General features: G+C 37.1%; 2 protein-coding genes across 2 annotated transcripts; one reads left to right on the top strand and one right to left on the bottom strand.

The window, feature by feature from the left end:
* Positions 1-14,723: 14,723 nt before the first annotated feature.
* Positions 14,724-44,445, bottom strand: nr6a1b (nuclear receptor subfamily 6, group A, member 1b). The gene is made up of 10 exons (XM_056258265.1): positions 44,264-44,445; positions 36,391-36,426; positions 24,243-24,470; positions 22,545-22,600; positions 20,517-20,677; positions 18,725-18,931; positions 17,299-17,553; positions 16,375-16,496; positions 16,115-16,267; positions 14,724-14,839 (listed from the first exon to the last, which is right to left on the bottom strand). Exons 1-10 carry the CDS (start codon positions 44,325-44,327, stop codon positions 14,724-14,726), a joined length of 1,398 nt encoding a protein of 465 aa, XP_056114240.1. The 5' UTR covers positions 44,328-44,445.
* Positions 44,446-47,704: 3,259 nt separating this feature from the next.
* Positions 47,705-67,689, top strand: LOC130090744 (olfactomedin-like protein 2A). The gene is made up of 8 exons (XM_056258257.1): positions 47,705-47,851; positions 54,876-55,136; positions 58,271-58,378; positions 59,477-59,665; positions 60,324-60,582; positions 64,406-64,672; positions 64,873-65,058; positions 66,653-67,689. The coding sequence occupies exons 1-8, from the start codon at positions 47,783-47,785 to the stop codon at positions 67,264-67,266; spliced, it is 1,953 nt and encodes a 650-aa protein (XP_056114232.1). The 5' UTR covers positions 47,705-47,782; the 3' UTR covers positions 67,267-67,689.
* Positions 67,690-72,089: the final 4,400 nt, after the last annotated feature.

Raw genomic sequence — 72,089 nt, 5'->3', positions numbered from 1 at the left:
TATATTAGGCTATTCAATTTAATGAAGTAATCGGCATTGGTTTTCCAATCGCACACAAACGCTCACACGCGCAAACAAAACATCTTTCATTCTGTGACTCCTGCACACGAGTGTCTCCATATGGCGCATTTCCCATCAGTCATTGTGCTTCTTAATCAATAACGAACACGAAACACCGCGTGCAGAGGTGCTGAAGATCGCTCTCCATCACAGACACGTGGAACATGTGTGCGCACAATAAAGACAATAGCTGACGGGCCCACTTTAATTTCTCATTAGCATATTAATTAATACACTTCAGGAAATATTTGAGTAGCACAGATCAGAGTGTGAGTGCCAGAACAACATCCGAACTAAAACATAGGTCATATGTCACCGTTTGATCAAAATAATCACATCTGTGACTGCAGGACCAATTGTTTCAATTAGACCTGAAATTCTTTGTTTCCCTGAAACTTCCTTTTGTCAGCCAAAATATACCCCCTCCCCACAAAAAAAAAAAAAAAAGATAATCACCGTAAAAACTGAATTCTTTCAATTGTGAATGTTGAAGTGAATGGTGTCTCCTTTCATTTATAAATAAATATATAGCAAAAAATAATAATTATACAGATATTTGATCATATTATTAGAATAAACTATTTATTTGTTTAAAAGATTTATATTTTATACATTATTTTATTTGCCTATTTATATTTTACATGTGGATTTTATATATTAAAGCATACAATCATCATAATTCTATAATTTATTATCATGTATCACTGTTATTGTACTGGCCCACATCCAAACATTTGCTATAGCTCCAAATAAAATAGAAGCAAAAAATAAAAATAAAATATGTTTTTACATCATTATTGTGTTTGGCACATTATTATAATTCAATATATCAATATTAGCCACACCCACACATTTGATAACCAAAAATGCTTTGGCATACTTCACTATAGTGTTTAGTGCTTATTAACCATAATTATTACATTTGGATCATAATATAACATAACTATACATATTATATTGGCCATTTATCATCACATTGAAAAGGATCTATTTAAAACCACCTAAAGCAGTGACAAAGTCTAAGAAATATTAATAAAAAGCCGAACAGAATTGGTTATTATTGAACTGTCATGCACGACACATGGTTCCCATTCACTGACGGGATAGATGTTCATCTCCGATAGATATTTTGATCTACAGTCTGTCGATCAAAATATTCTTAAAAATGAAACAACAATAAGAAAGAAAAAAAAAAAGATAAAGACTTTGTTCGCCCCAACAAGGTCGAAACCCTGAACGTCCAATGGAGTTGTCACTTCTCACATAAGACCTGAACATCGCACCTGATTTTATTCAGGAAGAGAGGAGAGAAAGGGGAATAAAGAGAGATTCAAAAGAGTCTTTGTAGTCTTTGACCTTCGTGGCCTTTCCACCGACATGACTCAACTATAGTTGAATTAAAATGATATTCCAGGATAAAAGATGAATAGCTGAAGAAAGGAAAAAGAATGAGAATTAAAGGGGGAAAAGCCCGAAAAAGGACTCGCTTTCATTTAGTGCATTCTGTTAAAAGTGAGATTTAGCTTATATAGAAAGTATTCCTCTCCTTGTATTGGTCTATAGTATCTCTATATACTCTACACTTGCAGAAGTGTAATTGTGTTTACCAGGGTGTGTGTGGGTGAATGTGATTTCATCGAGTGCAACATGTTCCTGGATCAACATCTTTGTTGCTCCTGAACAATCAACCAATCAGATTTGAGGGACAAGTTTACAGTTTATGTCATGTTCAGGCTTAGAACCATGGGTTAGGTGCTTTTACATCAGTTTTATTCACTGTAATTCAGGTTTTTCTTGTGCTTAGTGATGACTTATGGGTAGGGTTAGGTTTAGGGGCATGGATCTGGATAGGGCTTTTTATGGTTATGAAACGATTAGAACATTTTCGGAGAGGAATGTTGTTCCAGGATCAACAAAATATGTTGATCCAGGAACATGTCTGTCTTGGCAAAATCACGGTGATCGGTGTGTGTGTGTGTGTGTGTGTGTGTGTGTGTGTGAACATGGTGGTCTGTATTCGTATCTGTCCTTCACCTGCACACACTTTCTCTACACCACACTTCTGAAGATTGCTTTCCAAATACACACACTTACACATGTCAAGTGTGTTAAGTATGTAGGTCTATAACAGCAGGATCTTGTCACTCCATCATTTGCGTCACGTAAATTGAAAGCAGCTTTTTTTTACGCTCACAGAATGGAAAACTAGTCTTTGTTTACACAAAGTTAAAAGTGAAAACATGCAGGACTCGATCTGACCTTTAGAAAGTGACTTGGTTTTGTTGATGTAACCTCCAGGTTGATTCACACACACTGTATTTTGACCAAAACCAGCTCATTTAGAGATTTCCACACAAAGGATTCATGGAGGGTTAGACATTATGATTTTAATAAATGTAAGCATATACACTGAATATGTTTCTATAATTGGATACTGTTTATAGCCTAATGTCTACTACAATACACTGAGGTGCAAATAGATAATCAGACAGACAGACAGACAGATAGACTATGGCAAGCCATTTTAACATTTAATCCTTAAAACCTACTAGTATCTATTTTTATGCTACTAGTACTTATTTACTAGTATCTATTCCATTAAGTAGTAGTGCTTATTCTTTAGTATAGTGCCCATCCTTTAGATACTAGTATATTTTTAAAAGATACTGCTAGTTATTCGTTAGTTCTTATTTTTTAGAGACTTGTACTCATTCATTAGATGTACCTATTAAATAGACACACTAGTATCTAACAAATAGGCACTAGTACCTAAAAAATAAGCACTAGTAGCTAATGAATAAGTACTCGTAGCATGAAAATAGATACTAGTAGGTTTTAAGGATTAAATGTTAAAACAGCTTGCCACAGACAGACGGACGGACGGACGGATGGATGGATAGATGGATGAATGGATGGTGTGGTAATGTGTGTGTTAGTGAGTGTGGCATTAGTGCCCCGGCCCTGAGATCTGTTCTGCAATGACGTAAAATATTTCACCCCAAGTCCCTCAAAACCTTGAGCCTGTTACACAGCTGATTTCAAACACTCTAATTTGTATAACACACACACACACACACACACACAACCATATAACTGACTCTGCCACGAGCCCTAAAACAGCCACGTGTGCCTGTGTGTGCATCAGGAGTGTTTAGTGTGTGAAGGTCTCTGTGTGTTTTAGTTTCTTATCTGAGCCATCAGGAGTATTTCGAACGTTCCGCACAGATAAGATTACTCATGTCAGAGTGAACCTGTATGACTGTGTATGTGTGTTTAACACAGATGACCAAAAATGAGAGTGAAAAAAGAGAGATTTGTTCATCTTTAAAAGAATAGCCAATGAGATCTTGAGTCCTGTCCTGGTTTCCTCTACAGTAAACTAAGACCAAAAAAAGCTAATTTTACTGCCATTAATTGATGCTGTAGCCTACTTAAAAGCCTTATATAGTAAAAATCACTGCAATTCATGGCCAGGGCAATATGATGTTCAATAATGATGTTCATTAAATATTTTTTAATGTTTTTATTTTCGATTTTGAAAGAAGCTTAAGCATTTCATTCCTAAATAAATGAGTAGGCTATATCAACATCAGGCAATTGACAACATCAAAACAGAAGCACTGTCTTCTGACAGATAACTGTAGATTTGATAAGCCATGCATCTAAAACTGAAAGTTTTAAAGGGGTCATATAAAGCTAATATGATTCTTTAGGGTCTAAATTAAAAGTTTGTAATATACTTTAATTAAAAATTCTCATTAGTATTGTAAGAAAACACTTATTTTACCTGGTCAAAAACAGCTCTGTTTTCAGCACGCCGTTTCAGTGCATATGACTTTAAATGATAACGAGCTTTGCTCACCCCGCCTCTCTGTTCTGTGCGTACACCATTTGTAACACAATAACACAATAACCATAACGCGTTGTTCATTATAAACGTGGGATTATGAATTATATTGAGAACGTTGTACATAGAAAACATGCCGTAATGTACCCTGAGTGTAAACCTTAGACGCATTCATCGTGAAGCGTGCAGCTAGCGATTTGCAAAGATTAATATATTAATATAAAGTTTAATAAAACGTTACACTCACTTCTGTTCTTCTGGAGATTCAGCAGGAACACGAATATCTGGTACCGATCCTTTTTTCATGAGCAGCTTCTTAGCAAAACCAGCTTTATACTGATCCTCGTTTATAAAGCAGTCTGGTGTGTGAAATGATTCGCGCAAACAAAGCATTGACGTTGCTCGTGGGGAATATTCCCTTCGAAAACAAACTCAGCCACTGCGTCTTCAGCGGTTCGGATTTAGGAACATTAAAATGACTGCTGTGTTCGTTATTACAGCCAAGAACAGAACACCACAATTGCTTAGACGCCATTCTGCTCATAGACAGTGCTCCAGCATATCAACAATGACCGCGCCGGTCCGCACGGACTATGATTGACAGCTCGCTCACGAGCGAGGGCGGGTCTGTGTTGAAACACTCCTGTCAATCAACAATCGTGGGAGGGGCGTCCGACCGTGTGACGTCACACGGTCGAACGGCTTGATTTGAGGCAGGGGAAAACATATAAGGAGATTAAAACAAAAACACTGGATGGATTTTTATCATTTTATGATGGTTGTGTACAGACACTGCCAACACACATTTCAGTACAATCAGGGATGTAGTGGAGGCTAAACGCACGTAAACGCCGTTTACGCACCTCCCAATATTCGGAAATAGCGTTTACCCACCTCCAAAGTGCGTTTATCCACCTCTAAATTGCGTTTATCCACCTCTAAATAGCTATAAATTAAGCTTATGTCGTTTTAGTTTCATATTGTTAATTATTAGTTTCTTAGGTTGTTAAACCTAAGACGAACTCTTTCATATTGCGCTGCATTACTGTCAGTGTTGTTGACTATTACTGACGGTGGTTGCGCTGTTGACGCTCGCGCAGCCTCTCCAGGAGAAATCTACACAAATGAGCGCACACACACACTCAGTTAACAACATACTGCCTATAAAAAATCTTAATGTGGAGTTTTTATATTTTTAACATATGTTAAGCAACCTCAATTATTTTTCCTGAACACCATCACGATTGAAAATGTGACATTGATTTCCTACAACAGTTCAATAAACAGTTAAAATTAAGTCACTTACATTTTAGATGCAATATTGGCTGTTTTTGTTCTGTTTCAGCAGCGAAAATAGTTCCAAACAAAAATCACAGCAGAACCACGGCGCATCTCACAGGAACACTCAACCTGTTTTCATTACTGAATGATTCAGCATTTTGAACGAATCGATTGAGTCAAATATTCAATGACCCATTCATAAACATCTGTCTCAATCTTGAATGAATCAGCCGTTTGAACAAATCGTTTGAATCATGAATGAATCAATGACTCACTCATTAAGACGGTCGCCTGCCGCCACCTACTGGCGGTTTAGTGTTATGTTTAAAAGTAGATCATTCTTTCCAATGTTTCTTATTTGTAAATTAAAATCAATTTCATAACATTATTTTATGCAATTGTAATTTTTCAGTGTAAATGATTTAATTTGATCAGCCCTATCGTGTCTTATTATTCGAAATAATTGAATTTATTGATCAAATTTAGGAATTTAAAATGAAAGATGAAGCATACATTTAATAATATTGGGGAGGGGATGCCCTTTAAAGGTGCAAATATTACAATATGCCGATTTAAATATCAAAGCTAAGTGAACACTGATGAGAATATTGTTTCAGAATAAATTAAAAAAAAAAAAAAAAAAAATCCTGACGAGAAACTTTTTTACTCGGACAAGTGAATGACAGATTTACTTGTCCTAAGGTCAGGACAAGCGTATGAAAAGGCTTAATGTCGAGCCCTGCCTAATAGCAATGTCATCAGGACATCAGGATACACATACGCGGTGGCCCACCTTACCGGGTGACCACGTCGTGGTCCACCAGAATTTATAGTTTACCCACCTCTTTTTTTACCACTACACCTCTGAGTACAATCAACTTGTAAAAGTGCATGTACCATTATATGACCCCTTTAACACAACGTTAGGCATTAAACAATACTACTAATCTATCTGAGACTGCTTTCATTTTACAGATGTGCTTCTCAAACTAAGCCAACGTGTGAATTGGAAACAACTGAGAAATTAACTTTTAATATTTGTCTTTGGCTTGTACCTGTCAATGTCGCCGTAGCCGCTGTGAACGGCTCTCACAAACCGCGGGAAAATTAAGTGTTCTGTTTTAAAATGAACAGTTCCAGTTTCTGAAAATGCAACGTAGCACGCATGCGCAAGTCGCCATGCACGACGGGTGCACTTAAAGGGATAGTTCAACCAGTGAATTTTAATATTTTGCATTTGCACGTACACATTTGCCCAATGAAGGAAACACACGATGTAGGCCTATACGTTTGTTCCTTGAAAATGTGCATAAGGCGAATTTTTTTGTTTTATTAAAAGTGAAGGCACGCCCCTTATTTGGAGGGTCCTGTTGCATTGATATAATGAGACATACAGGTACGTTGAGCTATGAGAGATTTAAAAAAACTAAAATAAACAATAACATTTTTGAGGACAATATTTGAAACTGCAAAGTTGTGGAGCGGTGAAAGAGATGTTTGTTTGCATATTTTTATGAGAATTAGTCACCAACCAAAATGTCAGATGAGAGGATATGGAAGCAAGTTTTCTTTTTAAGAATGGAGTGGGAGAATTAGACTAAGGAAGAGAAAAGGTTGTGCTAAAAACAGTCACGATTTCTGTAGGCTACTCCCCGCAGGAAGGGGCGGAGCCTGACACAGGAAACAGGATCTTCACTTAGAACTTACACATAAAACTCTATTATGCTGATTCAGGATATCTGACTCTCTAAGTTTGCTAAATTTGTTGTATTGTTCGGTTTATCCAAACTACTCCATCATAACAGATTGTGATGGAGAAAAGGAGAGAGGAAAGAAAACTGAATGAAGAGTGAACAAGGTCATGGGCATCTAAATTAGTTCAAGTGGACACTCAAAATTCTGCTCACAAGTCAAAAAGAGACAAAGACATGCTTCTATATCCAGCATTTAAAGGCAACTCTGCAAGTTTTGACATCACAATTTACACATTAATAAACAAAATTCTCTCTCTCAATGGCCAAAGGCTTCCTGTATTTTTCCTGTTGTTTCATGAATGTTGTTTAATTCTCAATTCATGAAGAAAATATAGGCTCAGATAAATCAGACCCATATCCAGTTCTAAGGCAATTAGACTGAGGAATCAGAGGGCCTTGTCAGTTTATGCATTTTGATCGATCGGATTGCTATCCAGTTGGGTATTAGCCACATAAATATCTATCTACTATTCCCCTGCACGTTTAACTTCACTTCTGTGATGTGTCCGCCCACTTTTCAGCAGCCTTGGTTCCGGAAGTATTTTTCCCATTCATTTTTTCCATATGTATTACAAAAAAAAAAGTATGTCTTTAAGAGTTATAACTAAGTCTTGAACCAAATCAACCAGCTACGAAGTGAATCACAACATTACGAACATTGATTCAAGACTGAAGGTACAAGACTGTGTATATAACGAGGCAATCTCATGAAACATTGTGAACAACATAATCAAAAATAAAAAACATGGATAAATATAAAACTATTGATTGAAATATGTTAATTAACTATGGTTACACTTTATTTTTAAGGTGACGTACTCAAGCACTGAGTAATATTAATTAACTACATGTAGAGTTACGGTTAAGGTTTGGTTTAGGGTTAGTTACTTGTTAGTTACTTGTAATTATGCATAAATTACTGTTATTACTATAGTAAATACATTTAGCAACGTGTATGTGACGATCTGCGGCTGGAGTGCCCGCTTGAGCCTCTGGAGGGCACTCCTTCCTAGTTTATTGTTTCCATTATGTTTTACCCTGGACTGATTATGGTTTATTTGTTGCACCTGTTTTAGGGTGTATTCACACCAGGAAAGTCCGATAGTTCACTTGCTTTGGTCCGGACCAAATAATTTTTTTTTTTTTTTTTTTGGTACGGTTCGCTTTCACACTGCTCTTTTTGCAAGTGAACCAAAATTTGTCAACAAAACCACACGTGTGCTAAGGTCGTCCATTCATTGGACAAGGATTCTCAAGTAGGGAAATCAGGAAGTGCAAAAAAGGTTCAGCATGGAGATATTTCGTACTGCAATATTTGTTATTTTACTAATTTTGTGTTATTCTGTACAAACGCAATATGAAGAAACTGCGCAGAAGACGGATAAGGTATAAAGTTTTGATTCATAGAGAGGGGCTATGTTCACACATTCAAATAATGAGATTCTTATTGTATATAGGCTACTGCTAACAAGTGCTGTCAATGTTAACGCTTGCGATTTAAGTTTGTCCAGTTTAATGCAGCATCATCCTTGTATTGTAACTATCGTTACATTATATGAACTGCAAAAGCTTTTTTTTGCATCTATGCGCGATTAGACTAAAGAGAACGCTCTGTATGTGAATGTCCTGATGCACACACTCATTCATTCATTCCATTCCAATGACGCAAACACGGCTCGCAGAAAGACGCGCAACAGTATCGTGTGGCCAGACAGCGCGCCGGAATGGAATTCTCTTTCGCACTTGAACAACAACACAAACCATTATGCCAAAATCTCCGACTACGGAAGCCTTTTAACTCAAAGGCGCAGTGCTTTCTTGCAATTGGGTCGGTTCATGTTCACACCGTAAACGAACCGTACCAGAGTTCGTTTGGAATCGTACCGAGACCACCTCTTCAGCTGGGTCTCGGTTCGGTTGTTTGGTCCGCACCCGAGTTCGATTGCTGTATTCACACCTGCCCAAAAGGTCCGCACCAAGGGGGGAAACGAACTAGAGTTCGATTCAATCGAACCAAACAAGGCAGGTGTGAATACACCCTTAGATTGAGCGTCCCTGATTTAAGCCTGAGTTTTCCCTTTGTTCATGGCTCAGTATTGTAAGTGTTTGTATGTGTCTCACTGCATCCTAGCGTTTTCCTAGTTTCCTAGCGTTTCCTTGTTTCGGTTCCCTGATTATCTGCCTGTTCCCGGTTTCCCGTTTGCCTTAACCCTGCACGGATTTGATGTTTGTTTGGACTGCTTACCTGGTTTTGACCCCTGCCTGTTTCCTTGTACCTGTCTCCGGATTCTCCTCTTAATAAAGCCTGCGTTTGGATCAACTCTGTCCTTGTTCCACGTGCAGTTCATGACAGAATACTGACCCACAACTGATCCAGCGGCTGAGAGGAACACGGACCTCGATATGGATCCCACAGCGCAGATCGTAAGCCTCCGTCAAGGAGAACGCCCACTCAAGGTTTTTGTGACAGATTTTTTGAAGCTCGCTCGTCAGTCCTACTTGAATGATTTTTGTTTGATGATGTTCTTTCGGGGAGGACTGTCTGAACCGCTCGGGTCTGCTATACCGTTTCCGTGTTCAAGCTGGACTCTAACCCAATATATTGACCTGGCCCTTTCCATGGGCGGTTCGCTTTTTACTGTGGACTTTTTGGAACTTTTGCTTTACAAGGGACCCGACGATTCGCCACTTTACAAGGTACCCACTGAATCCGCGCATCAATTGTCTCCTGGTGAACCAGCGCATCACACGTGCTCCGTCGAGTTTGCGCTACATGAAAGCCCAGTTGAACCAGCGCTTCGTAAAGGGTCCGCCGTGTCCACGCAACATGTGAATCCCGACGTTCTTACACTTCACGTAAGCTCCGTTATATTCCTGCCTCAAGAGTTTTCTACTGAGTCTGAGCGCTTGCCAGCCGAATCAAGTGAGTCAAGTGAGTCAAGTGCCGCCGAGTCAAGTGAGTCAAGTCCCGAGTCAAGTGAGTCAAGTCCCGAGTCAAGTGAGTCAAGTCGTGAGTCAAGTCCCGAGTCAAGTGAGTCAAGTCCCGAGTCAAGTGAGTCAAGTCCCGAGTCGAGTGAGTCAAGTCCCGGGTCAAGTGAGTCAAGTCCCGAGTCAAGTGAGTCAAGTCCCGAGTCAAGTGAGTCAAGTGAGTCAACTGAATCAAGTCCCGAGTCAAGTGAATCTAGTGCCGTGTCAAGTGAATCAAATGAGTCGAGCCAAATGAGTGAATCCAGTCAAGTCAGTGTATCAAGCCCAGTGACTCGCCGTCGCAGGAGGAGAAGGAGGACTCGTTTGGTTCGCCAGGCTCCGGTGGGTGTTCCCAGACTCCTCGCCCTGCCGGCCCCGCCTCTGCGCCTCGCCCTGCCGGCCCCGCCTCTGCGCCTTGCCCTTCCGGTCCCGCCTCTGCGCCTCGCCTTACCTGCGTCTCTCAAGCTTCGGGAGCCTTTTCCAGTAGCGGTTTCCAGCCCGGAGGCTTTAGCTTTAAATTTCCCCAATAACTTTTTGGGGGGGGGGCAATAGGTACCCTAAGAGGGCCATGGAGGTGGCATCTACGTGGACCCTTGCACTACCACCTACACCTGAGAGGGTCATGGAGGTGGTGCCTACATGGACCTTTGCACAACCACCTTCGCCTGAGCTTACCATGTCACTGGTCCCGTCCAGCCCTGTGCTCCCCACGTCTTGGTCCCCTGTTAAGTGTACTCTGCCCTGGTCCTGTGTTATGTGTACTCTGTCCTGTTCTCCTGTCACTTATGCTCCAGCCTGTCTTCCTGCCAAGCATGCTCCGCCCTGGCTACTTGCGGAGCGTGCCTCCCCGTGGTCTCTTGCCCTGCTCTGGTCTCCAGGCCCCAGGTCTCTCCATGGGCCTGGCCCCCTGCCTCTCCACGGGCCTGGCCCTCCATCCCATCCCCCGTCGACCTCCCTCCGGAGCTCTTAGGAGCGTCTGGAAGCCGCTCCTTAGAGGGGGGGTTATGTGACGATCTGCGGCTGGAGTGCCCGCTTGAGCCTCTGGAGGGCACTCCTTCCTAGTTTATTGTTTCCATTATGTTTTACCCTGGACTGATTATGGTTTATTTGTTGCACCTGTTTTAGATTGAGCGTCCCTGATTTAAGCCTGAGTTTTCCCTTTGTTCATGGCTCAGTATTGTAAGTGTTTGTATGTGTCTCACTGCATCCTAGCGTTTTCCTAGCGTTTCCTTGTATTCTAGTGTTTCGGTTCCCTGATTATCTGCCTGTTCCCGGTTTCCCGTTTGCCTTATCCCTGCACGGATTTGATGTTTGTTTGGACTGCTTACCTGGTTTTGACCCCTGCCTGTTTCCTTGTACCTGTCTCCGGATTCTCCTCTTAATAAAGCCTGCCTTTGGATCAACTCTGTCCTTGTTCCACGTGCAGTTCATGACAGTGTAACTATGTCACCTTATAATAAAGTGTTACCGAAACCTTTTTATTGCAAAAATACGCTTAAGTACTTTTGGCTTTTTGCTTATTTCTGTTATTTATATTTCTGTTGTTTCTATAAAATTCTGGAGATTTTGTTCCAGAATTATGGGTGATGTATAGTTTTTCACCATGAGTTATTCTGTTAAACGTGCTTCTTTTATGCTGGCTAATGGCTTCAACAAAAGCATATAACATTGGTTAAAAACTTTGTAGCTCACAATACTGTAGGTCTATCTCTAAAGGTTTGTAAGTTATCATTAAAAAATCAATTCTTGAGAACATGTTTTACAATTTTTACGTCCGGAATCTGACTGTTGCACTCTGGCAGACAGAAAAATGTTCTGTTGAATAACATTGGTATGTGACAAGTGTTTGAATGTTACTGAATGGTAAATTCAGTTTGGGATTTGGGGAAGGTGATGAGCAACAAATGCTGAGTTTGTACATTTTGATCTTTGCTGATCGAGTTTTACAGACTGTACAGAAATACAGGCTAAGGTTCCTTCCTGTATCCTGTACATGTCCAACATCATAACTATATGGGCATGCTAGTTAGTTACTAGCCATGAAGCAGACTAACCAAAGCAGTTGATCCTTCACTAATATTAAAATGTTACTAACCAATCTTACCATAGTTTCTTCACAGTGAGGTATACATTGTTTTTTCCTGCCTTTTTAAAAATATGCAAGTAAATATTAAGAAATGCAACTGTTATTTCTCAAATGTGATAAAAGTGTGCCTTGATGCTATTTGGTTGGAGGTGGTATTAATGGGAGGGGCATTCTTAGAGAGCATTTGATTGGACAACTATAGTTCAGGATGAGTCAATACTAGTTTTGATGATTAGCTGGATCAATATTAAAATATCATATTAACAAAAACCGGATGACTTGTGTTGCTAAATGGCATGCAATTCATTTTTAAATATATTGTATGGTGGAGAAAATGCTGTATTACTGTTACTATGTTAGCCACTTGTCTCTGAGTCATGATAAACATATTACTCACGGTAAAACAAGAAAACAAGAGTGTAACACTGTTAAAGGTTCAGGGAAGGAGGTGCTGGGAACCGGCGAATTCAATTAAAAAAACTTAAATAAAATAAACACCAAAACGAAAGCAAAGCAGCAGCATAAAAACATCATAAATCAACTAAATAAAGTCCAGGCCTGGTTCTTTGTTGTGTCCATGGTTTCTATGGAAGTAAAACCAGAAATCAAGGGTAATGTGGATATGACGTCATGCAGGCGACTCAATGACATGGGCCGTTACATTGGTTAATATAGATGATTTCTCTGGATTTAAACATTGTTGGAAACATTTGGGTTAATGTAAGTTCATAAGTAAACAAAATATAAAATTCTTCAGCTACACTTTATTTTAAGGTGTCTATTGTAATTACACAAGTATACTGAGTAATAAAATTAACTACATGTACTTACTATAGGGTTAGGCTATAAGCGTTTATTGCATGTAAATATGCATAATTCAATTATTACTACAGTAACTACATGTAACAAGGACACTAAAATAAAGTTTTACCCATTGTTCTAATGTTTTGTGTGTGTGGATATTTTAATCTGAAAATCTTACATATTGTGCCTTTAATTTAAATTTCACTGCAAAGTTTTCCTTGACATGACGCAAAATCGGGGCACGTAAGTTTCTGAACGTGATGAATGACGGGACACGCTTAGCCTCAAAACCGCTCCGAAGCTGTATTAGAGATGGTGTGGATTTAGTGTGCGTTGTGCATACTGCAGACCTAGGGCACTCTTGCACACTTACTTCCTGTCATGTGCACGTGCTCTCGAGTAGCCAAGACCCCAAGTGTGGCTATTTGGACAGGCCCCATGTACTAGTTAAATTTGTCACCATTACGGAGTGCACTAGCACATAGACGGCCTCAAAGTGAACACATATTGTCTAAAAACAGTCATAGAGCTTGTTAGATTAGATCTGCAAGGCCACAGAACCAGGAAAACACAATATGGATGGAATGTAGAGAATAGTGGAAACGACCAAACAGAGACACTGATGATAAATCAACACTCCGAAACATGTTTATCAGGCCTTCTTTATGAAATGGAAAGAAAGTACAATGTTATTTTTAATGCTGTAAACATTCAAATTCATAGAAGAAAAATACAATGCTAAACAGATGAACAATGAATATAAACAGAAAGACAGACAGCTGAGCGACACAGTCCGTTTGCCGTCCGGTCTTTATATGTCATCAACTACAGAGGCACTTCAAGGCCTCAGATGGTAACAAAACAGAGCGAGAAACGCGCGCGCACAAAGAAAATTATTACCCCCCCACCCCCGCCCGCCTGCCTTCGTTATCTATCAGAGCGACCCTCGCATGCTATCCGCGAGTGTGCTGCTATACTCTAGCCTTTCATTGTCTGCTGCTGCGGCAAAAAAAAAAGAACACAGAAATGTAAACTTTCAAAGGAATGGAAGGTTAAAACCGCATAAAATTCTTCCAATGTTTCGTAATACTTGGAATGTTCCTCCGCAGAACACGATGAGGTTTCATCAAACTCAACCCTCATCGGATAAAAAGGCCTTCCTGAGAAGCGGCTCCTCTAGTAACAGTTAAAACGCATGTCAACATGGTCAAAAATAGGACTAAAAATGATCCAAAAAACACTGAAATGAGGAAAACTACAACTACGCCAAAACACAAACACATAAACCCTGTTCAAACATTCACACTTCCTTGAAGACAGACACATGTGAGAGGAAATCACACATGTAACACACACACCTGGGCTAAAGAGTGTGCTTATTGCATTTCGTTACCCCGGCGACTGGCTCAAACATTACCGGAAGTCTCCATCCCAAAGAAACGATGATCAACAGCATGTATTTTGCGGCACACTCAACTTTGGTACTCAACAGAACTAAGCTTGTGAGCTGTGGATGGTCGAAATGTCAATCATTTCAACTAGCTGACGATTGAAATCCCTATAGCTTAAAACGTAGCTAAGAAACACTGTTACTCGACTGAAATGCAGCACCTTGGCATATTTCATCAGTGACATCCTCTAACACAAGGACATTTTATATCATAGCTAGTGGCTGCATAATTCAACAAATGATTGCAGCACGTTCATTTTCATTTGGATAATTAACACAATTGTCATGTGTTTTGTTCAATGTCACTGGAGAATGCAGAAGTCTTTCCTTCAAAGGCTATGCTCCTGAGGTAATCTTTGCAGGCATCTTGAAATCTAATTTGGTTGTTTGCTACATTTGCTACAGTTCGAAATCACACACAAATCGGTTTTACATTCAACTTTGTCATGTAATAAATACATTGGGGGGGGGGGCTTATGTCCTGGAGGCGGAGCTGTTGGCCAGCCAGGGGTTTTGATTGGTTGTGCAGGAGTACAGTACTGCCTTAAACAGCAGTGGGAGCTGCTCCAGAGGAACGCCCATCATCTTACCTGGAACCAATAATTACATCATTAGCAGAGCAACGTTTTGATTAGCTAACGGTCAAACGGTCAAACGGCGTATTCATGCAGCATCCAAATTTTCATTATGAAATACATTGCACGACAAGATATTAAAAGGAAATGAATGTATTGCAGTGCTGGGTTGATTACATACAAATTGTAGTCCGTTACAGATTGCATGATGATTATTTTTTGATTACATTTGACCTAACACATTTAAAATATTGATTTCAATAGGACAATCTTATTGATAACATATTGATGTAAAATGACATATTCCACAGTATGAAGGGCATTAAACATAACGTCAGGGTTTCCCAAAGTGTGGTTTGTGAAGGAACTCATGAAAAGCTAATCATTTGTTGAATAATCCAAATGTCAAAATAAAATAACAGATTGATAACGGATCAACAAGGATTAAATATTTGAGCTGTTTAACTGCATGTCATGTGACCATCAGACTTCAGAGAACAGTGAATATGCAAATGTGTTGTTAAATTATTGACTTAAATATGAAATATATTAGGTCAAAAGAGGTTCAAAGAAAGTTTGGGAATAACTACATTACATGTAAATATGAAATGACATGAATTTGTGCATTTTAATATGTTTGAAATGGTTTGCTTTTATTGCATGGAAAGAAGCAGCGTCATTTGTGTTTCACTGAGAGCCATACAGGTTTGAAACAACATGGGGTTGAGTTGATTAACTATTCCTTTAAGATACACTACTGTTCAAAAGTTTGGCGAGATGTTTTTAATGTTTTTGAATGAAGTCTCTAATGCTCACTAAGGCTGCATTCCTTTGATCAATATTTCTGTTTGAATTTATTTTAAGATGTAATATATTCCTGTGATACAAAGTTGAATTTTCAGCATCATTACTCCAGTCTTCAGTGTCACATGATCCTTCAGAAATCATTCTAATATTCTGATTTGCTGTGCAAGAAACACTTATTATTATTATCAATGTTGAAAACAGTTGTGCTGCTTAACATTTTTGTGGAAACCATGATACTTTTTTTCAAGATTCTTTGATGAATATAAAGTTCAAAAGCTGCGTTTATTTGAAATAGAAATCTTTTTATAACACTATAAATGTCTTGACTGTCACTCCTTGCTGAATAAAAATTTATTAATTAAAGAAAATCGTACTGACACCAAACTTTTTAACGGTAGTGTAATTTAAGAGAAAAAAAAATCTTCTTTTCGTGTTCATTTGCTCTCATCCGCAATTTCTCTCCAAACGTATACATTTACACACCTGAGGTATGGCGTATCTCAGAAAGGCAGGTGATGATGTCAGAGAAGCGTTTGGGCCGGTGAGGGTGGAGATGTTCTGTAAGGTCGCGACACACAGACCAGTAACGTTCACTTAACTGTTCCAGCATGGGTGTGTTGGACAAACCTGCCACATCTACAACACACACACACACACTCAAATTACACACATCTGCTCTGTCGAAAAAAAGATCTCAGTGAGTATCAGGGTTAGTGTATGTGTGTTATCCGTGTGTGTGTTACCTTGATTGAGCAGGGTGACTGTCTTTAAGCAGCTGAACTCCTCATTGCTGATGTTTAGTTGATGAAACTTACGGAAGAGAAAATTAAAGCTTTCCATCACCTCCATTGCATCCTCACCAAACCTGTACTCACACATGCATACATTCATTAATATCATTTTCTGTACATATAATTCACATTAAAAATCAAATTAACTATTTAAAATATAACACTTTACAATAAGGTTTCATTTGTTAAATACAAAAGGTAACATGAACTAACAATGAAAAATACTTCTACCGCATTTATTAATCTTATTAAGTTACTTAACATAAGTTAATGCTAATTTCAACATTTACTAATACATAATTAAAATCAAACAGTTTTTTTTTGCTAAATAAAAAAAATAAAGATGAATAAATGCTTTAAAACACACACACACACACACACACACACACACACACACACACACACACACACACATATATATATATATATATATATATATACATACATACATAGACACAAACTGTATATTGCTCATTGTCAATTCATATTAGGTCATGCATTAATGTTTACAAATGAGACCTTATTGTAAGTATTACCAAAATATTATGTTAAAGTCACTATGAAATCAAAATGGATTTATAAAATATATTTAGTACACATGATTTAACACATCATTTGATTGAAATTCATGTGCACTAATATTTAATCAAAATAACTTCCCCTCCCTCTTGTAACGGCATCTCTTCTTTAGCGTGAGGGTGGGGAAACCAGTCACCAATAGCAAAACACAGCCATCCAATCAATTCCCCATGGACAAAATCAAGTCGCTCCCTGCATTTATTCTTGTTCAAGAAGCCGTTTCACTCGGATATATGGCACAAAAAGGAAAGAATAGAAGATCATGGAAACTTCGATGGCCATACACGTATATCTCACCTCTGTAGTGTCAGGCCGGATGGTGTGTACTGGTGTGTGATGTCGGCCAGTTCTCCCAGTATCTGTCCGCTGTGCACCGTGAGCAAGGAGAGCAGGATGAGCTGATGCCAGGAAGCCCCCAGTAAACGAGTGCAGTCTTTGATGGACAGATCACTGTAGAACGGTAAACGCTTCAGCCAGACGATGTGTCTGAATAACAGCTCATCGGCTATACGACACAGCAGAGCCAACAGCTCCGACTGAGTCACGTTATACCTGAACAAAGGACAGAGACACTTGGAATTAAACAAGCTGCATCTTTCAGCATCTTTAAGACCTTCTTTAAGACCTTTATATGTAAATGAAAATCCTTTTCCATTGTGTTTAAGGGAGGGTAATACAGAATTGATATAGCAATGGAGCAATGATATTTAACCATTTTTTTTATTTATATGCACAAATAGTATACATTTTACATTTTAAATAAAGTTTGGTCAGTAAGATTTTTTGTTTTTGAAAGATGTCTGTTGTGCTCACCAAGGCTGCTTTTATTTCAAAAACAGTAATATTGTGAAATATTATTACAATTTAAACTAACTCTTTTTTTTTATTTGAATGTTTTAAAATGTAATTTATTCCTGTGATCAAAGCTGAATTTTTTAGCATCATTACTCCAGTCTTCAGTGTCACATGATCCTTCAGAAATCATTCTAATATGCTCCTCAAGCATTCTTATTATTAATAATTATCAGTTGTTTTGCTTAATATTTTTGTAGAAACCGTGATTTTTTTTTTCAAGGATTCTTTAATAGAAAGTTCAAAGAACAGCATTTATTTGAAATAGAAATCTTTTATATCACTTTAATGCATCCATTTTGAATAAAAGTATTGATTTCTTTCACAACAACAACACAAATCTTAGGGTTTCCAAATCTAAAATGTCCCTCAGGAGCTTCTGGAAATATATTTTTGAATGATGATACAAGCAACTCATCTGTGTTTTGAACAATTAATTCAACACAATGATTCAGTGAAATCAATCAAACTTTCCAAGAGATAGAAGTGATGCTATTAACTCTTAATAGCAAGTAACATAAAATATACCTCCGAATTTTTTTTTTTTTTTTTTTTTTTTTTAACACATTAGACAACCAAAGTGGCTCCAAAGTTCAAAATGTTTATTTTCGGTTTGTATCACCCATTAAAAAAAATATCTAAAAATATATCAACATTCAGCTCAAGGTCAGCTGCCTTTTGACGACATGCTGCTTGTTACATTTAGATAAAGATGGTGTCAGAGTTTTTATACCAGGTCAAGACCATTAGACATGACTACTGACACAGACATTTGAAAACCTAATGGGCAAGTAAGAGTGATAATCCAACCAATTTTAGTCAAAACAAACTCAAAAGTTGTGTTTGATATGTAATTCTGTGAGAGTCTTACCCCTTCTCTATGACCATGGGTGTAGTGAGAGGTGTGAGGTCTTCAGCATTGAGTAGCTGTGTTGAGAATGTGTGTGATTGCGTCTTCAGGCTGCTGCCAGTAGGGGGCGGCAAAGGATATTTACACAACAGGAAAGAGTGTGTAAGTTGAGGACCGCTGCACTGATCTCTACAGGACACAGAGTACGAGCTCATATCCACAGAACGGCTGCAGAGAGAGAACGACAAACAAGGTTATATGTGCCTTATATGCCCAAGCAATCTTAGTATATAAATGTAATTTGATTAGGCAAAAGTCAACATAAAATAACATTTGCAACACTGCTACTTTAGTATCATTGATATACTATTATGGTTTTTATAAATATATATATAAAAAAAATTCTGTCTCACTTTAATTTTAGTTAGTTTTAGTCATTTTTTAAATGTCTATATAGAATTAATTTTAAGTTTTAGTTTGCTTAGGTTTATTTATTTTAGTACTTCAACTTTAAACAAAAATAGGAAAAAAAAAAATGTCAGTTAACCTTTATTTTATTTTTATGGTTTTAGTTAGCAATAAGCTGATTTGCAACTCATTTCAATCAATGTTTTATGTCACATATTTAACCCTTAATTGCATGCCTTGTGTCTTTAGTGACCCGGGACACCATTCACTACCCTTCTCCACATTAATTTTTTTAAAGTTAGACATCAACCTTCTTAGTACTCAATCAATTCATTATGAACAATATAACAAGAAAAAAATATACAATTATAAAAGAATGCCTGTTTTTCCCCATTAATTTTTAGTAAAAATTGTATAGGGTCACTAACAACCCCAGGTGTGTAACAGTGTAAGTATATTTTTTCAGCACAACAATAATTTAATCTTTCATGACTGAATAAGTGCAATTCACTCTATTCCACAAGGTGGCAATGTCTGAAACACAATGATGAAGTGACGTTTCACTCATAGTTACAGCAGGCAGAAAACAAAAGAATAAGAAGAATCATCAGTTAAACTTGAATTAGCTCAGCGATTTACTGCAGAGCAAGTACTGAACGCAATCCCATATTAGTGTCACGTGATGGTGGATCTGGTGAAGAAGCTGTCAGTGGTCAAAATATTGATTTTGAAGATGTTGAAAATTATAGTTTTGAGAATATGTTTAAGATCGCAAAATGAAATGGGAAATGGCTTCTGACGAGGACAGTGATGATGGTATGAACATTCTGCTCAAACTGAACCCTTCCAAGCCTTTTTCTTCTGTAATTCTTAGTTTAATATCCAGAGAGTTTTATATTTTCACGACAGGTAGAGATCCATCCATGTTAGATATAGATCTGGGTCGCTAAAGACCCAAATATGTAATAATGATTGGCGAAACATTCATGCATTTAAGGGTTAAGAGTGAAAAAAGAGATTCACATACTTAAAAAATTAGCGAGGAACTTGATTTTATCCATCGGGAATTAATTGGATGGTGAAAAGTGTCTCTTTATGAAAAATAAGAGGGATCGATGATGTCAGCAGAAAAGGAAAGATGTTTCAGAGGTGGAGCGAATAGTACATTTTCATGAAACAAACATTTTTCTCTTTGGAATCGCATCCACAAGGAATGAATGAATTAAAAAAAAGGTAAAAACTGCCTCAAATTTGAGCGTTTCTTTATCTTGTTTGGTTCGTTCCACGGCACAAACACCTCATAATTCAATTCGATCAAAGCCATTTGTCCCTGCACATAAACAGGGCAGACTCGGGTCAGCGCGTCCGTGTGTAAATGCATTAGAACATCTCATTCGGGTCACACCTGGTTGACAGCGTGGAGAAAGATAAGGTCTGAGCGCCCTCGGAGATATTGTTGCCAGGTGAACTGTGGTTACTGTAGCCGTGGCTCCACGCATCTGATAGTTCGGCTCCTTCTTTAAACTCCTGGCCAGACATGATTCGTTCGATCTCCTCCAGCGAGATCTACAAAGAGAGAAATGGAGAAAATCAGAGATGCATGCATGCCATCGACTGCACAACAGAACGTCGCTGCGAGATAAAAGATGGAGATCGGTCAATACGAAGACATCTAATGAGAAATCCTCATGTGCTCACTCTTTATATTGTCTCTTTTCTACAGATTTTTTTTTTGTTTTTGTCTGTTTTAATCCGTCAATAATAGACTAAATCAATAGCGAATGGGGTGTAACTCGCCCCTAAACAAACTCTTGCTTATCTTTTGTCCATCCTTGATTGTCATCTTCCGTGGACTGAAAGCGATGGATCTGTCGATTGTTTCACAGAGTGGAAACTAATGATTGAACTGTCCGAGAATGAGGAAGAGTCAGCAGCAATGCTAACAAAAATAAACACTTGATAACAAGGACACCAAGACACAAACTCTGCACATTCCCATTCTCTATAGATGTATATGATGTATACATACTTATAAGGAAAAGAGAGGGAAGGAGAGGGTTTCTGTGTGTAAGAACTAATCCCCATGTGTGGCCTTCAGAATCTCACTAAGCTCTCAGAGGAAACACAAAGCACTTCAGGTTTAATTCTGCAGGAATGCTCTGAGATTGTTTGGAGAAGAATGGACGATCCAATTAATTTATATATATATATATATATATATATATATATATATAAAACCTTTTTTAAGTAAGTCTTATGCTGAATGTATTTGATCAAAAATACAGTAAAAAAAAAATGATATTGTAAAATACTATTCCAATTTAAAATAACTGTCTTCTATGTGAATATATTTTCGAATGTAATTTATTCCTGTGATCAAAGCTGAATTTTCAGCATCATTACTCCAGTCTTCAGTGTCACATGATCCTTCAGAAATCTTTCTAATATTCTGATTTGCTGCTCAAGAAACATTAATTATTATCATCAATGTTGAAAACAGTTGTGCTGATTAATATTTTTGTGGACTTTTCATGATTCTTGAATAGAGAGTTGAATAGAATGAATTGAAAGTTAAAAAGAAAGACAGAGTAAATTTTGCTGAATTAAAAATATATACACTACCGTTCAAAAGTTTGGGGTCGGTACGATTTTAAATACTTTTAAAATAATTCTCTTCTGCTAACCATGGCTGCGCTTATTTGATTAAAAATACAACAAAAATCAGTTATAGTATTAAATATTATTCCAGTGTAAATCAGCTGTTTTCTGTGTGAATATATAGTAAAGTGTAATTTATTCCTGTGATCAAAGCTGAATTTTCAGCATCACCAGTGTCAGTGTCTTCAGTGTCAAATTATCCTTCACAAATCAGTATAATATGAGGATTTGATGCTCAAGAAACATTTATTATTATTATCAATGTTGAAACAGTTGTTGGTCTGTCAGTTGTACAATTTTTTTTTTTGGATTCTTTGATTAATAGGGTTAGGGTTAGAATCTTTTGTAACATTATAAATGTCTTTACTGTCACTTTCGATCAAATTAATTATTCCTTGATAAATAAAAGTATTGATTTCTTTCCTCCAAAAAATAAAAATAAAATTCTCACTGACCCCAAACTTTTGAACGGTAGTGTATATATTAAAATATATATTACAAATTTGTTACAGAAAAATGTGCAATTATTATTTTTTTAAATTTAATCGATTGAATACATGTATTCAATCTATAAGAAAAAAATATTGCACATTTTTCTTTAATAAATCGTGATTAATCGCATCTAACATTAAAGTTGTTTAAATATCCATTTTCATATTGTAATTTTGACAGCCCTATATATCCAAAAGAGAGGTTTTGTCAGATTTAGCTCACTTCTGGGGACAAATAGCTATAGCCATGTAGAAACGCACACAACTGTACACAACTGTCTTACCTGTACAGGTCCGATCATTTTATTCCTCCCTCCTGGCATCCCATCCTCTCTGATTGCTGAAAGTGAGATAAAAAGATCTGTAAGGAATTGCATACTAGCATTTTGCAAATACTATTTCTGCAATATTCAACATACTGTGCATAGGAGATTATTTAATATTATTTACCAAAATGTGCACAATAACAGAGCGCACAGCTCAAAAAATATTATATCCCACAAATCAGAGCACTCAATGTGTCATTATATTTTCCATTTGACAAATGTTTCGCGTTTTACCATCTCTGACTCATTAGTCGATGGGACTTTAAAAATGCAAGACACTTTTGCACAAAATTGAAAAAATTAACCACTTTGATATGTATGTAATGAATGCATTACACAGTATATACTGTGTAGTATGCAGTACGCAAGTCACTAGTATTGCAAATCAAACATTGCCAGGAGGAAGTTGGTGGTTAGTACAGCAACACAGACCAACAGCTCCCTCTGATGCACACCGCAGGCAAGTACACTCAACAGTGTAGAAATGGTAAATGATCTATATGAATATGTGTGAGAGAGTTCAGCCCCAAGTATCAGAGAGGGACAGCATGATCTGGATCAAGAAATTTGTTATCAGCACCATCTGAGCAACTCATGATTATACATGCAGCGGCGCAACCCAGATCTACAATCTGATTTATGTGCGCTTTTTTCCCTTCAGGCATGGCTAATCAAACCCTGATCCATATCACCTAATTTACATAGTGGAAAGATCAGATATTTGCCTCTAATGAAGCAGCATCAAAGAACAGACGAGAGGGACAGAGTTTAGAGGTAAATAAACATTGAACATTTTGTTTTTGTGTTTATACGAAAGAGGTGTTGCATAAATAGGGTGAAATTGTAATTCTGAATGGATACGCGTAAAAAAGGAGAGGGGGAAAGAAAAATAGCAGGGAAAAATAAGAAAATAACAGGGGCAAAGAAAAAGATTAAAGGATGTTTAATAGAAAGGAAGTTTTAAAGATATGAAATATTATAATATTCATAGTATCAAAGAATTCAACTAAAAATTATTCATGGTTATTTTTCCTTGGATTTGGATGATAAAGAACATTTATTTTAGATTCTGTTTTTCCTATTATTTTCATTGTTTTTATTTGCATGAACTATAATGCATTACCTAAAATAAGCGGACAATGAGGAATACATTTGTTACAGTTTTTATTAATGTTTGTCAATGTTAGTTAATAAAAACACAGCTGTTCATTGTTAGCTAATATTAGCTAAGGTCCATTAAACAATGTTAACAGATACAACTTTTTATTTTAATAATGTATTAGTAAATGTTGAAAATAACTAAGATAAATAAATGCTTTATAATTATTATTAATTATTGTTAGTTCATGTTAAATAATGTAGTTAACTATTGTTAACAAATGGAATCGTATTGTAAAGTGTTACTTTTTATTTTTATTTAGATATTTTTTGTATATTTTAATAGTAATAACCTGTATTTAAACAAGTTTCTCACTGCATTTCTTAAGCACATGTTGGATTTAATCTGCTGGTTTAAATCATCGTGCGTGTGTGTGTGTGTGTGTGTGTGTGTGTGTGTGTGTGTGTGTGTGTGTGTGTGTGTGTGTGTGTGTGTGTGTGTGTGTGTGTGTGTGTGTGTGTGTGTGTGTGTGTGTGTGTGTGTGTGTGTGTGCTCACCCTTGCGGTTCATTCCCATCTGAAGGCATTTCTGCAGTCTGCAGTACTGACAGCGGTTGCGTTGCTTGCGGGACATCTGGCAGTTCTTGTCCCGGTTGCAGCGGTAGATGCGCTTGTTGCAAATACTGCGTTTGAAGAAGCCCTTACACCCCTCACAGGAAATGATGCCATAGTGCAGTCCAGACGCCCGGTCACCGCAGATCAGACACCAGCGCTCACCCCCGTCCTCTACAAGGAAAGAAAGAAAGAAAGAAATGTCATTAAATTATATGCAAATTAAAGCGACAGGCCTAATTTTATCATTTTTAATGTCCCCTGTATTCTTGATTTGAACATTTTCAGTGAAGTTCATAGTATTTAGCATCAGCTTTGTATAAAAACAATAAAAGTCTATGATATGTCCTAATTTGGATAGCTAGGTAAATGTCTGTGTGACGTTTTGCTATCTTTATGAGGACAAGATGTGTAGGATATCACAAACAATCTACCAAATAATAGCTTAATTCAAATCTAAAAAAATGTCAAAATCAAATGATAAATACATTAATAATAAGATAAAATTTAAAAACGTTTTTAAAAAATACATTAAAGTAATAAATTACATGAGTTCATGTTATGTTACTACATTATTCAAATGAAATGAAATAAAAAAAATCTAAAAAATGTGTGTGTGTGTGTGTGTGTGTGTGTGTGTGTGTGTGCGTGTGTGTGTATAATGTAGTAACATAACATGAACTCATGTAATTTATTACTTTAATTTATATTATTATTTTAAATATATATATATATATATATATATATATATTTAAAATAATAAAATAAATTAAAATAATAAAATATATTAAAGTAATAAATTACATAATTTCACGTTATTTTAATATATTATTAAAATATAATAAAATTAAAGTAAAAATCTAAGAATAATAAAATAAAATTTATTAAAGTAATAAAACATATTCTTTGTTGTTTTAATATATTACTGAAATAAAATAAATATTTTTTTTATTTTATTTTAAATAGTTTATTAAAAATAATACATTTATTTATAATAAAACATGACAAATGTCAAAAATACCGAATTTTATTTTTATATATTATTAAGGTGAAATTAATGAAAATTAATCAAATAAAATGGGTAAAACTTCATATAAAATTCATTTTTTGTCTGATTTACATATCAGCATTAGCCATTTAAGACATATTGGTTGAGCACCAGTCAATGGGATATGAATATATATGTGCAAATATGATAAAATATTTGACATTAAGAACAGTAAGAACAGGAAGATAAGAATGACAGACAGATGTCTCGGTGACATCTGATAGTAGGTTAATCTGAGTTTATTGAGCAGTTGAAATCATTGTAATCTTAAACTTACACATAAAAAAAAAAAAAAAAAGTTCTAAAAGTTTATATCTAAATCTCAGAGCAATAGAGAGCAGGATTACACAAACACATCGCCCGGCCGGCACATACGCGTATGCCAGAAATCTTCTGCAGTCTCACTGTGTGTTTGAAATGACTTACAGCATCATGCGGCGTGACCCAGATTTTACTACAAACCAAAGAGATGGAGAGCCGGCAGGAAGGGGGATGGGAAACATCGAAAGAAAGACAACTGAATGCAACATTTGATGCATTCTATATTTAAACACTATCATACGATATTACAGCTGGACTGATACTCAAACATAAGAATATGTAAAATTCCATGCAGGGAACACATTGCAATGACTATTTAGATGAATCTGTGAAGAACTGATTCACAGAAAAGAATCAGCTAAACTTGCCAGATCTCTTCATTTCTCAGAAGTGCTGGTGAACTGTAGAGGGAGCAGGTGAGCGTGGGGGTCACGGAGAGGTCTTCTAAAAGCCTGAACGTCGTAAACGCAAAGGAAAGCACTCAACCTAACCCTGAACTCTAGAGCCATTTTACAACCCTCAGGAAGGTTGTGTGTTGTAAGGGCACAGTATTGTTGAGGATTGGGTCAAACACGGGTCAAACTTTATAGCAAACGGGAACTATGGAACACACATTTTTAAAATCGAATGGGGTGACATACACGTACAAACACACCCACTCACTCTAATGCGCCCAATGTCTAAGTAAAAGATAAAAAATACCCCCAGGCATAATCATCATGTAACAAATCCCATCACATTCTGACAGGGACAGAATAAGAAAGAAACAGGCCAATTGATGGGTCAGAAATCTCAGGTCTGTTCAGACCCTGACAGACATTTTTTATGTTATTTTAGCAATTTTGCATGCAGTTGGATCTGATTTTGCAGGTCACTGTGATTTCGCCAAGAACATTTTCCTAGATCAACATATTTGGTTGACCCTGAAACAACATTTCTGTCCGAAAATTTTGTCCCAACCATATCCATACCCCTAAACCTATCCCCCCCCCCCCCCCCCCATAAGTTATCGCTAAAATCAGAGGGAAATGACAGGTGAATAACACTGATGTAGAAGCACCGAACCCTGCTTTTAAGCCTAAACTTGACAAACTGTAAACATGTCCCTCAAATCTGATTGGAATGTTGTTACAGGATCAACAAAGATGTCGATTTGTCAGTATAAATTGCAGTGCGAGTTCTCATCCTTTGGAAGTGCAGCAAAGTGGATTTGCTTTTGCAGCGCAGAAAACGGCATCTTCACGACATGTCAACAACACAAACCAAATTCTTCCAGGCCTCAGCTACAACTGCAGTATTTGAGGATGGATTAACGTATGGTAAATGGTAAATGGAAACAGGCATAATGCAATAAGGCAGTTCAGAATCGGTTCCTTATTTTGGGAGACAATAAATGAGGGATAATGTTTTTTTTCCATCTTAAAAATATATCTAAATTACGCCATATGCTCTCATTGACAAATGCGGAACAATTAGTTCATACGTTCATGACATCAAGGCTAGATTATTGTAATGCTCTCCTGGGTGGTTGCCCTGCACGCTTAATAAACAAACTACAGCTAGTTCAAAACGCCGCAGCTCGAGTTCTTACCAGAACCAGGAAATATGACCATATTAGCCCGGTTCTGTCAACACTGCATTGGCTGCCTATTAAACATCGTATACATTTTAAAATATTGCTGATTACTTACAAAGCACTAAATGGTTTAGCTCCCCAGTACTTGAGCGAGCTCTTAACGCATTATAGTCCTTCACGTCTATTGCGTTCTCGAAATTCCAGCCAGTTGATAATACCTAGAATATCAAAATCGACTGCAGGCGGTAGATCCTTTTCCTATTTAGCACCAAAACTCTGGAACAGTCTTCCTAACATTGTCCGGGAAGCAGACACACTCTGTCAGTTCAAATCTAGACTAAAAACACATCTCTTTGACCTAGCATACACATAACACACTATAGACTTCCTTAATTCAAAATTAGGCTGCATAGTTTAGATCAGCCAGAACCGGGAACACGTCCCGTAAATCCTGATGTACTTGGTACATCATAAGAAGGATGGCGTCTACGCTAATATTAGTCTCTCTGTTTATCCCGAGGGACCGTCTATGGTAGACCTGCGCCTGGACCCATCCCAATTGATCCTGAAGTGCCAGCCTCATCAGCCCTGTGAAGGCCTCATCGACACGACAGCCATCGGGACTGATCCTCAACAACTCGTCTCCATACCGGCGTGATTACTTTGACTTCCAAACAGATGGAAATGGATAAATACTCTAAATGTTCCGATCCAACCTGACTTGTAATGCTGCCCGAATCATACACTGTTCCTTCGTTGGCCAGAGGAGAACTGGCCCTCCGACTGAGTCTGGGTTCTCCCAAGGTTTTGTTCTCCATTCTGTCAACTGATGGAGGTTTGGTTCCTTGCCACTGTTGCCTTGGCTTTTGGCTTGCATAGTTGGGGATATTTAATATTCAACAATATTATTGATCTGCCTTACTTAAGGTGGACGTTGACGCAATTTTCTTCTAGAAACAAACTTTGTTGTGTTATTTTCATGTCATCACTGTGAAGCTGCTTTGATACAATCTGTATTGTAAAAAGCGCTATATAAATAAAGATGACTTGACTACAGTCATACCACTTATTACATGGTATTTCACCACATAAATAAGAGATATTAATTTGAAATGAAACTTCAAAATCTTACCTGTTTGTTATCTTATGATAACAAACATAATGATATACTGTACCATCGCAGTATAAAAAAAGAAGAAAAAAAGTCGAAAAATGGCAGCAGCTGCGTTTGTATGAAACAAGAGAGAGCGAGTTTGCAATACCGGACGCGGATGACATAATTAAATATCTGTGATTTAAGTTTTATTAGCTCACCAAATGCAAAACTTCCACAAGGAAAAAACGTCCCTAGCAAGCGTAAAGCACCAACTTCAGTTACTCGGATTAGCCCATGTTATCAGTACATACCGCTGGATGGGGCGATTGACCAATCAGAATCAAGCATTCCACAGGAACGTGTAATAACTATTTATCATGAACTTTGATCTTTGAAACATTGCAGATCTTTAATATTGACAAACAGCTATATTCCACACTACAGTACATGAAAGATAGGCCTAATATCTGAAAAACATAATAAGGGTACTTGTGTATTACTGCATAGTGCATAGTGCATACTGTTTAGTTTCACATTCCATTTAAAAACATAGTAGGTACACAGTGCATCCTACATATAGTATTCATTAAGCTAGTACTCTAATCTGAACAAGCCTTTGATTCTGCTGATCAGAAGGAACAGGCATTTCACAGTCAGCGTGTGATGATGATGTTGGCTCATATAGTTCACTTCACAGCACCAGAGGAAACAGCAGGAGCAACAAATCCCTTGATTTCCCTACATCCCCGTGTCATTCTCACTCCATCTCTCTCTATCCCCCGTTCATGCTGTTCTAGATCTGTCAGTGTGTATTACTGCCACCTACATTCAGAAGCAATGGAAATCAGAAGCTTCTGTGTCTTGCTACCTCGTCCTAGCACTTTAGCTCATTTATATCACTCACACATAACAAAACACTGAAAATACGGAAGTAATGGCTTTAGAGAAACTTGTTCAAATTCTGTGACAGCTGTAGTGTTTTTTATAAGTCTTGAATACTGCAGTTTATGAAGGTTTTACTGATGTTTTTGCAGTCTCCATGCACTTATGCAGCAAGTATGTATGTATGTATGTATATATATATATATATATATATATATATATATATATGCGCCTGTATTTTTGTATAATATGTGTACTTATGTTTGTTTCTTGTACTAGGGATTTTCACTGTGGGGACTGGAGTAAATGTGGAAATTACCTAGATAAACTCAGTATATCTGGTAGGTTTAAGAAAAACTACAACTCCCACTTTTGGACTACAACTCTCCTACCTGGCTTTCACAGGTGTTGGTAATCACTGTGGATTGTCCTGATGTGTTTGAACACAGTTACATTGATTGTTACACTTGTTGTCTGTATGCCCTGAGGATGGTCTTTTGACCGAAAGCTTGGTCTATTAAATTTGCTTTAAGGATTTGAGTGTGCGCTGCGGACAGTTTATTTATTGAGATCTTTAGTCTTGTGTGTCTGGCACCTTGAAGATCGTGAGTGCGGTGTAACTCCTTCAAAACAGAGTAACTTGTTCAAATAAAATGGGCTTTGTCAAAAAAGATAATGTCTAATTAAATAAAAATAAACGCACAAATGAGGGTTAATCTTTAAACTGGTAAAAGAAGAATGTAAAATAATGTCTTTAAGTTTGTAGATTGAAGGTTCTAAAGATGATGATGTGGAGGATTCAAAATAGACAAATCAATGGCTAAACCACAAGCTAACCGTTGCGCATGCTAAACTTTTAGTACTACTAGTGATGCACTTATCTCAGCTAAAACAACACAAACACTGAACATTACCCTTGTGAAAAGAGAAGTGCACGTAATTGTATTGAATGTGCACTTGTAGTGTACTTCCGATAATAAAAGTAAATATTTTTTAAAAGTGTACTTTGTTGGTGATAATATGACATTAAAGAAATAAAAGGACACTTAAGTATACTTAAAGAGAGTACACTTTCATGTGCATCTCCTTAAGTACACTTTTAAAAAGTGCACACTGATATAACGACTAAATAAATAGGCTACATTGTTTTAATAATCTTGTCATGCTTTTGAAAAATACTAACATATTGACTAACATACTAAAGCACATGTAAAGTACTTGATATTAATTTTAACTGTAGTCAGTGTGTTATTTGATATTACATTTGAAGTTCATATATTTAAATTGTACTAAATAAATAAGTACTCTTTTTAAAGCATGCTAAAGTGTACAGAAGAATCTGATGTGACCTGATCCAGCATCTAGATCATTGGTTTGTGAACCCCAGTCCTATTTGATGGGGTATTAGATATGCCTGGTTAGTACACATGTTCCTACATAGTGCGTTGACCTAGTTGTGCGAGAGAATCACCATAGGCAAAGAGGATTGTGGGAAATGCACCCCAAGTGTTCAGAAAGATTAGGGCAAAAATGTCAAAGCAACATAGAAAACAAAGCCAAACACACACACACACACACAAAATACCAGAAAATGTTTAGTAGGTATTGGACAGGTGTGTGTTTTTGCTCCCAGCGGAAGGCAAAGCGTAACAAACCGCATGATTTAGCTGTACGAAAACTGCCCAGTGGCGAAATGTATCCATCTACCACATCTCCTCTTTCCTCTTTGATCATTATCTTTCATCAATTATTCCCAAGAGTCTCCCGCCCCCCCCCAACATCTCTCTCTTTCTGTTTGTCTTTCTCCGTCTATGCAAATTAACTCAGCCTCAGCCAATCAGATAGCTTCAATTCAGAGCATCAGGAATCTCAGCCAATCAGAATCCATCACTCAATGCACATGGCCAAATCCGTAGCAGCACATCATTTGGGTCATATATAGTTCATCTCAAATACGACGAACTCACAATGAGGATGTTAGCTCTGTAGTGACTCATCCAGCAGTGAATGTGCATGTTTGCTTACCACGGTAGCTTCTTGCTGCAAACATGAGAGATAGAGAAAGCAGGCATTCCTCCAGATAGCATTCAACTCTTCAACACGACAGGAGAGTCAAGGTAACTATGTTGAGGTAAGATTGGCTTATTCTTTCTCTTTTGATATATTTGTAGCTTTCTCCATCACTCTGTAAGTTCAGTTGCTCTTGTGTCTGATTCAGCTGGCTCAGCTTTATGCATTGTGACACTGACCCAGTTCTACTTAGATCCATTTTGCATATGCAAATGACTGCAATGCTAATTCGAATCAAATTATTATATTAAAAGAAAACAGTATGACACTTTTCTACATAGGATCTGAATGATTATCCATGTACCATTTTCAAACATAAAAAACAAGAATTAATTATCACAGAATTTTCATATATAGCATGGTACTGATTTAACCCTATTTTCATGTATCAAGTTATTTCAAAGAATACTGTGGTACATAAGACAAACAACATACTAATACCATGGTACTTTTATACATACCATGCTACTGAATGATTATCATATCAATGTACCATGATAGTTTCTCAAACATAATAAATGGCAGCAGCACAACTCCTTCAAAAGACAATAGTATATAACTATAATTATTATTATTATTATTTTTTTTACAAATGAAATAAAAAAATATTTTCAATCTCAGCCAAGGTAACAACAATCAGACTGCTTATGAATTTGAATGAATACCACTAAAGACCATCATACAATGGCAGATGATTGCAACCACATACTTTCTCTCTAAATAATAACATGCATTCTCCCGGCATATAATATAATACTAATTATATGCTAAAGCATCAGCAGAAATTACACAATCGCTCAGTGTGATGCTCTTCTTCATATTACATTTAAACATTTTAACCAATTTTAAGCAACTTTTGCATTATTTTACTGTAAAAGACCCCATGTGCTGAAAATCATTAAAAATAAGAAAAGTTTTTAATGTTGTTTATATGTCTGTGTGGTGTTTTTAATATACTTTAAGATAACCATGTGCAAATTCATAAGTCAACACCATTGCAGAGTATTTTCTCCTTAAAACTGCAGTGTATTAAAGACAGTCTCAAAAACATGTTATGAAACAGTCCGTTTCCTGCCGTCACAAACATGCAACCAATCCTTTCAAAGTGTGGGCGGGGCTTTTCCACAGTGACCACAAGAACAACTTTAAGAGGGGGCAGGAAAAATCGGGTGCATATAGCAATATAGTGGGTGAATTATGTATATTACCATGTAATGACGAATTATGTGCCTTTCTCCATTGACTTTATGTGATGTTCAAAGCATTTCTAAGGATGCTGATTTTCAGAAGGCTGCTGTCTGACTCGGAGATGGCGAACGGTAACATGGTTTGTGTAACAATACCAACACATAATTAGCTGTTTGATAAAGGCTAATCATATGAATTAACGTTTACTACAGTTGAGCGAGTGGATCATCAGCCAGGATCCGAGCTGGTGTGAGTGAGTGGAGGCGGGGCTAATTTGCATATTCATGAACGTTCACGTTTACTAAATGAAGCAAGGGTGTAGAGTTACATTTAAGCTATTTTAAGGCATGAAGAAATTATTTTCATAGGTTAAATTCTATTAAAAACTATTTTCACATATGTCATTTTGATGATCAAGTCAATGGATAAAATGAACTGCAGGGGGACTTGAAGTACCTTTACTGACAATTTTTCAGCAAATACAAATCTTGTTAAATCGAAATGGCAAATCTAGATAAGGTTCAGCATAATTCACATTGAGTTTTGGGTATCCATATACACACCTGGTGTATTCTGGGAACATTCAACGCTGTCGGTGAGTTTGGATGCATAAGAAACCATCGACCGTTGGCTGTCCCCTGAGATTACCACATACTGCACACGTCAACACTCTCTCCTAGCAAACAAACCGGCGCTTTCCTCATTACGGCTGCGATATACATTCATTGATGTCGTTGGGTTTAACATGCAAGCGACTCACTGACCAATGAGTGTAAACTGCAGGAGGAACACTGAAACAACGTCTGGGAGACATTTCAGGCACTACTTTCATGACCTTCAGGCCTAAATACGGACAGACCTTTGCAGACAAAAATAGTGACCTACAGATGTCAAATTAGCTGAGAAAACAGCAAAAACCTCTCAAACCTTCACTTGAACAAGTACAGGATGATGTAAAATGTAAGGTAAGCAATGCTGCACTTTTGGTTTTTACGGCTCTGAATGGAAACAACACTGAACAAAATTGAGCTGAATAATGTCACTATTACCTTCTGTAGAGCTTCTTTACAGCTGCAATTGAATTAATTGTTTAAAAAAGGATTTGACAACATTAGCATTAATTTTTTACAACAAGTATTTTAATTTGTATTAGTGCTGTCAAACGATTAAAATATTTAATCGCGATTAATCGCATTAATGTCAGTTAACTCGCGATTAATCACAATTTATCGCACATTTTTATCTTTTCTAAATGTCTCTTGATTTCTTTTTGTCCCATTCTTTTTTCACATTTCTTTAATGCTCTTATCAACATGGAAAAGTGGATTGGCTTGCTTTGTGCAAATGTTTTTTTTATTGAAAACAACATTGACAATACTGTGATCAATTTCACACTAACATTCTCACTTGGAGCAAATAATCTCTCACACAATGTAACACTGTCCATCAATAAAAGGGTGAAAGAAATACTGACGAGGTCCTGATATTGACGAGGGGCGGAGAATTCGCATCAGCTGTGTGTGTGTGTGTGTGCTTGGCCATCATCAAGTGGTATTTCAGACTGGACGTGCTGCGATGATGATAGCTCAGTTCACAACGACAAAACACACAGATCACTTTGGTCTCGTCAATGGAACCATTTGGCAACTTTTTAAAAGTAAACTTTCCATTCAGAATCTTATTGGCATCCATTTCGGCGTCTCGCGCTCGTCATCCACTCAAAACGTAACGTTAAAGGAGAACTCCGGCGCAAAATGAACCTTTGGTCTAATTACACATTGTTACCTAGTCAACCGTTATCTGAGATTTGTTTTCATGATTATCGAATGTAAATAGTTTTATCTCTAAAAACAGTTTAGCCTATAAAGCTAGTATAACGCTAGTATATTGGGCATAGTGTAATGACAAATAAAAACCGCTTGTTAATACCACTAACAAGGCTGAAAATAGACCCACACTAACACGGTAGCATAACGAGGGTCCCTACCTTCAAACCGAAGCATTGAGAACTTTGTAAGTGTACAGACAGTTTAATAAGAAGATATTTTAAACATACAGTCAACTTCGCGTATACAGGCAGAAGCCATCTTTGAAATACAGTCTTTACCAGTCGATCTACGAACGCCGATCCAAGTGCGCTGGTGAGAATGTGAACGAGCTATAAGTTGTGTGATAAGGTGAGCGCGAACAGCAGGCTTGGATCGGCATTCGTAGATCGACTGGTAAAGACTGTATTTCAAAGATGGATTCTGCCTGTATACGCGAAGTTGACTGTATGTTTAAAATATCTTCTTATTAAACTGTCTGGACACTGACAAAGTTCTCAATGCTTCGGTTTGAAGGTAGGGACCCTCATTATGCTACCGTGTTAGTGTGGGGCTATTTTCAGCCTTGTTAGTGGTATTAACAAGCGATTTTTATTTGTCATTACACTATGCCCAATATACTAGCGTTATACTAGCTTTATAGGCTAAACTGTTTGTAGAGATAAAACTATTTACATTCGATAATCATGAAAACAAATCTCAGATAACGGTTGACTAGGTAACAATGTGTAATTAGACCAAAGGTTCATTTTGCGCCGGAGTTCTCCTTTAACCTACTATTTGGCCGGCTCGCAAGCCCAAACAAGTGTGTGCGGCGTCGTGCCTGTTGTTTTGTTTCCGGTCTAGCTAGATCCGCTTGCGCTTTCAAAACTTCCTTGCGCGGCGCAAGCCATTGAAATGAACGCGCATGACGCGTCCTGTTGCAAAAGCATGTGAGAAAGGGTGGTGATGGCGCAGTGGATAAGACACATGCCTTTGGTGTGAGAGACCTGGGTTCGAATCCACTGTGAGACACCAATGTGTCCCTGAGCAAGACACTTAACCCCTAGTTGCTCCAGAGGCGTGCGACCTCTGACATATATAGCAATTGTAAGTCGCTTTGGATAAAAGCGTCAGCTAAATGAATAAATGTAAATGTAAAAAAAACTACAACGTTTGCTAGGCCAAAAAGACCGTTAATCACGTGATAAAAACATTAACGCCGTTAAAATGGGTTTGCGTTAACGCCGTTAATAACGTGTTTAACTGACAGCCCTAATTTGTATTAATGTGAAGCTGCTTTGAAACAATCTGTATTGTATAAAGAGCTATATAAATAAATGTGTCTTGACTTGACTTAGAACATTTGATTTCGATTGGTTAACCACAGCATTTAGTGGTCAAAAAGTTACAATGCCACTAAATTGTATAATTGACTGTTGCGTAAAATTATAACATTTGAAATGATTACATTTAATATAATATTAAATATAATTATTAGAATACTGTAAAATTAGAAACAATCCAAATGACCAAAATACTTTCAGCCAATCGGAGGCCTACAATTCCTGCTTGTTTACATGTTGTGCCTCATTGCTGACCTAACTTTGACTTCACAGACACAGGGAGTGAAGGTGATGTCACCAGTGTGTGTGTGTGTGTGTGTGTGTGTACTTCTGAAGAGCTCTTCCGATGCTTTACAGCTTAATTGGTTTCTCACATAAATCAGCTGCTTTCTCTAACAATGTTCGACACTGACTTGTGCAGCTTTACAACAGCATGTATGCACGCATCACAGAAAGACTTGCTGGCGACATGAGATCAGAAGCTCCTGAACTAATCCTGACCTCTAAAAAGTGCACTTTTACCAGAGCTTTGGAGAACTTGGGAGAAAGAAAGAGCTCTGTGATATACTCTACTGGTGAAGCTGAGTACTGCAGTCGCATTTTACTCTGGATGTTTGTTTGTTTTTTATTCCAGGATGCAGAACTATAACTCTATAATGTTCACTATTCATGGTCTGAAAATGTTTGAGACACAAAGCACAGGAATGAGTGTGCGATATAGCCAGTAGATGGCAGCATGGAGATCATTGGCAGTTTCCTCACCTGTGTCATCTTGGAGGGAGTTCTCTTCATAAAAACCTGCAGATGAGGGAAAGAGTGAGAGAATATGAGGGGAAGAGAAAACACTGCTTTTAGAATATGTTAATGAGCTACTATATTCCTTTTCAACAAACAGGGTCTCTGTATAATTGTGTTCTTATTATATTTCCACATCTATAGAGTGAAACTGCAACTTTATCAGCAGCGTTGGTTCCGGAAGTTTCTTTCCCCATTCATTTCTTCCATGGGGATTTAAAAAAAAAGTCTACGTTAAAGCGTTTTAAGCCATGAACCAAATCAACCAGCTATGAGGTGAATCACAACACTATTCAAACTGAAGCAAAAAAATATTTAAAAATCAGCCAAAAATAAAGCCATAAAGGTATAAAGACTGTGTACTAAATGGCTTTAGTGATGGGAAGAACTTCAGTCCCATGAAGCATTGTGAACAGCATAATCGAATTAAAAACAATGAAGAAATCTAAAAGTATAATTTAGAATGTAGATTATTATAAACAATATATTTTAAGTTTATTGCAATATATGCATATATAATCAAATATTTAAGTATTTTGAGAGCGTATTTGGTGCGTTTTTGTTTGCTTCGACTCTCTTGATTGGTGGAATTTAATACATGGGTAATGATATAGTTTCTGTATAGAATTCTATATAGTAGGAAAGTATTTAATTTCAGATGCAGTGAGTGACTATCGTAACAGACAAAAACATTTTAAAAAGGTAAATTGACTTTAAATGGAGTATCTTCAAAAAAATTGAGTAAATGACAGAATTTTCATTAAACTATTCATTTAAATTCCTTCAATAAATATGCTTGTAGGAATTTCTGCCATTATCATCATCTTTTTCATGCTGTAAAAAGATTGTTCAAATGTTCTGTGATGGACACACTTAAAGTTCATCTTACCACACAGAACATCAAGACAACTTTAAAACAATGCCTCTTCTCATTCCTAAAACAACACTTTCTCTATCTATCTTTCTCTCATACACACACACCCATCTGCCCAGTCCTCTCACTTCTGTCCCTCAGGACACGACCTTCGCGACCTCTTCAGAAACCGCCACGTGTGTGTGTGTATGAGTGTGATCTCTTCGGCTCGCTGGCAGCTGCGGATTTTTGATCTGCCACACGCAGGGCATCTCACACACACTCCAGCAATCCACGGCATATGGTGGACCAGAACACACAGGCTCCTTGAAGATAATCTAATATCTATGATGGCTGTAGGCCGTTGGTATTGAGCTACAGGAGCAAATACTCACCGTCTGCCTTCTATGCCACACACACACACACACACACTTTTTCTCACTTCATAAGGCCAACAAGCTACAGTACTTAAATAGGAAATGTTAAACAGGTTACATTATTCAGGGTTAGTTCTGTTCATTCTGTTGTTGGTAATACTGGTTCAGCAAAATGGGTTTTGAACATCATTGCATTTGATAACAAAATATCAAACCAAGTGGCATTCGCATGATCCACTAAAGTTTGACAACCGGAAATTACACATTACAATCTATTGGTTTATCATTAAAATACTTTCGAGAGATTTTTTTATTTATTTTAAAATAAGAAATCATAATATATCTATAATATAAGAATTAAAAATATTTGGTACTTGATTCGATGAATTAAATTGAATGCAATTAAATTCATACATTTTTGTGTCATTTTTAAATTGACAAATGCTTTTTGTGGCTTTGAATATATTTCGAAAATGACATTTTATTGACCTGACTAATGATGGGAAATAAAGATTTTTTTAAAATAAATAAATTTATTTATATGAATATCAATAATTGTATATTTATATGTAATGACAGCAACTGAAAATATTTTAAATAAATAAAAAATAGATATGCTGATATTAACATCAATAAATATGTATTTTATCTAAAACAAGAATTTCATGATAGCAAATGAAAATGTTTTTATAAATACTAAATATATTGATATAAATAAATGTTTATTTTTATTAACTTTTTAAATGACAATTGAATATTAATGAATGTTTTTATAATAAATAAATATATTGATATCGATATAAATAAATGTGTATTCTACATACAATTTAACACTTTTATGATAGCAAATGGAAATATCTTAATAAATGATAATAAATATATGGAAATGAATATCTTTATTTACAATTTAATGATAGCAAAGGACATTTTTTTCACTCTATCACTTGAATTACGTTGACCTATTACGTCGTAAATTAGAGTTTAGGAGAATCAATTGAAAAGGCTAGTTAAGAACTGCATTTTTACATTTTTCAAAAAACATCTCTTAGCATTATTTATAAGCGGTTTTCTTCATGGGGACCAAAAAATATCCCCATAATGAACAAGATATCGGATATAGCCAAATTAGCCATCTTTGTGGGGACATTTTGTCCTCATAACGTATGGGTTTACCAGGACACACACATAGACAGTCAGAAATATACACAGGTATAGAGACACACACACACACACACACATATACCAACACCCCACCCCCAGCCTTCAGAAGAAAAGGATGAGGCTGCCCAGATGTCTTCTGTTCCACTTGGCTGATGGAAGGAAAGAGGGATCGGGAGGGGAGGTATACAGATGTAGTAGTGATATGTAACCTGAATATCCATTTATTTTCCATTTTCACTTCATCATTCAGATCCAAGGACATGAGATCCTAGCCAACCCCCCGCGCCTCTGCTCATCACAATGTGTATGTGCATGGCCATGTGTGGTAACTGGTAATCCACACTCAAAAATATCTAGGGTGAAATTTAAGGTTCATATTTGAATTGCATTCAAATTTCCCACCCATTTGGATAACGCATTTTTAACATAAACTAAATTTTGAAAATAATGTTATGTATATTTGTCAATGATGCGAAACGATATCTGCAGTTTTAGCTTCAGGGTGCGTTTACAAGACAACGATGTACTAAAAACGGAAAAGGTTTCCCTTCGCGTTTTTCGCGTACAGACGATAACATTGTCAAAACGATAATCAAAAACGACTAAAAACACTACGCCTATAGCCTATAGCGACATGCACTGATTGGCTGTAGCTGTCACTTTTATTTCTGCTGTGTGATTGGCTGTAAAAGTGTCCAGAGCTTATTATCGTTATCGACGTAAATTTTATCGCCATCTCGATATGATATCATTTATCAAACTGGTCCCCCCTCCAATATACATTAAGTTTATCAGTTTGTTCATGTTAAAACTGTAAGCCTAAGTATTTTATAATGAGAAAAATAGTATAATTGTTTTCTTTCTTACTTTTACCATTTCATTGTTAAGCCCTTGTAATTAAAGGTTTTCAGCTGTTCATGAATATGTCTCGAATATACTTGCAATACTTTTTCAAATTAAATTATGTGTGAGAATGCTTAAAATAGCCATATATTAATAATTAGTGGTTAAGCTAATGCATCTATCACTACTATAGCTTATGGATTGGCCTAGTGATTTAAAAAAACAAACCTTAAAGGGATAGTTCACCCAAAAATGAAAATTCCTTCATTGATTAATTAACTTTTTGAAGCGTAACCGTGGCGTATGGCAGGGACAGAAAGCTCGCAGATTTCATCAAAACTACACACACACAGGGCCGGTTCTAGACATTTGGAGGCCCTAGGCAATATTCCTGTTGGAGGCCCCCCACCCCCAATAAAAAACTCTTGAAACATATATGATTCCTAACCTTTTAATTTATACAACGTTTAATTTTAAATGTTTTTACTTACACAGTACATAAGTTTGGACACATTACTATTTTTAATGTTTTTGAAAGAAGTCTCTTATGCTCATCAAGCCTGGATTTATTTGATCAAAAATACAGAAAAATAATATATATTGAAATATTATTAAAATTTAAAATAATGGTTTTCCTATACTATACTTTAAAATATATTTCTGTGATGCAAAGCTGAATTTAGTGTCATGTGATCCTTCAGAAAACTTTATAATATTCTGATTTATTATCAAATGTTAGAAATGGTGCTTAATATTTATTTTATAACCTGTGATACTTTTTTCAGGATTTTTTTTTATTATTAAAAAGTTGTTTTAAAAAAGTCTTCACTATCACTTTTTATATATTTAACACTTCCTTGCTGAATATTCCTGTTTTTTTTTTTTTTTTTGTATTTTTGATCAAATAAATGCAGGCTTGTAGAGCATAATAAAAAAACTTCTTTCAAAAACATTAAAAATAGTAATTGGTCCAGACTTTTTACCAGTAGGCTACTGCATGTACATATTATCAAACTTCATCTAAGGTAATCTCTTTTTTGTTTAATGAAGATGTTATTGTTATTGTTATTTTGCTGTTTTATTCAATTTATTCACATTTCCAGAATACCACTTCAGTGATATATGCTTTTATAATTTTTTTGATAGCTGCGGTATGGGCAGGATTTCCCCTCCCATTTAATCAATATTGACTGCAGATAATGTCATATTATTAATATAAGTAATATGATATTGCTAGCTTAAATATACTATACACAAATCAAGTGGAAGAGAAAGACACGATCGCTACTGATTAGGAAAAAAAAATTCTAAACTGATATTATTGGCGTAAGTAGGCTGATGTCAGACAGGGTATAATCTAATCATCAGCAGAATTTAGAAGATAGACCCATGAGATCCTTTATTTGAAACATTTAAAATGTTGTAGTGTGTTGGCTTTTTAACTTTGAATACAAACGTCCTGTCTTTTACTTTTGTAGTGTTTTTAGTCAGCTCCCGACACGATGTTATTCATTGTATGCGCAAATTCAAAGCGTCGCGTCTGGGCACGTTAATGACGCTCGCGCTCTTTTAAACTCGTAATAAAGCGGTGTATGATTTTGTCCAGAAATGACGCTGATCTACAGTACAAGTTTATATTTAGAATACATTGCAATCACTCCAAAATAGATGACGACAACGCACACACCTGCATTAGAGTGCTTCTTTGCGTGCCTATTTAGACTTTTGCTTCGCAGCACCTGATGGGCTGGCGTTAATGTGACGTAATGTAACAGTCTATGGTTAAGATAAACATCGTCACTATTTTTTAGTTAATTAATAAATATTGAAATAAATTGTAGATAGGATATTTGTATTTTTTTTATTTTTTTTATTTTTGTCCTTCTGTCTGGGCCCCATCCCACCAATCGGGCCCTAGGCACGTGCCTAGTTTGCCTTTGCGTTAATCCGGCTCTGCACACACATCAATGTGTCCATGAAGAACCTTTAACAACCATGGAACCTTTACATTCAACAAAAGGTTCTTTATGGAAAATGGTTCATTAGATTTTAAGAAAAAAACAAACATGGTTCTTCTATGGCATCGCTGTGAAAGCCCCCTTTAGGAACCTTTATTTTTAAGAGCGCAGAACATCCTGATATTGCATTTTACTGGCATTTTAAAAGAGATTAAAAATAAGATATGATTCAAACTACGAAAAAGAAGAGAAAACATTACGCTGAACATCTTTTCAGGATGTTTATGTTTCGTTATCTATAAAAATTCAACCTAAAATGCAGAAAACCGATACAACATTAAAACGCAATAATGTTTTTTTTTGTTTTAAAATCGCACATAATATTGAAAAATTTACGAAAACAAAAACTCTCATGGGACAGAATGAAACTACCTGTTCCGTCAAAGTTTCTATGGCAACAAGGGGGTCAAACAAGAGGTCATGGAATGGCCAGCGCAAAGGGGGGTTTTATGATCCCTGTGTGGGTGGGTGGACAGGAAGTTTATCTTCTATGTGTTTATGATGCGTGTTTGTGTGTTTGTTTATTTGTGGGGGAAGGGCTACCAACCTTAAAGACTAAATCGCAAATCAGACACACAGGCACGCACGGTTTCCATGTTTTGTGGGCACTCTCCATAGACATAATGATTTTTATACTGTACAAACTGTATATTCGTTCCCCTTACACTAACCCTAATGCTAAACCTACCCATCACAGAAAACTCTTTGCAATTTTACATTTTCAAAAAACATCACTTAGTATGATTTATAAGCAGTTTTACTCATGGGACAAAAAAAAAATCCCCACAAGTTAAAACAATTCTGGTATTATTATCCTTGAGGGGATTTTGACCCCATAACATAGTGAATAAATACCTGAACCACACACACACACTTCTTTTTTACCTAATTGTGCAATGGAGGAAATCTGAGCTTGTTTTGTTAACAACTTGATTTATATAAATCACTAAAAATGAATTACTCTTTTACTCTATAGTGAAAAATCTTGCATATAAGCCACATACATGTTGGCTTCGCCTTCCGCTCTATAAGGTCAGTGAGAGGAGAAAGGTCACTCAGAAGTGAAAGGTCAAGGCTGTTGACTATACAGTTGTATTCTGGTATGTGCAGTGACCTATCCAGTGTTGCTATAGCAACGCTGCTCCTCTAGACTTAATGTAACTGTTAAAATTAGGAGTCTCAGTTTGCTAAAAAATTTAAATTAGTTGCGGTGTGCGCACATATCTGTGCCAAACAGATGCTGGAAACGCAGCTGTAAAAGCTGGGAAGTCCTGGAAACCTTTGTGTTTGCTAAAAACAAGCTGGTCATCTTAGAGTGTATGTGCGTTTCTTTCTTGGAAAACTAACTGAATATTAGACTGAAGGCTTTTCTCTATTCAAACAAGCACATTTGCAGACACTTGCACATGTACAAATATTATACAAAAGATTTACACTGTGCATGGATGATAATATGCAAATGACACAAATTCACATACTTATGCACTATTCTAGGACATTCTGTGCTATTATTAGTGTGAGTTGTGTGTCCACACTGAAAATTCCTAATAGAAAAAAGCACCCTTTAAATACCCGGATGATCCGGAAAAAAACTATGTATGGAATGTTGGACAGCTTTAATTATGTAGTTGGACTCCAATGTTGAATGACAAAATGACCTTATACAATTCATATACTATATGGATGAGTGCGTTGCGTACAAGTACATACTGTATAAATGCATAGTGTATAGTGATTCATTTGGGATGCAAATACAGAAAATTACTTAATGATCCCATTCATTAGTTTGAAAGGTTTGTGATTTATAAAAATAATATAGCATAAATGTTACACTGCATTTCAATATTAGTGTGTAGGGGTGGCTTAAAAAGTCAGTGTTTGATTCCAATTTCAACAAATGCTCATATTAAGAACTAAAAGTATCAAATGATGACTGAAAAATTTCAACTAAATGTGTTTTGTGTGGCAATATCTACATTAACTGATTTTAAATAAGTCAAGAAAATATTATTTAGTAGCCTATGACTGAAACAACCTGACGGACTCGAAACAAATATCTCATGGTACAAAAAAACAAACAAACCTAAACTAAAATTAATTTATAAATCTTTTTTTTAACCCTTACCCCATAATATGGAAACGCCACTGATTAAAAATGTTACAGCTGGTTGTTTGTTGTCATTGACGTGTTTTTGTGGCGCTCGAGGGTGATTCGCTCAAGTTCAAAAGTTCATCTTTTACGATTCCTCGCGGACGTGCATATAAAAAACATTCCTCAGCAGCGCTTTAAAAGACCTCACTGTCCCCAATCCCCAAACTTCAGCTCTATACGTCCATTCATCACATTACACACACATTTTACTCCATATGTTACAAGGGGTAAAACTAAAGATTGCGTTAACATTGCTGAAAGTTGCATTGAGAATGCTCTAAAAGCTATTTATATTACACCTGGGAGAGATAATATAGCCTATACACTTTGCCGGAATTTTGTCCTCATGCGTTACACATAAGATTCAGAACTGTATTTGAAACACCTTAATTTTCATCCGAGACTCAATAACTGTGCACGGGCACCAGAAACTCACCGCTGCTCAGTAATTTGTCCTGTTTGGAGAAGTGAAATCCGTTGGGTTGGTTCTCCACCTCCATCCTCCTGTAGATGAACTGAGCGAGCGTGTCTCTCCGCGGTCCGCCTGCACTCTGAGCTCTGACCTCCGCGAGCCCTCGAAGAGCCGCGCGCTCATGTCAAGCGCTCGTGACAGCGTGAAAACACCTTGCTCGGGTCACGTGACGACACGCCCCCGTGTCGCCATCTGGGATTTGCAGTTCATCGATAGATAGATAGATAGATAGATAGATAGATAGATAGATGATAGATAGATAGATAGATAGATAGATAGATAGATAGATAGATAGATAGATAGATAGATAGATAGATAGATAGATAGATAGATAGATAGATAGATAGATAGATAGATAGTTTATTTTTTACATACATTTAACTCTATCAATTGTTTTAAATGCATAATAAACTAAAAACGTTTATGATATGCTATTTTGCTTTACTGTTTATAATAACGAACTCTACAGTAATATTTAGACATTCTGAACACTTATTGTAATAAAGTTTATAAGGGAAGCACAGAAGCCAATGGAAGTCAACCCAATGGCGTTTCTAGCTGTCATTCATCAGTTTGACTGTCCTCTGCTGCCGCACAGTGGCCATTGACATCAACACACCTGTCATTGGGGTTTTGAAGAATGTCTGACGTCAAACCAAGAGGACCAGAATAAATGAATAAAAAAAACATACAAATTGGAAAGTTTCACATTCATAAATTTGAATGGTCTGACTTCAAACCGATTTTTTCACACTCTAAGATGACTTCTTTATTGTAAGGTTGTACATACTTGTAAAGGTAAAAAGGCAAGAGCTAATGTGAGCACCCTAGTGGAAAAAAACCCTAAACCAAAATGTATTTAAAATACATTTATTTCGTACTAAGTATATTGCAAATCCATTAACATATAACCTGAAATATAGCTTGAGACTTACTGATATAAATATCATAATTAAACTTTGTTTGGAGCACTTTATTGCACAATGCGTATTTATTAATATTAAGCCTAAAATGTGTTTTAATATCACTAGTAAGGATAGTGTGATCTTTCTATATAGTCTTTAAATGCAAGATGTTTAAAGTGAACCTAAAGTATACTTGCAATAGTTCCATTTTAGCACAATAAAAATAGTATATCTTTAGTTGAACTTCAGCAATGTTTCTGGATAACTTATAGGCCTACATTTAGTACAAAATGAGTTGTTCCAATTTAGCTGACTTTAAATAGCCTATATCAGTTTATTATACTAAAAGTACAATTGCAGGGTATTTATATTAAGTAGGCTACATACATGTAAATGCATTATACTTAGCATACAATAAATGTATTTCAAATACATTTTAGTATATTTATTTTTCACTAGGGCAGGTATGATATTATTGCATAAAGTGCCCTTTTCCTCTTGTATATTATATTATATAGGCTATATTTCGTTTTTATTATTATTGTAATGCTCTAGTCTAGTCATTACTGGCATTAATAAAACAAAAATAAAGCATACAAATTGCAATGTCAAATTTACATTTAATGTCAAACCTTAACCATAATCTAAATATTTAATATATTTAAATATATATTAAAATATATTTATCTATATAAAGAATGAAATTCAATTATTACGTGAAAACTATATATAAAATTACACAAATACCGAAATTCCCAAAGTTGTGTCGTCATTTCCACCACTGCTACAGCTTTGTCACAATTTTTTTTCTTTAAGTTTGAACTTGGTTACCAAGAAGGCAGCAGTGAATAAACATAATGTGTCTGTCAAGATAATTAATTGTGAACATTAACTGTCAAATTATGCAATAGGGAATGTGGAGATGACGTCACGCCGTGTTGCATTATGGGTCCGCCGCCATATTTACAGGATCGCGCCCAATACCGCTGTATTTAAATGCATGTGTTGGAGGCTGTGTTTAGATTTTCTGTCGAGATTTTAATAAACGTCGATATGGTTGTTCAGTTCAACTGCCATAGCAGGTCACACGATCGTTCAGGGAGGAATCTGGACAACGGAATACGTTTTTTCACCTATCTTTCTTGGAAAAAACAACAAGGGAAGCAGGTCGAGGAGCTGCATAGGGAGCAGCTGACGAGAAGACGCCGGATCGCGTGTGGGTGCCGCAATCATGAGGAAAAACTTTACTTTCTGTCCTCCACTGCATACTAGGTTTGTTAAAAGTTGTACAAAGCAAGAGGTTGTGTATTGTATATTCCTCGATGACTAACAGTTAGGAGGATAGTTGATGAATGATGTTGAATTTGTGGTTCATGTTAGCAGATGATAAAGACAGGACACCTTGCATGAATCAAATTATATTTATTTTGTTTTCAATTAACAATTTGCTTTGATATTCTGTACATCTTTTTACATGCCTTTTTAAAAAAATGTTTGTGAATCATGTTTTTATATAACTGCTTAATAAATACATTAAGTGACTTCTCTGTTTCTGTACTGATTGCATCCACAAAGACCCTTTAAGTACACATAAATGGGCAAAGATACATCAAACTATTTTAAAATAAACGACCAAATACCCTCATTTTTACATGTGTCAACATTGAATGATGACAATAAGGCAGTTATATTTAACAAGTTACCACATCTTGTGGCATTATAAAGTAATGTACAATTTTTTTCTTGCACAACCTATGAAAACTTAACATATGCTGAAAATAGCAAGCTAACATTAACTATGAGAGCTGATTTTTAGGTAAAATAGTTTGAACTTTATGTACAATAGTAATCAACTTAGCATAGGCTTTGAACACCAAAACTAATTCAGATGTATCAACGTTGTTTATCGCGGATAGTTTGTCCAAATAACGTTTTTGGCAGTGGCATTTAGTTTATCCCGGTAGGGTCCCTTCTCCTTTTCTTTAAACATCTCCATTTCTTCCGTTCTTCTTCAATTTTACCTCGTTTTAGCCAAACACCCACTATTATACTGAAGGTAAACAGAGATCGTGCCTGTAAAGATGGCGCCCGCGTCCCATAATGCAACACGGCGTGACGTACCTCCGCATTCCCTATTAACAAACAAAAGCAAAAACACTTTTTAAAACTGTGCGTGATAGCCTATAGCTAGCTGTGAAATTAGCCTTAGCAAAACAAAGTCGGAGATTTTTTCACCGTCGTTTCCACCACAGATTGTTATCAAAAACACGACACATGATTTGAGAAGCGGTGGAAGTTTCCTTTTTTTTCTTTCTTTTTTTTTTTAGGATTTTGGCGTCCAGCAGGTGGAGGCGTTGAGAGAGAGAGAGAGAGAGAGAGAGAGAGAGAGAGAGAGAGAGAGAGAGAGAGAGAGAGAGAGAGAGAGAGAGAGAGAGAGAGAGAGAGAGAGAGAGAGAGAGAGAGAGAGAGAGAGAGAGATGGTGCTGGTGGTGATGATGATGATGATGGGTCTAGTCCATGTAGTCGCATCAGCGCACATCTCACACATTCACACAGTGGAGCTTCATAGTCCGGCGAGATGTGGGGGATTGTGGAGCTCGTGGCTTGTTTACTTATGATGTCCAGTCATGTGTCATCTCTGAACAAGGTAAGAATGAATTCAACTTTGAGAATGAGTTCATTTATGTGCATTCATTGAAAAGCTTGTTAAGATATAACTGCAGAACTGTTATTCCAGAACATGCAAAAATAGCCTAAATGTTTTATTTACTAATTGTATTACAAATTATCACTATAATTAATTATTCTAAAACATAGAATATTACTTATTTTGCTCAGTTGCAAACAAAAACAGCAATTTATTATATAATGTAATTTTATAAATGATCAATTTTGATAAAATGGGACTCATGCATGACAGTGTTAACTTTATCAGTTGTAAGTGGAATGGCTTGTTTTCAAGAACATCGCAGTGGAGGTTATGTTTAATTCAGTTCAGTGGGATTTGGTGGTTTTTTATATAGTTCAAATGATTATTCGCACGGGTGGGCACTTTGAAAGTGCTGGGATTAACCTCTTTAACAGGGCACACACACTGAGCGTAACGTAAGGCCACTGGCACGAGTTCAAAGGTCTTGGGTTCATGATTGGAAAAATATCATAACACAGTCTAAAATCACAGGTGCTCAATCCTGCTCCTGAACGATTCTGCTGTGTTGTTCTAATCTAATACACCTGCACAGAACATTTGATCGATCAGAGGTTTTTCCATTCATAACTCATTAGCCTTATTGTTCACCACACCTCCAGACACCTTTTTACAAATCCAAGAAAACAGTGTCAGTCAGCGGTTCCTCCAGTAGAATCAAAATGGTTTAATCTGTTGTTTTAAAACCACAAAAACAAGGGGATCACACCGTTCTAATAATACTTTCGTGACTTGTCTGGTATAAAATAAGGCCTGATTTAATTTGCTTTCAACATTGACCTAAAAAAAGGTAATATTGGCTCTAATCTTTTATCATTTGCATTTAGTATCAACTTTGTCTCTGATGTTTCTACTGAAATTCCTATGATTTTATGGAGCAACTAAAAGTGTGCATAGACTGATTATTTGCTCTTGGAAAAATTTGATGAGTCCTTATTGAAATCTCTGATATTGGTGTATATCTTGACAAAACTGAGTGTACTTTGAGATTATTTCTCTAACTCTAGAGGAGACATTTTTGTCCTCAGGAGAAACATCTTAGAAGGAAAATACCATTTGCTCTTTATTTCATTGCTGTTAAACACCCTTTTGGAACCTTTTTTTTTTTCTTCACATACATGCCATGGAAGATCTATTTTGGGTTAAAAGAACCCGCATTTTAATAATCTAAAGAAACATTTTCCACTATAAAGAACCCTTCGTCTAATGGAAAGGTTCCATGGATGTTAAAGATTCTTTATGGAATCATCAATGCCAATAAAGAACCTTTATTTTTAAGAGTGAGAGAAATGTTCAATATACAGTTGTTCCTAAAGATGCTTGTTATTTTCAGAAAAGACCTTGAGGCGCAGGTGTGTTTGATTATAGTTGATCTGAACTCAGGAAGGTCTCCAGGAGCAAACCTGAGCATCCTAAATCATGGATTTGAGTAACATATAGGGAAAGAGTGCAGAGACATCTTTAAAAAAATAATAATAATTCCAGCGTGCTGCAAGACAGCTGATTTTCTAATCCATCATATAGAATTCCAGTATCCTTCCATTATTATCTCCGCTCCATACTCCAAATGTATTTTATGGTGTCTTCAACGTTTTTCACCCCAAATGTTCCCATTGCACCAAATGAGAAGTGTTTACTAGGGGTGGAACGGTACACAGAAGTCACGGTTCGGTTCATACCTCGGTTCAGACATCACGGTTCGGTACGATTTCGGTACAATGGAGTGAAAAGCAAAGCAAAAATGCAGAAGGCATTTTTATAAATGTCTTAAACCTTGTATTTTTTTAAATAAGTTTTATTAATAAAGGCATAGAACCAGTTTATTTGTAGTGCACTGACAGTAGTTTTATATAATTAGTTTATTAATTAAATTATTAAAAAGACGAAAAGACCTTGAGATATGTTTAGTAATTGTACCTGAATGAATTTAAAATTAATTTGCTATTTCAGATCAAGATATTTGTTTTCCTTCATTTTAATTAACTAACTTTATTCTCATCTGAATTATAAATAATTGATTTCCGTATAAAATAATACTACCATAAAAACTTTTGTTAACAGTTGTAGGTTACAGTTTGACAAGAGTTTAGAGTGTGACAAAAGCACAATGTTGTGTTTTATTGCCAGTGTACACAAATATAAGTAAACAATTTGCAGTTTTAATGATGTCCTGTATGAAAAAAGTGACGGAGTATGTTTTTACGTTTCCACTGTTCGATCGCCCGTGCCTCTCTCTCTCACACACACACACACACACACACACACTGTTCATCGCGCGATTCGCGCCCGCGCCTCTCTCTCTCTCGCACGCGCGCGCACACACACACACACACACACACTGTTCATCGCGCGATTCGCGATTCGCGCCCGCGCCTCTCTCTCTCGCGCGCGCGCACACACACACACACACACACACTGTTCATCGCGCGATTCGCGCCCGCGCCTCTCTCTCTCTCGCACGCGCGCGCACACACACACACACACACTGTTCGATCGCGCCTCTCTCTCTCTCGCACACACACACACACACTGTTCATCGCGCCTCTCTCTCTCTCTCTCTCTCTCTCTCTCTCTCTCTCTCTCTCTCTCTCTCTCTCTCTCTCTCTCTCTCGCGCGCACACAGACACACACACTCCTGCATTGCAATCTTGATCGCAGCCTGTTCATTGCTGCGTTAACAGTCACACCAAAAGCGAATAGAGCGAAATTTATCGCTATTTAAGAGGTTTTTTTTTTTATTTGTACCGTGTATTCTGCGTGCAAATTCGTGCACCGAACCGTGACGCCCGTACCGTTTCGGTTCAATACGAATACATGTACCGTTCCACCCCTAGTGTTTACCACTTCATTCGAAGCTTTCTTTGAGCCCTCCAGCTGTGGCGGACAAATGAAAGGCTGATGTGTGCAGCGAAAGTCACTTCAGCTAAAACGGTTGATTTACCACGAATAAAACAACACATGAGAAAACGACACTGAGACGTCACGACGCATCAAGAGCCGCACTTATCACAGGTCACGGCTCGCTGGGGAGGAGAACAGGGCCCCTATACTCACTTTGTTTTCTTGCTTTATTCCTTGCACTAAATTGTTACCTATGCTGAGCATAAAAAATGTGAGGAATATATATATATATATATATATATATATATATATATTCACATGCAAAGCTTGGTGCCATGATGCTAATTTGATGAGAAATGATTTATCCTTGCACATCATATTTAAAAAACAAAACAAATAGTGCCCTCGTAATCTTTAATCGTAAACTTGAATCTTTATATAAAACAGCCCTTAAGATCCATGATAAAAAGACTCGTCAATATCACCACTGCAAAATAATGACTAAGTATAATATTTTAAATTTTGGAAATTTGATAATGCATTCGAATGTCTGTTTACTTTTTAAAATCATTCATAATGCTGTCGCCCCTCCTCTAAAAAAATTTATTGAGCTCAACTCTGAAAAAAAAAGAGCTACTCGGTCCGCCACTAGAGGAGAATGCAATATTCCAAATCGCAAAACCTCATTTGCCAAATCAGCCTTTTCTTTTGTGGCTATAACTCAGTCGAACACTCTCCCCACACACCTTATTACCTGTACAAATCCTCAAACCTTCTCGAGTTTGACAAAAGCATGGTTATTGTCACAACAAAACTGTACACATCTATGAAATGTGTGTGTGTGTGTGTGTGTGTGTGTGTGTGTGTTTTGTACTGGGAGAGGTAGGGATCTTGATTGTTTAGTTTTGTCGGGGTGGGGTGGGGTGAGGTGGGGTTGGTTTTAGGAATGGGGGAAAATTGAGCATATGTTAGTTTTAATTGTAAATTAATTTTATGGTTAGAAAATTGTATATTTTAATGTTTTGTATTATTCTCTGCCAAGGGACTACGGGCGGAAAATAGCACTTGTGCTACAACCTGGCACAATGCATCTCTCTTTGTTTTTTAAACAAGGTTAATGTTAACTTGTGCATTGTCCCTATTTAAATAAAATGAATCTAAGAATCTAATCAAAATAACTTCCCTTTCCTCTTGCAACGGCTTATCTTCTCTGATGACGGGCCCTATTTTAACGATCTAAGCGCATGGTCTAAAGCACACGGCGCAAGTGCACTTAGGGCGTGTCCGAATCCACTTTTGTTTAACGACAGGAAAAATGGTCGGCGCACCCGGCGTGTGGTCTAAAAGGGTTGTCCCAATTCTCTTAATGAGTAAAGGGGGGGTTTGGGGCTTTACGTGCAATAACCAATCAGAGTCTCATCTCCCATTCCTTTGCTATTTACATGGCGGAAAGAGAGGAAACGGATCTGCTCGTGCGCGAGGTTAAAGCGTGCAAGCAGACCATCTACGGGACAAGCCGGATTCCACCACATCTTTATGTACACAATAATAATATTTTACATTGTAATACTTCTATTTTTCATATTTAAAAATGTTTGTGTGCTGCTGCACGTCCCTGTCTTTGTAATAAGCAGAGTGTACGCGCGTTGTGGATCAGCCTATAGGCTCATTTAACTAATGTGCCCTTTAAATAACAAAAAAATATTGCGCTATATGTTGACTTTAGACCAGGTTTCAGTTGGTCAATGGCGCAGTCTATTTCAGTTGCCTCAAAATAGCAACGCGCCAACAATGCGCATGAACACACTTCGTTTTGAGACCAGCACGCCCATGGGCGCACAGATGGGCACAAATGCATTTTCTATTTAAACAACGTGGCGCAGGACATAAAAAAATGATAACTGCGTCGGACTGAAACTAGCAAAAAACACTTGCGTCATGCCTGGCGCTGCATTGCACCGGTTGTATGATAGGGTCCGATGTGTTTACTGGCGCGAGGGCGGGGCAACCTGTCACTCACAGGAGATCCACCAATAGCACACCACAACCATCCAATCATTTCCCCAAGGACAAAAGCAAGTCCCGCCCTACATTTATTCTTGTTACGTCACAATAAGCAAATAGGAATAAGGACATTTTATGCAAATATTGTTTAATGCCGACTTTAACAAATTGCACTTAAAAGTTGGTCCGTCCGATTTAAAAAGTCTCAAGGGGTGATAGAGAAACGGTAGGAACGAGAAGAGAAAGACTGTGTGAAATAGTGATGGATGGTGGTGGTCCTGAGAGAAAAATTCACATGCTTCTGTTTTATTCTTTGTTCCTGGCAGTGCATCAAAGATTGATATGTAGCTAAATTGCTAATTATCTCAGTTTAAAGTTGAAGGGCAAAAAGCCAGTCCGGTTCCTCACATGGGACTACAGAGGATTTGACCTATAAGGAGGATTACTCATGTCCTTCGACTTTTATCTGTCCTCTCCTCGTGAAGTTTACATTTCAGAGTTCTCACAGTTGTTAAGTCAGCTGCTGTGTGAATCAGAGTTTGTGCGTTTGTAAGGACTGTGTTTGTTCCACACGGGTGCTGATCATCGTTCTGCACCTGTGCTTGGTGGTTGAGACGGGGCAACAAAGAGAGACAGAACTATATGATTCAGCATGGACAGAATAGACAACGGTTTGAGGTCTGTGAGAACAAAATTCATATTTTTGTTCAGCATGGATACATTAAATCAATCATGCATTGTAAAAAATAAACACATAAGGCCTTTGGTAAGCATAAGAGATGCCTTTCAAAACTCCCAAACTTTTGAATGGTACAGTATCATACAGTTGTTTTGCTGTCTGCATGATTATATGGTGTGAATAACATTATTGCTATAGTTATTGCTATCTGTTTAACTCAATATAGCTATTAATTCCTTGGAATTTGTCATGCTGCCAGTATCTCAGTGGAAGAAATGCATCCCTGCTGTGGAAATCAGTTCGGATTGGCTTATTTTAGCACAACACAGCTGACACTTGCCCTCTGTTTGTTTGGAGACTTCGGTTGCTGTCCTAAACATGCCAAATAATAGCTGGGAAAGAGTGACCGTACATCCACAGTGACATGACATTGGCAAACTGATTATATTGTTAATAGATCATCATGGATGTCAATGAACTGAACTGACAAAGACATATAGAAGTGTGGGGCAATAGAATAAAAACAGGTTTGAACAGCGAGTTTGCTCATAAATCACACATCAATCACCCACATACCCTTCACACAAACATTATCAGACATGCAGATCAAGAAATACGATCTTTCTCACGCTTTAAATTACCAAAGTTGGCAGGGTTTGATGATTTGTGTTTCCATTTGTTTTTTAAGAAGGTCTCAGAATTCCTGAAGAGGATATAAGTAATCCAAGATGTTAAACCTTCTCTCTCTCTCTCACACACACACACACACACACACACCTGCAAGTATTATGCATTTATACTTTCTTTGCATAGTGTCTAAACTGATCTGAATAAGGACACACTCTGCATGATGCGGTTTTCTGTTCTCGGAGGTCAAAGGTTACTCATTTGACACCATCTGTTTGCTTTCCACTCAGTCCATTGACAATAACAGCCCAGAAGACAGATGACGGTAACTCTGTAGCTCTATAGACGGTGTATTCTACAGCTTATGTGATTGATTTACTCATGTTAACATTAGTTGATTTTGGACTGGTCTGTTGAAGGTAAGATGTAAAGAACAAATTGTCTATATGATTAGCAGAAAAAGTAAATTCGCCATATGACTTGACACTAATGACATTTAGTAATTGAGTAATGATGGACACGGGGAACTAGGAAGGAGAAAGGGTCATCATAGGTCATTGTGGCACATGTGGCTGAATACGGTCGTGTGGCACCGGTGACCTTTTGACCTCAAACTTTCATATCTGATGTCAGGAAGACAGCTCGGGTTTAAAGCACTGATCAATAAACTCAAGTCTCAGGCTGGCTTGCATGTCTCTGAAGAGAACTAAAGTGAACATAGTTTTGCAAAGTGGCAGAAATGACACTGAAGTAGGTCACTGGGTCACAGCACACAATGTAATCTCCATGACTTTCTATCAATTTCCTTTTCAGATCTTCGGGGAGGAACAAGTCCGCATGACATCAGAGGGATCCGACTGCCGCTGTAAGTGCATCATGCGGCCCTTGACCCGGGACGCGTGCGCTCGCTTGAGGACTGGAAGTGTGCGCGTGGAGGATTTTTACACGGTGGAGACGGTGAGTTCCGGAGCCGACTGCAAATGCTCCTGCACGGCTCCGCCATCCTCTCTCAACCCCTGCGAGAACGAATGGAAGATGGAAAAACTCAAGAAACAGGCGCCAGAGCTGCTCAAGGTAGACCTGATACTTTTAAAACACATCCCATAAAACATATCCCATATCCCTTTGGCAGAGTTCTTGCATGATAACCGTAGTTTAAGATCTTTCGTGCCCCATTTGCAAACTTGCCCCAAGTTTTTTTTCTTGTTTTAAAAATAAATTTCAGTGATTTGTACCGTAAATGGTATAAGCATGAAACATATATTATATATATATATATATATATATATATATATATATATATATATATATATATTCTAAAAACAATATTAATAAGCAATTTTATTTTGTACATTTATTTTATTTTTATTTTGTATTTAGATATTTTACTGATTTAGACAAAAGAACTGATTAAAGTCACCGTGAAATCAAAATTGTCTACTATTTATTTTTTATGAAATATTACAGCATATGATGCATCCATACACATTATTATTCATTTATTTTTAAATTCATCGTAATCTGTAATCAAAATAGCTTCCCCTCCCTCTTGCAGCATCTCTTCTCTTCTCTGATGATGTGTTTACTGGCGTGAGGGCGGGGCAACCTGTCAATCACATGAGATCCACCAATACAGTAGCAAACCACAACCATCCAACGATCCAATCAATTTCCAGTGCACAAAATCAAGTCCCGCACTACATATTTTATTGTTTAAGAAAAGCAAAAAGACTTTTGCGGAATGTAACTGTTTACTATAAAAAAAAACTTTTAAAATGGTAAAAAATAGTAGCCTTTTACTAACACTTCTACAAACTATAACTATACATAATATAAATGCCACAGTTGTAATAAAAATTAATATGATGATGATTTAGTACTACATTTACCCATAAAAAATGTGTTACAGTAACTACAGTCAATTTTAATTTAGTAAAAAACATGGTACATGTTTGTAAGGATAGCCAAAATTGTACTTTTAAATGTAATTTTACAGATCCAGGCTATAAATTACCACTTGACTCACTTAAACATTATGTTATTGGTCTATTAATCAAATTCACCATTAATGATGCTCAGTCTATAACCTGTTTGCACTCAAAAATATAAGCCCGACTTTTAACAAACTACTGTAATGTACTAATGCGTTTGGATGTTACTGATATGCTGCTAAAAACATGACTGATACTCAACTGTGACATAACTTTAAAAGAAGTAGGAAAGGAAGTGCTGTTTTTGAGGTTAAAGGAACACTGACTCACTTTGAATGTTGAACGGCAGAATTCTGGGCATGTATGCGGCGCACGTGTTCGCAAGTGTGTTTTTATAGCACCTGTCCTCTTTCCTCCGCACCATTCCTGTCTGGTTCACTCTTTCCATCTTTTCTTCTCCTTTGTTCATCTGTCTGAGCATTCCAGTCCATATCTCCACATTGCACACACACACACAGAGCCACATGACAATCCTGATGATCAGTCCAGGGTTTTATATTACTACAGTCAGGCCCGGCGCCAAGGAAACACGACTTGGGGGGGCTTTTATATTTTTCAGACTTAAATGAAATCGCATTTGGGTGTGTGTGGTGGGACCCCCTAAGTTTAAAATTGCATTGGGGGTGGGGGGGTGGGTGTTGGGGGGGTTTGCCTTGGGATCGTTGCAAGCCCCCCCTTGACGCCAGTCCTAGCTCTGCTAAAGGCTGAAAAATCATTCAGCAGCCTTTAGTCAGTAGTTAAACACAATGGTTTAATTTTCCACCTAAAACATTTGCTGATCTTGTGCTGTTTAGCTCCTCCAAACATGTGGCTCTATTTTAACCTCGCTGCAGTTTCTTCATATCTGTTGATGCCACATGAAGCCGTTAATCATCACGACAGTCAAGCTGTTACACGACTGAACTTTCTGCAGCACGAGTCAACAATAAGCATATGAGGAATTCACTCATGAAAAAAAAAATTCAGTTTTTTTTTTTTTTTTTTTTAAAGACCAGCTTAAATCTAAGCTAGTGTTTATGGAAGCTTGTTTCTCTCATGAAATAACAAAAAATTAAAAGCTAATTGCGGCTTTTTATCTCTTAAGCCCCGTTCACACTACAAGCGACTTTGTCGCTGCATGTCGCCAGTGGCTGGCGATGAGGTCGCTAGTGGGAGTTCCCACTACTGGTTACATTTATGAATGACATCCAATGATGTGGAGAAGGATCATACGCGCTCCGCTCCTATTGGTTGTCGCTCCTCATTTGCATAAAGTTAAACAGATCTCAACTTTGTCGCGTCGCCAGACACGCCCCATCCGGTCGCCAACGGTCGCTGTTGCGCGTGTCGCCGGAAATCGCCAGCTCCCCATTGAAATGAATGGTATCGCGTCGCTTGGTCGCGTGTAGTGTGAACGGGGCTTTATTCTTTTATTCTCGCATTTATGAGTTATAAAGTCAGAATTGCGAGTAATAGACTTACGAGAAAAAAAGTCATAATTGCACACATGGATTCCACACGGCCCAGATGTGGGCCGGATCTGTGCCGACACTATGTTGCTGTCTGGAAGCTTGTTTCTGCCAGGGAATAAAAAATAAAAAAGGTAATTGTGACATTTTTTTCTCAGAGATATAAACTTGCAATATATAAAGATTCGATTTGCGAGAAAAAATTCACAATTGCAATAAAAAAATAGTTTATATATCGCAATTCAGACTTTATATCTCACAATTCAGAATTGAGAGATAAATTTCTTAGTTCTGAGGAAAGAAGTCAATTCTGCAAGTTAAAAAGTCAGATATAAACTCGCAATTCTGATTTTTTTTTCTTGCAGTTGCGAGTTTACATCTCACAATTCTGACTTTATAACTAGCAATTGCAAGTTTATACATCACAATTCTGAGAAAAAAAAAGTCTCAATTACCTTTTTTATTTTGTATTCCCTGGCGGAAACAAGCCTCCAGACAGCAACATAGTGTCGGCACAGATCCGGCCCACATCTGGGCCGTGTGGAATCCATTTGTACCAGATGTGGGGCGGATCTGGGCCGACACTATGTTGTGAAGATGGTTGACCAAAAGCAATATGTTAATCATTATCGTGAATCACTGACGTGACGAACTGTCAAACATTACTGCAGATTGAAAATAAACCCCAAGCAGCTGCTTTGTGAACCTCCAAAAGTAACTTTCCACTCATGTTTCATTTTTAAAAAGTCGCCTGATTCTTTGTGTCCAGTTGCAGTCCATGGTGGACCTTCTGGAAGGAACTCTCTTCAGTATGGACCTTCTTAAAGTTCACTCGTACATCAACAAGGTGGTGTCCCAAATGAACAACCTGGAGGAGGTGAGTGTGATTACACTGGCCGTGTGCGTGTGAACATACACACGTGAACATTAATGAGCCGTGGCGGGGTTTAACTGGACATTCTGTGGCTACCCACAATGCTCTGGCTAAAGTTATTAACAGTTATACCACTTCGCTTTGGCTTGAGGGATGGGAAAATAATTTGTGTGTGTGAGAAAGAGTGGGACAGAGAGAGGAAATGACCAAAGGTTGAAAACCACAGTCATGTAATAGTCACACTTATGTACTCTGTTTTTATTTCCAATTAAATTTTGCTCATTATCGGGTAAAGCTGGGCTAGAAATCTGCACCGCAATAAATGTACTGCATGTACACTGAGGGTCATTATCAAATACCTTACATATATAGTCTAAGACCACTAGTGAAAATGCTTCTAGTTTGCATTTTTCTAATTGAATTATACTAATTTAATTACACACAGTCCCGTTTGGTACTAAAGTTTGGGATCAGTAAGTTTTTTTTTGTTTTTGAAAGTAGTTAATACTTTTATTCAGCAAGGATGCATTAAATGTCAGAGTAAAGACATTCAAAATGTTATGAAAGATTTCTATTATTTCAAACAAATGCTGTTCTTTTATTCATCAAAGAATTTTGAAAATGTATCACTGAAATTTTTGTATCAGTTTCCACAAAAATATTAAGCAACACAACTGTTTTCAGCATTGATAATAATAATAAGAAGAATAAATGTTTCTTGAGCAGCAAATCAGCATATTAGAATGATTTAAGAAGGATTTTGTGACACTGAAATTCAGCTTTGCATCTCAGGTGTTTTAAAATAGATTCAAACAGAAAACAGTTATATTACAATTAATAATATTTCACAATATTACCATTTTTATTGTATTTTTGATTCAATAAATGCAGCCTTGGTGAGCATAAGAGAATATAGACTATATTAGCTGCATAACGGTTTGAGTAAAATGTTTATGCAGATGTATTTATGTACAGTAAAATGTTTATGCAGATGTATTTATGTACAGTTAAATGTTTATGCAGATGTATTTATGTACAGTTAAATGCAGAAGTGTTGTTGTATGAATAGTAGTTTGATGTAAATTCGTGTACCTCATTCAGATGATAAAGATGAACCTCACTCGGGAGAATGACTTTGTGAGAGACAGTGTGGCGACTCTGACCAATCAGCTACGGCAGTACGAGAACCATTCTGACATCATGATGAGCATAAAGAAGGAGCTGTCCAATCTGGGCCTTCAGCTGCTGCAGAAAGACTCCTCCTCCTCAGGCCCTAAAAGCAAAGCTCAGGTAAGTAAGGGTCATGACCTTTCACCTCTGACTTTGAGGTTATGTTCAGAATGGAATACTGCATACGGTTCAGTTTACTCCATACTCTTTTTTAAATAGTATGTGGAAATTATTTAATTTAATTCACTTAAAGGGGTCCAATTATGCTTTGTACATTTTCAGCTTTCTTTAGTGTTGCTGATTGAGTATGAAAAAGGTCTGCAAAGTTACAAAGTCAATTTAAAAGGAGTCATTCTTTTTATCAGTGCACACTGTTTCTGAACTCCTCGATTGTAGTCTTGAGTTTCTTCCAGGAACATACACATCACAATATTCCTCATTTAAAAAAGGCATACACAGAGAACGGGGGCATAATAGGTCCCCTTTAATAGTGTGCTGCAATATATCACATGATCATGTTGCCCATTTAATTCAGCAAGTGCCATCCAGATCCTCTCTGACATAAATATGGTTATTTTGCAATTTGGCTGTGCCAAAGTTTAGTGCATTGCATTATTGGATACAATATCTCAGTTCTGTTCTAGTAGAATACAATACTGTGTGCATTTGCAATATGAGCCATATCTATATAACAGCATAGAGTATATGTAAGTGTTAATATAGTTTTTAGGATGAGATCTCTAACATCTGTTGAGTTAGACATGTGTTATGTTTGTAGGACACACTGGGGACAAATATCAAAGATGCTTCAAAGTTTCCAGCAAAGAAACCAGAAAAAGGGAAACCTCCACCAAAGCCAGTGAAGGAAAAGCCCGCCAAGCCAAAGAAAGAGACCACAAAACCAAACAAACCCAGTAAACCAGAGCAAACAGACCTGCCCAATAAAACCAAACCATCACAGAACCAGCCAGGACTCATCCGGGGAATCACATATTACAAAGCCACCAAAACCGATGAGACGAGCAACCAAAACAGAGGTAAGACACACACATTATTTACACATTATCTTAGCCCCTGAAGCATTGGCATTGAATAAAAGACATTACTCTCTTTACAAACATTACTCTCTTTAGAGATTGTGTTGTAGTGAGGTATGAGTTAGCTAAATTCTGGGGAGTAACTTCACCAATTTTGTTTGCAATGACAAACTTATATAGATCAGAAACACCCAGAGAAACATATTCTTAAGCCAATTCACACTGCACTGACAGACAAAAGTTGGCATCAACTTCGGCGTCTGTTGGCATTGACCGGCTCTTGTTTTCACCAAATGAACATTGAAACAGCATTTGTCGGTTCGTAGAATGTTCGAGAAGTGACGAACTGTAATCTGGTGATTGTCTGCGTCGTTCGCCGTCTGTCAGTCAGGTGTGGATTGGCCTTTATAGAGAAAATGTTGTTTCCTTTGTGTTCCCCATTGAAGCACAGCTGCTTGTATCAATGCCAGTCCAGACACACACACACACACACACTTAGATATTAGCACAGACCCTTTCATAACTTAAGACACATGTGCACATGTTCATACACACAGTACATACAGTCATTCATTTTAGACCACTTCATCTGCTGAAAGGGTAGAACTGTTTTCTGATAGCATGATAAACAACTATATTAATAATCCACTTACATAACCATGTTAAGAGCAGAATAAAATGCAGAATGCATCGTCTGTATCACAAATATCCACACTAAAACAGAGACAAGAAAATCCAGTTCTCTTTTCGCAGGAAAATCTGCCAGATGCACTGATGATAAATGAAATATTACACACACACACACACACACACAGACATGCACTTCGCTATTTGATGGGTACATACCCTTGACTTCTGTTCTTTTTATATGAATTTAATTATAAATACTACTAATGCTAAATCTAACCCTGAAATAAAACTTAGCATTTTTACAGTTAAAAGAAAGTATTTTCTTTATTTATGAACCTGACAACAATTTCTGCTGCGTCTACTGTGGCAAATAAAGTTATTTTGATTTGATTTTCCAGTTGAAGATGTCCCAGATGTCCTCAAAGGGAGGTTTTGTCAGATTGCGGTCTCTTTTGGGGATATTTTTGGGCCCCAAACTATAGCCAAGTCCATGCACACACTCTACTCTCACATAATGAACATCTTACAGTGAGATTCGATCTCAGTATCTTGGGACTAGATGATCCAGCACTCAAGTTAACTGGATACTAGTGTAGGATGCCAGCCAGAGAGTGTCTTTAGAGTCTGAAATGACAGCCAACACACACTAATGAATCAGTTTCAGTTTCTGACATGACATTCATATCGGCATTAGGGTTTCTACAAAAAACAGCCAAATGTCTCCAATTCAACAGTGTTTCCATTCATGTGGGCTTTCAGCCTCACTTCCTGTTTAAGCTTTAGATGTGTGCCTCTCGCCCGAAAGTCTCCATAGTTACCGCCGTTTGCTTGACAGTCTGTGTGATTACTGATTTTTTTTTCTTTCTGAGCTATACAAGAATGATTCTGAAAGCACCACAATCAGTTGTGACTTGTAATGTGGTCTGATCTAATCTTGTGTTATCCATAGGCGTAACCTAATCGCTACTTCCCAAATTGGGTCCCGACTATTTGAGTGCACGTTAGATACAATCACAAGGAATTTGATTAAGGCATAAATTACTGTGAATGAACGTCCCTAAGATGGACACACTTTTGAAAAGTTTAGTCGGTAAACTAGCACTTTGGAAACATCTCGTATTGCAGTTTTGGTTTACAGATAAAACCCCAAAATTAAGTTGAGTTTTAAAACTGATGTTTCGAGATAATACAAAAAGAAATTGTTAGAAAACTGTGCCACTGTGCCAATATCAAACAGATATTCAAGATTAGGGGTATAAAATGTAAAATTGAGAATGGTGGCACTGGTAACAGCCCTGGAGATGTTGGAAGACGCTGTATATGTGGAAACACTACTATGCAAGCATTCAGTTTGCAGGTGTGCGATTATCAACAGAGGGTGATTTACAGTTTTAATGCACACTTTTCTCTATCAGTTCAGGGTACACCTTTCGTGTTGTGGGTCAAATAGATCCGCATTTGGTTTCCATGCAATTCTCCAAAAAAAACAACCCATGTAAATACATAAAACCTATAGATATTAGGTGGCCCCGCCCCTTTTCAGCACTGCGCTTGTTGTGTTCTGTCTTCCGGTTTGTATTTCCACAGCATAAGGGTAAGATCTTATGGATTTATGAATGAACTGCTCGTTTTAAAATCTTCCCGATCTACTGACATTTATTATGACATGCTCTTCAAACATTACAATGCTCGTGATAACTTTCGTTAACTGTACAATAAATACATCCACTTCCGCTAATAACTCTTCGACTCCGATGCCATAGAAATATAGAAAGCTACCACAGAGTTTCCAAATCCTGACTTTTGTTTGTTTAGTTTAATTTTCATGGACTTTTAGTTTGCCTTTCATTATTTCCTGTGGTCTTTGTTGCTCTAATCAGTTGCCATGGCATTTCATTGGATCATTACACCTGTTAATCTCTTAGTTCACTATTAAGTATTCTTAAATTCCTGTTTCCTCAGTTCATTGTCGGCTATTGTTTGTGTGTTGAGCACTCTGTTACTCTATGTTGGATATTCTCAGTTTATTCTTTTATTAAATACCTTTTGATTAGAACTTTTGACTCATCTTTGTCTTTGGACTCTGAGCTTTGAGTTACACAGCATTAGTCAGAATAGAATTACATAGTTTACATTACAAACTATCTCTGTCCATCAGATGCCTTGTTTTTGTTCGTCAAATTGAATATGGCATCTCCTCTGACTAAGGACTATTTAACTTTGTTAGCGTGTCTTGGCTATTGGACTGCATGGATTTGTTTGACTGGTTTAAGATAATGCATAACAGAGCTGTGATGCAGATTCAGTATGATCAGTCCTGACAGGAATGCAAAGCCAATACAAAAGCCGGCGGACCGTGCGCAAGTCAAGTAAAAAAATTCTAATAAACATAAATTACTTTCACTAATAAATACGATGTTTATTTTCGTCGTCCCACCCTGTGATCTAATGTACAGTAATCAAATCCATTCTCTCGTTAAATATAGCTATCCCACAATCCCGTGCCACTCTAGCAGGTGCACCACCACAGTAAATGTACGGTGAGATTGAGCGTGTTATATGCTCAGCGTGACAGCGGTTACAAACCAGGTGTATTCATATTCTTGGAGAGCAGATTGGCAAAATACTCACTCAAAACGTCAACTTGCTTTGTTTTTAGATGCAAGTCATTTTGTCCTGGAAGTGTTGAGTAATTGGTGTGGAGTTGAAAACTCAAACTAAAAAATGTCAACAAAGTTTTATTGGCATGACGGGTAAAGAAGTACAATGTTTCCAGAGACTTCATGTACCCACACAGAGCAGGTGTAGGAAATAACACGAGTCTGTACTTGGCTAGAATCTGCTCTTGTCGAGTATTTCTGAATCTGTCAATTCATATATTGTTTTTAGCATTTCAGTATTATAATGTGGTTTGTGCTTTGTATTAATTTTACCAAAGATGGATTCATTTAAATTAATCTATTTGATGATTTGCATGATGTTTATTTTTGAATTAACAGTTTAGTTTACAACAATTCAGTAAACTAGTTTATATTTCTGACAAAATTTGTCAAGTTGCTTTGAATTTTTTTTCAGTCAAAGCTTCATTATATGCAAAGATGTAAAGGTTGTTGCCTGGTTTAGAGTGTGCAGTGCTTTTATTGAAGTGAGATGATTTTAATCTCTTGCTCTGTTTCTGTTCTATTTCTATCAGGTGAAGAGAAGCCTGATGAAACAGACACGTTGCTTGAGGTAGAAGTAGAGGAAGAGGAAAGTGCAATAGCTCCCATCACCTTAGCAACAGAGACCACCCCAGAAACTGTACCCACAACAATAACAACAACGACAACAACCGCTCGTCCCACAACAACAACAACCCAGAGGACAACAACACCTAGCAGAACAATATACAGAGAGGAACGACCGGCCCCAACGATATCACTAGTGCTGGACAACACCAGCAATAACTCATACATCGCAGGTAGAGTGTATTTACAATAAAACTCAGTTTGTACAAAAGCAGCACCACAAAAATGATCCTAAACTAAAACCTATTGGATTAAAACCGTGTCAACTGGAATAAAATAATGCAAAGTAAATATAAAAACTAAACTAAACTTAAAATATTTTTTTTCAACCAAGCGAAATGGCTGATTGGAAAACTGTTGGTTTTTTTGGCAGTTAAAGAGCACAGCTGTGAAGGGACGCTGGCGTCGGTGGATCCGCCGGTCAAACAGCACAGCTACGGCAGGAACGAGGGCGCATGGATGAAGGATCCCACCGCCAGAGACTCCAAAATCTACGTCACCAACTATTACTACGGCAACAACCTCGTAGAGTTCCGGAACTTAGACAACTTTAAACAGGGTGTGTAAAATAATTCGGTAACCCTTCCTTTTACAGTACAGTACTTACGTGTACTTACAGCGTACTTACCTATAAAGTACTGGCTAATATAAGGTAAGTACATGGGTTAGGGGTAGGTTTAGAGGTAGGTTCAGGGTTAGTACCTAGTTATTACCCAGTAATTATAATTACTATAATAAGTACATAGTAAGTACATGGGTAACAGGACTGTAAAAGGAAGCGTTACCAATAATTCTTGTAATGTTCTTTAGAGACATACAAATTAATGATGTACTTATTTATTCAATGCGGCTGTCTATAGACATACAGAGAGACAGATATTGGTTGGATAGTGTGTGTTTTGAGTTAAAAGCTCTTCATACTGTTTTTTTGTGAAACAAAGACAGGGATTTTCCATTCTAAAAGGTTTGGATTTCTAAATAAATGTAAATGTGAATGATTTGGATGTTTGGGAACAAGCCAGTTTGTCTGTGTCTGGTTGCATGCCTGTGTGTTTTGCTGAGTGAATGTGTGCGTGTCCCTGGAAAAAAAGAAAGAGCTTGGAAGATGTTACAGTTGATTTCAGTGTGCGTTTCTGTAAGTGTGGGTTTGTGTGCCTGTTTAGACTGGTATTAATAGATTTCTAAAAACATTTCCTGTTAAGACAGAGCCAGAAGAGTCATACACTGAATTTTTTTTCAGGCAGCATCAGTGGCAGTCTTGGCTGGCGTCGCAAGATATGTGACATAACTAAAGGGGAATAAAACTTTAACCACCTTAAGTTTCGTTGCAATTTTGCTCATTTTAGCTCATTTCATTGAGCTGTTTTAACTGAATGCAACTTGCACTACTGTGAGTATGTTAGACATACTGCTGCTGCACAAATAGTATATATCAATTACCCATAGCAGATCTATACAGGTGGAGCTGGGGAAGGTGGAGGGTTTTAGAGGAACTCTGAAAGCGCGCTGCAAACTCCTATAATGAATGCTAACCAGCCATTTAAATGTTGAGCAGCAAGCATCAGTTTGCGTTAAGGACCCATCAGCCTACGCCATCTAGAGTTTCATGAAAGAACTTGGCATTAATGAAACAAGTAAAGTATTTATGAGTCAATGAATCATTCATTCAAACCGATTTTTTTTTAATAATTCATTTAAGTTAATTAAACATTTTAAGTTGACTGCAGCAATTAACATTTTGTCAGAACCTCTAGTAAATTACAATAATTTGATTTAGTTGTCTGTTCAGAATCGTGTCAGAATCGTGATCTCTATTTGAAAAGAAGTGCAGCATAGCGTTAACGTTTGGTCATTATTATCGTTGTTCTGCACATTTTCACGGGCGAAATCTAGTTATATCAGTTAGAATCCATCCGATTGGGAATTTCGCTTAAGGGCCAATCATTTGCGCAATGAGTTTCAACTGGTCACATGAATTTGCCACTTTGGTCAACAAAAAGTTGCTTGGCTTGAAAGTGACCTGTCTGAGCTGTGCTTTATACATCTCTACACCAATGACAATAGACAATGGAACTTTATGGCCGTGAAATATCACTATTGTGACATTAAAATGTAGCAACATTTTACCCGCTTTCCTCTCTTTTTTCCTACAGGCCGTTGGAGTAACCTGTTCAAGCTCCCTTATAACTGGATCGGAACGGGTCATGTTGTGTACAGAGGAGGGTTTTACTATAATCGTGCCTTCACGAAGAACATCATCAAATACAATCTCAAGCAACGGTACGTAGCCGCCTGGGCTCAGCTTCACGACGTCGTCTATGAAGACACCACACCTTGGAAGTGGAAAGGCCACTCTGATATCGACTTCGCCGTGGATGAGAATGGACTTTGGGTCATTTACCCGTCTGTTGACGATGGCTACGGACAGGCCGACGTCATTGTAGTCAGTAAACTAGATCCCAATGACTTGTCGGTCAAAAAGGAGACCACGTGGAGGACGAGACTGAGGCTAAATTCGTTCGGGAACTGCTTCATAATATGCGGCGTCCTGTACGCAGTGGACAATTACAATCAGAGAGAAGGAGAGGTTTCGTACGCGTTCGACACGCTTACAGGGGCCGAGGCGTCTCCGCGTTTACCTTTCATTAACGAATACGGGTTCAACACACAAGTCGATTACAACCCTAAAGAGAAGATTCTGTACGCCTGGGACAATGGACACCAGCTCACCTACAACATCAACTTTGTAGAGCAGGAAACGAAATGAAATCAGACTTTATAAATGCCATATACTCTACACTGCAGCGAAGCAAAAGCCACTTCTTGTGTATCTGATCACGACTGCCTCATTGGTTCCACTGACAAACACCCTCATGAAACGGTTCATCACGTCCTAATGAACTTTAATGGACATTTGTTCAAGAATATATAAGGACAAAGGGATTGCGTAACTTAGAAGTTTAGTAGTTGCGTGCTGCTCTACAGTTCTTGAATTCACTGCCAGTTTCTCCTTCACATGATTCACGTTAACATTCCCAATGCACTGAACACCATGGAGCGAAGCGTCAAGCTATACTCGTAGTGTTGAGCATTGTATCTTTGACCCGTTTTGAAGTGCAACAAATGGTTACCACACAATTACACACAGCTTAAAGTCAACCAATTTCAACTTTGATCCCCACATGCCACTGACATTGGCCTTCCGTGACAGCACAGACCTTTGCAGGTAAAAATGTTCAAAGTCACACAGTTAACTTGTCCTTAAGTGTACTGAAGTCCTAATGCGATTCATGTGAAAGGTTCTAAAGAGCTTTCCATTACAGCTTTTAGAACTTTGAATTGATTTTATAAAATTTTATTTTTTAATTTTTTTAAATTAAATTTCAATTTCATTTAATTTTCAATTTCATTTAATTTTTAACGTATACAAGTGTAATAATGGATAATAAAATATTAAATAATTTTTAAGTAATAAAATGTACGTTTTTAATTACTCTTTTTTTTTACTTTTTGTCTAGTAATAATCTTAAACTCCTTTAAACGTGATAACTTTACTTGAGAAACAACAATGCATAAAATAAAACTTTTTTTCATGGATTGCATCTTTAATACCAGTGTATTTCGTCTCGTCACTAACAAATTTAAGTATAAAATGTTTAAGTATAAGTATGTTTAAGACAAAACACATCCATGTTTAGAATTTACTTCTCAAGTAAATTGGCCTTTGTTTAAAGGGCTTTTAGATTTTATACTAAAGCATTTGTTAAGAATAGGATTTTGAGCAGCAGACACCTATCCTTTGCATTTCATTGGTCCAAAATCCTGCTCACACACTGCGGACAAAGGTCTCGTATCGCTCCTGGTTAGGACACGTGTAAACCGTTAAGTTAAGAGTTACGTGACATGCTCCTCTTTACTATAAATAAAAGCTTACATGTCACCAACAACATAACGCAACCACCAATCTTTCATGTACCTATAATGATATTCTATAAACATAACAAGCATTCAAGACACACCTGCAGGAAACTTGGTGCTTGTTTTCACATCAAGAACGTGCCAGACAATTGTCTTCCAGTGTTTCGGCCAATATAGCCTCAGTGGACTGGTAAAGCAAGGCATCATAATGGAGAAAGAATGCTTTGTGTGCTAATGAGAGCGTATGATTATGTTTGTGAGTCGCTCTAATGACTGGGCAGGGTTACGTATAGAATGTTTAAACAGACAGGTCGTGCGAGGAAAGCCTGTGTGATGCATGGTTACAGATACATACGTCATGTATAAACAGTTTAACAGTGTTTAGAATGTTTTTGTGGTTTTAAAGCGGTTTCTTGTTCTCGTGACCACTGTAAATAGCAGAATATTTAGTTTTGACTGAGTTTTAGAAACACAATCTTCCCAAGGGGAAGAGATTTCCGAGACTCTGTCAATGCAGCATGTCTGATTTTAATAAACTCTATTTGGATCTCGTTAAATGTGCAGTTGGAGTTGTAAGATATATTTCTAAACATATTAAAAAGACTGCTGGGATGGAAGTGGGAGCAGTTTGTGGGAGAGTGTGGGTTTTGTTAAGAAAGCCTTGAAGGCCATTAAAATTTAAATGAATCCCATTGTCTTCTTAATGCGTGTTACTAATCGTATTGTGAAGGATTAATCTGTCCATTTTTTTGTAATCTTTAATCAAAATGTAACTTGCTCTTCTTGTGATATGACTTGATATCCGATGCAATGATCACGTTTCACAATCCAGTCGATGGGAAAATGGGTCAAATGTTGCAGCCGATGGATAAAATCAAATCCCGCTGTTTGATAGTTTTTTTCACTCGGAAATATGTCACAATATGGCAGTAAAGTCGTTGCAACTTTCATTTCATGCTGACTTGACAACTAAACAACTTTAACAGTAGCTTGTTGCAAAATATTGTCTTGGTATTTTGCTAAGGAGAGCAATGCAGGCTGTCACATTTTTGATACGGTGTAAATAGTTCTTCATTATGATAATTAGCGTTCCCTTTGACTGGGAACTTGGTTCTTATACCGGTACTTCATTTCCTTCATAGAGAAATAATGCTTACTGGCAATAATTGGTTACACATAGTCAAAATGTAATTATAAATATAATTTAATGACTTGTATTTAACACATTTTTTTTTAATTAAACAATAAAATACGGTCTAACTTTTATTAATGCCGCAATGCACGCTGGGAACCCAAGCACCGGCGCATACTACTGTGAAAATCACACTATTACAGTTATAATCTGTATATATACAAGAGATCACTGTAAAGCAAACACAGATACTCACTGTGATTCTACAGATCAGTGCTGTTACATCAGTCATTTCCTGAGCTTGTTCACTCTGAACACACGATATACAGTGTGCATTTGCTTTGAAAATTACTGTGAAAGGACTATACACAGTTCTTTGCATTAAGGATCTATGACTGAAGTCAAAGGGTGTGTTTTATCAGACTTTGTTGCAATGGTTAGTGTTATTGTCAGTGGATAACTGGTCAGATAATGTGTTTTTGTCGTTTTTGAGCAGGTTTCTCTCGCTGATGGGCGGTTCTGTGTGGTAGTGCAGTGTTTTTGGCAGTAGTCACCGTCTGTAAATCATTCAGATTAATTCAAGAGACGTTTGTTTTAATAACTGTGGAGTGGTGTTATGGAGAATGAAACTGTAAACTCTGTAATCTGCAATTAATCAAACTCACAATGAAGAGAATCAGGCAGCGGATGAGAGACGTGCCTGAAAGCGCTTTATGGTTTTGGCTGCAGCTGCAGATATAGTTTGAGGAGAAGTGGGACACTAGTTTCGCAGAAAATACACAAGTGAGGATGTTTGAGCATTTCACATTAGTTATTAATGTTGCCTAATAATAATAAAGAATCATTACATGAAATTAAATAAAAAAAATATTTGCTTAGTTTGAGTTGAAATACTAAAATAACTAAAACAAACAAAATTCTCAAACTTTTAAATGAAAACACTAAATATAAAAATAAAATCTAATTAAAAATATGAACAGTATATCACTGATACTAAAACAACTGTTTTCAGCTAATACGTTGCCCACACTATAAAAAGGTTCCCCGATTCGACTTACAAACTTAAGTTCAGTTGCTGCTTTAAATGTTTAAGTATAATAAAATTGAATTTATAAGTTATTTCAACTCTTGAGTAGTTGAATCTATAATTTAAAATTGAAGTTGAAATTGGTTAAAGGTACACTATGTAACTTTTGGTCCTGTAGCATTTTGTGGAAGAACATTGTTTTGGTCTTGCTTTGGCTCTGCGTGACTGTGTGGATATATATATATATAGATATAGATATAGATATACATCCTACTGCTCATAAAACATTCATTATAGGCTTAAGAGATATAAGATGGAAAGGATCTCAAGCTGACTAGCTGAAGACGTTACTGTATACCCATTAATAGACATTCCTTCCTTGAAAATAAATTCCAGCACAACAACAACCCATAATGAAATGACCCTTCAAAATAGATATAATGCTTTACAATGAACTCTGTCAGAGAGCTACATATGGCAATTTATCTGTTCAAAAAAATACATTACTCATTAGTAATAAAAACACCATCTCCTCGTCGCTTTTACAACAATCTCCGAAAAGCCAAGCCAATGTTGATTCTTGTTTTATTACGAGCGTTTTCTTTTCGAGTGATTCCCCAGAGGTTGGAGATTTAGCGTGCTCCATGTCAACCTTTCTCGCTTGTTGTGACAAATAACCTGTTACTCCCACAACATACACGTGTCAAAGTGTGACGATCTGCGGCTGGAGTGCCCGCTTGAGCCTCTGGGGGGCACTCCTTCCTAGTTTATTGTTTCCTTTAGGTTTCACCCTGGACTGATTTTGGTTGATTTCATGCACCTGTGTTTGATTATCTTGTTTAGCGCACCTGTCTTAAGCCTGAGTTTTCCCTTGGTTCATTGCTCAGTATTGTATGTGTCTCACTGCATCCTAAGCGTTTTCCTTAGTTCCTTAGTGTTTCCTAGTTTCACGGTTCCTGGACTCCCTGCCTGTTTCTGGTCTTCCCGTTTGCCTCATCCTTGCATTATATGTTTGCTGATCTGGACTGCTCACCTGGTTTTGACATCTGCCTGTTCTCTCGTACCTGTTTCTGGATTGTCCTCTCAATAAAGCCTGCATTTGGATCACCACTGTCTGTTTCCACCGAGCAGTTCATGACAGAATACTGAGCCAATTCTGATCCAGCGGCTGAGAGGAACACGGACCTCGATATGGATCCCACAGCGCAGATCGTAAGCCTCCGTCAAGGAGAACGTCCTCTCAAGGTTTTTGTGACAGATTTTTTGAAGCTCGCTCGTCAGTCCTACTTGAATGATTTCTGTTTGATGATGTTCTTTCGGGGAGGACTGTCTGAACCACTCGGCTCTGCTATACCGTTTCCGAGTTCAAGCTGGACTCTTACTCAATATATTGACCTGGCCTTTTCCATGAGCGGTTCGCTTTTTACTGTGGATTTTTTGGAACTTTTCCTTCACAAAAGATCCGACGATTCGCCATTGTACAAGGTACCCACTGAATCCACGCATCAAGTGT

This window comes from Rhinichthys klamathensis, unplaced genomic scaffold, assembly GCF_029890125.1.
Source record: "Rhinichthys klamathensis goyatoka isolate OS25496 unplaced genomic scaffold, OSU_Roscu_1.1 h1tg000150l_1, whole genome shotgun sequence".
Taxonomy (NCBI): Eukaryota; Metazoa; Chordata; class Actinopteri; order Cypriniformes; family Leuciscidae; genus Rhinichthys; species Rhinichthys klamathensis.
The sequence above is the reverse complement of the archived record's forward strand: the minus strand, read 5'-3'. Positions and strand labels throughout refer to the sequence as shown.

Coding starts and splice junctions, on each gene's coding strand:
- nr6a1b (XM_056258265.1), bottom strand. CDS start 44,327: ATGGAGGTGGAGAACCAACCCAACGGATTTCACTTCTCCAAACAGGAC. Junction 22,601..24,242: donor GATGGGAATGAACCGCAAGG/GTGAGCACACAC, acceptor TCTCACTTTCAG/CAATCAGAGAGGATGGGATG. Junction 16,497..17,298: donor TCCGGCCTGACACTACAGAG/GTGAGATATACG, acceptor GTGTGAGTACAG/GTTTGGTGAGGATGCAATGG.
- LOC130090744 (XM_056258257.1), top strand. CDS start 47,783: ATGTGGGGGATTGTGGAGCTCGTGGCTTGTTTACTTATGATGTCCAGT. Junction 47,852..54,875: donor ATGTGTCATCTCTGAACAAG/GTAAGAATGAAT, acceptor TTTCCTTTTCAG/ATCTTCGGGGAGGAACAAGT. Junction 60,583..64,405: donor GACGAGCAACCAAAACAGAG/GTAAGACACACA, acceptor TATTTCTATCAG/GTGAAGAGAAGCCTGATGAA.